This window comes from Gastrolobium bilobum, unplaced genomic scaffold (genome assembly GCF_033153095.1).
Source record: "Gastrolobium bilobum isolate Gb01-03AN ecotype WA unplaced genomic scaffold, APGP_CSIRO_Gbil_v1 utg829, whole genome shotgun sequence".
In the NCBI taxonomy this organism is placed as follows: Eukaryota; Viridiplantae; Streptophyta; class Magnoliopsida; order Fabales; family Fabaceae; genus Gastrolobium; species Gastrolobium bilobum.
The window spans coordinates 164,249-236,337 of record NW_026899533.1 but is presented as its reverse complement, the minus strand read 5'-3'; the positions used below and the strand labels follow the sequence as shown (position 1 = coordinate 236,337).

At 33.6% G+C, this 72,089-nt stretch overlaps 8 protein-coding genes across 8 annotated transcripts; 3 read left to right on the top strand and 5 right to left on the bottom strand.

Annotated features, from left to right (window-relative positions):
- Positions 1-5,014: 5,014 nt before the first annotated feature.
- On the top strand, positions 5,015-7,690 carry LOC133291118 (uncharacterized). Its single transcript, XM_061489314.1, has 4 exons — positions 5,015-5,103; positions 5,210-5,292; positions 5,402-5,492; positions 7,363-7,690. Exons 1-4 carry the CDS (start codon positions 5,075-5,077, stop codon positions 7,391-7,393), a joined length of 234 nt encoding a protein of 77 aa, XP_061345298.1. The 5' UTR covers positions 5,015-5,074; the 3' UTR covers positions 7,394-7,690.
- Positions 7,691-12,101: 4,411 nt separating this feature from the next.
- On the bottom strand, positions 12,102-12,479 carry LOC133291061 (uncharacterized). The gene has a single exon (XM_061489242.1). It carries the CDS (start codon positions 12,477-12,479, stop codon positions 12,102-12,104), a length of 378 nt encoding a protein of 125 aa, XP_061345226.1.
- A 16,494-nt stretch (positions 12,480-28,973) lies between these two features.
- Positions 28,974-29,607, bottom strand: LOC133291054 (uncharacterized). Its single transcript, XM_061489234.1, has 2 exons — positions 29,512-29,607; positions 28,974-29,419 (listed from the first exon to the last, which is right to left on the bottom strand). Exons 1-2 carry the CDS (start codon positions 29,528-29,530, stop codon positions 29,067-29,069), a joined length of 372 nt encoding a protein of 123 aa, XP_061345218.1. The 5' UTR covers positions 29,531-29,607; the 3' UTR covers positions 28,974-29,066.
- Positions 29,608-33,685: 4,078 nt separating this feature from the next.
- Positions 33,686-39,578, top strand: LOC133291060 (potassium channel AKT1). The gene is made up of 11 exons (XM_061489241.1): positions 33,686-33,849; positions 34,772-35,137; positions 35,229-35,286; positions 35,377-35,694; positions 35,777-36,022; positions 36,130-36,228; positions 36,355-36,387; positions 36,474-36,659; positions 36,896-37,090; positions 37,187-37,262; positions 38,647-39,578. Exons 1-11 carry the CDS (start codon positions 33,686-33,688, stop codon positions 39,576-39,578), a joined length of 2,673 nt encoding a protein of 890 aa, XP_061345225.1.
- Positions 39,579-40,149: 571 nt separating this feature from the next.
- On the bottom strand, positions 40,150-44,325 carry LOC133291052 (uncharacterized). Its single transcript, XM_061489231.1, has 7 exons — positions 44,190-44,325; positions 43,807-44,061; positions 42,775-42,860; positions 42,525-42,671; positions 41,595-41,718; positions 40,622-40,908; positions 40,150-40,475 (listed from the first exon to the last, which is right to left on the bottom strand). Exons 2-7 carry the CDS (start codon positions 43,991-43,993, stop codon positions 40,383-40,385), a joined length of 924 nt encoding a protein of 307 aa, XP_061345215.1. The 5' UTR covers positions 43,994-44,061; positions 44,190-44,325; the 3' UTR covers positions 40,150-40,382.
- A 5,697-nt stretch (positions 44,326-50,022) lies between these two features.
- On the bottom strand, positions 50,023-50,840 carry LOC133291130 (EG45-like domain containing protein). The gene is made up of 3 exons (XM_061489327.1): positions 50,716-50,840; positions 50,281-50,581; positions 50,023-50,143 (listed from the first exon to the last, which is right to left on the bottom strand). Exons 1-3 carry the CDS (start codon positions 50,828-50,830, stop codon positions 50,137-50,139), a joined length of 423 nt encoding a protein of 140 aa, XP_061345311.1. The 5' UTR covers positions 50,831-50,840; the 3' UTR covers positions 50,023-50,136.
- A 5,801-nt stretch (positions 50,841-56,641) lies between these two features.
- LOC133291050 (probable histone H2A variant 3) lies at positions 56,642-58,239 on the top strand. The gene is made up of 2 exons (XM_061489229.1): positions 56,642-56,882; positions 57,724-58,239. The coding sequence occupies exons 1-2, from the start codon at positions 56,784-56,786 to the stop codon at positions 58,018-58,020; spliced, it is 396 nt and encodes a 131-aa protein (XP_061345213.1). The 5' UTR covers positions 56,642-56,783; the 3' UTR covers positions 58,021-58,239.
- A 2,428-nt stretch (positions 58,240-60,667) lies between these two features.
- Positions 60,668-63,329, bottom strand: LOC133291051 (3-ketoacyl-CoA synthase 11). Its single transcript, XM_061489230.1, has 2 exons — positions 63,216-63,329; positions 60,668-62,507 (listed from the first exon to the last, which is right to left on the bottom strand). Exon 2 carries the CDS (start codon positions 62,499-62,501, stop codon positions 60,969-60,971), a length of 1,533 nt encoding a protein of 510 aa, XP_061345214.1. The 5' UTR covers positions 62,502-62,507; positions 63,216-63,329; the 3' UTR covers positions 60,668-60,968.
- Positions 63,330-72,089: the final 8,760 nt, after the last annotated feature.

The window sequence follows — 72,089 nt, the reverse complement described above, 5'->3', positions numbered from 1 at the left end:
CAACATGTTCCTGTGACTCCTTAGTTGTTGCAGCATTTGCACTATTCTGTGCAGTGTGAAAGTTGTTAGAGTTTGGATGACTTCGTCCTCCTGCAAAGCGCCCACGTCCTCGCCCCCTGCCACCTCCACGATTGGGATAGCCAAAAGTTTGCCAACATTTAGATGATTCATGGTTAGTCTTTCCACAATGGCGGCAAGGTACACGCTCAGCGAACTTCTCCATCCCTGTAGGTGCTACAGTTTGTGCAGCACAACCTATGACATCAGCTCTTTCATTTTGTGTACGAATTATGGAACGATGTGTTTCCTCCTGTGTGACAATGGCATAAATCTTGTTCAGTGATGGGAGTGGTGTGGTATTCAATATCTGTGTGCGTAGGTGCCCGAATGTGGCTTCATCGAGTCCCATAAGAAACTGGTATACTCTATCGTTTTCCTTCTCTTCCTCTACTTCTTTTGCATATGCGCATGTATCTCCACAAGTACAAGACTTGTACACTTTACTCCCTTCAAGCTCGTCCCATACGGCTCGCATTTTTGTGTAATACGCTCCCACACTGCTACCTTGTTGTTTAATTGCAGACAAACTTGCTTTAAGCTGATATACTCTTGGAGCATTTGCAACTGAGTAACGCTCTTTTAAGTCGTCCCAGAGGTCCTTGACATTATCAAAACACTTGATGAATGGCTGGAGCGTAGGATCAATAGTGTTGTGTATCCAACCATTAATCATTGAGTTACACATCTCCCATGCATTCCACTCTTCAGTGTCATTCTTTTTTGGCGTCTTCACAGACCCTGTAATGAACCCCAATTTGTTTTTGGCCTTGAGTGCGTTTTTCATGAGCTTAGCCCAATTCTCGTAATTGGCTTCACCTTTTAGCATCACTGTTGTCAATAAAATCCCGGGATTATCAGACCCTCCCAGATAGAAAGGAGAGCCATGATCCGAGATTATTTTTGTTTTGCTACTTCCCTCCTTAGCCATTCTCAACTGACCAAGCTTTCGCACTTGACGTAAGGCACTCACTCAGAGTTTCAATTTTGCGGAAGTGTTTAACAGAGATCGTGCTCTGATACCATAATAATTTGGTATCGAACTAACTTTCATTTGAATCAATTGAGTTGCCTTTATAGGCATTACAATAGCTGTTATACATTTGAATACAAACTTATCTACAACTATACTATCTTATCTTTTACTTAAGAAACTCATCAGAGAAAACAAACTAAACAAATAAAATATTCTGCAACAGCTAACAACTACTAAATATCTAACGGCTAGATGACTGTTACAAACAGCCTACTAATTGCAATAGTTAAGCTAACGACTTGATGACTTTGATGACTGTTACAATCCTTGCTAACAGCTTGAGCCTACTAGTCCAATATCCTTGCTAACATTGTTTTTGCAGCTGCTTTCAAGTGCACAGAGGACTAATGTTCTTACATTGAATTTGTAAAGCAGCCTTCCTTGAAGCACAAGGGCAATTGACCAATTCCAAACTTTGAAGTTGCAAAAACCAAGCATTTTGACCATTTGACTATCTTTCTCTGTTTTTTAATTTTACCAGCCTTTCATTTTTGACCCTTACTTTATACAAACATTTATAGATCCTTCCTATAGCTTATCACGTTAGCTTAGAATCCTTACCACAATTTAAATTTCGATAGCATTTTAAATTTTATTAATTATCCCTAAAAAGCCAACTAAATTTAATAATAACTGGAACTCATAATACGAACCAGCCTGTAATCCATCTTTAACCCAACAAAAATTGGAATGGGGCGAGTTGATCCAATTTGCAAATGGTTTGAAAATATAAATCTATCTCCTTTTATGGTGCATTGCAAGTCAAGTCACCTAAATAATAAAATAAATAAATATTGAACTTGAATATTAAATAAGGATTCAATTTTTAGGACTGAGATTATTTTCATCAAATTAGCATAGTTCAAAAAAATTCAAACTACTTAACACATAAAAATGAAAGTACTTAAATATCAATTATGTACTTATCATGATAAAAAAAAAAAAAAAGCCAAACAATCAAACATTTCACCACAAAAAAAAAGGCTTTTCATCTATCATTTAACATGAGGTTAGATTATCTCCTACACACACATAATTTTAATAGATCCCACCATAAACAAGAAATAAAAAATAAAAAAATATTACACGCAAAACGAACTCTTACAGAAAACAACTCTCCTGTTAAAAGAGAAACTGTTTTCCGCAAAAAAAAAAAAAACATATATCATCATTCACATAGGATAATTCAATTTATCAAAAGAGAGAATCAACAGTCATTCTGAAATAACTCGAAAATATTTTAATTAAAACTTAAAAATCACATACTTTTGCTTGTCACTTACTAGTTACTTTATTATCGGTGCCTTTGCTAGGCTGTGACAGTCACACTCGTAGGTGGGAGCGGGAGAGATTAATGGAGGGTAGCGAAAGACATAATGATTAAAAAATTTAGAATTTAGGTGTGAAAAATGAGGAAAAATAGGATCTAATACAAAGAATATTTAAAAAAAAAAAACAAATAATGTAACTAAATGAATCAACCCATCCCATCATGCACTCGATCCATTTTAGTTCATACTTATAAAGGGGTTTAGGTAGGTTAATTTTTACATCCCAAGTCCCAACTGGTCAAATTTGACGGATTAATTGAACCAAACTGTTACATAAGATTAATTTTAGCAACTCTACACATAATTAGATACAATATATTATGTAAACCATATACTATATTACGGTAAAATATATGTATTTTTTTTTCTCAAATTGAATTATATTAATCTTGTTAAGAGAAGATAAATAATTTCAATAAAAGTTCGATAAATGGGAGAATTTTTAATATACTCTCTTAGTATTATTTCTGACAATTTTACAACATTTTACATTCAATTAAATTATATATATATATATATATATATATATATATATATATATATATATATATATATTTCTGCAGCTGCTGTGTACGTGCAACAATCCAATAGTTGCCACATATATATTTGAAATCATTAAAGGCGGAAAATCATAACCATACAAAGGATGAAAACATTAAATGTGGGGAATCATAATCATACACCTGTCGTTGTTGTATGTAAAGCGGCTGCAGATATGATTTTACCACATATATATATAAAAAAAAAATCTACAGTTAATGTAGATAAATTATCTGTTTTTACTTCCAAAACGACGTTGTTTTGGGATTGAAAGATTAAAAAATTATAATTATAATGACTATAATAACCATGAAATAAATTAAAATTACAAAAACACCATGATTTTCGTCAAAAAACGACGTCGTATTGGGATTACTGCAGAAAAAGCGAATCCTATATATATATATATAAATATAATCATTTTATACTTATACTTTCAATTTTGATAGTTAATCTTATTTATATCTAACGATTCAGATTTATTAAATATTTGAATACTTAAATGCAAGCAAATCAATGATTAAGATTTAATGTAAATTTTTTTATTTTTATATTGGTGCAAGAATATCTTGCCCTATATATATGAAAAGAATTTCAATGTATCGCTGTTCCTTTTTATTAAAAAAATATGAATTAAAACAAAGGGAAATTGTTTTCTTATGTGACATAGGATAAAATTTATCTCCTATAGACACATATAGAGGAAAGAGGAAAGAGAATATAGGAGATAAAAAAATATAAATGGGTCCCATCTCTTTATATGTGAGTGTATGGGAGAAATTTTACCTTATGTTACATAAGAAAAACAATTCCCTAAAAGAAAATATAGAAAAATTGTTTTCTCCAACTATAGGAGATAACAATCACATGTTACATAGACATAAAAAGACGTGCCTGCAATTTCTTTCTTTTTTATTTTTCTTTAATTTATGGACTCCACATTTCTTATTAATGTAAGAAAAAAAACTTCTCTCATATTAAATGAGAGAAGTATTGCTCAAAAATATATATATAAAAAGGGGAAAAAAATATTCCAGCACCCAATTTGGTCGTCTCGTGCATCGATCCTATATATATATATATATATATATATCAGGCATTTATATTTACAAACTTTTTTGTTTACAAACTACACTAAGAACGACTGGTCATACTTTAATCATGCAGTGTACGACCGGTCGTACTTAATGTAATTTGCAAAAAAATTTTGTAAACGGATCCTATCTCTATATATATAGGTAAAATCATTTCTGCAGCCGCTTTACGTACAACAACGACAGGTATATGGTTATGATTCCCCACATTTAATACTTTCATCTTTTGTATGGTTATGATTCCCCACATTTAATACTTTCACCTGTATATATGACAAGTATTTGATTGCTGCACTTACAGCAGTAGAGGTGGCAATATGAGTTGCGTCCGGCAGGTCAACCTGCCAACCCTCCAAAACGGGGCGGGTTGGGTTGAGGTTTTCAACCCACCAACCCACTTCAACCCGCCTAGAAGTGGGTCAAAACGGGTTCAACTCGCAGGGTTATAATTTTTTTTTTTACAATATGTAGTATTTCATTTGCCATTAAATTTTTATGATATCCAATTTTTTTTTTATCTTAGTACTTCATAAAAAAATATAAAATAACAATTTTATTTATGACAAATGTTATCTATATATGGAGACAAATGAGTTCCTAAAGAACGTTTGACAAATATTACTATACATTTAAGATTGGGACTGAAAAAAATTAAGAGAAGTATGAAATAAAATAAAATAATATTAAAAAAATTCATAAAATATAATTTATTTTTAAATTTTAATTAATTTTTTTAATTGACGGGTTGACCTGTCAATCCGCCAACCCACCATAAAACAGAATGAGTTCATTTTTTTAACTCATATTTAATGGCGGGCCAACCCGTCCCGGCTCCATTTTTTACGAGTCGGTAGCAGGTCGGGCGGGGCAACCCAAATTACCACCACTGTACAGCAGCTGATATATATATATATATATATATATATATATATATATATATTAGTAGTCTCGTACCAACCCCTTCAACGCAGACGCGGTGGCAACTAAACCCAGATCCCAATTTCCTCGACTCCGCCATGGCTCCGCCGTCCGATCCTTTCAGCCAGTAAGTCCTGTCGTCGGACATAGTAATAGTCTTATATTAATTTTTATCTTCAAGTTCATTCATCTCCTTATTCATTTTTAACGTTTTTTTCCTTTAACTTCAACAGAGAAGCTGTTGTAAGAAAGAAGAACAACGGACCCCCTGTTAAGTTCCTTCTTCCTCTCATATACGCCCCTGTACTCCCTCTAAGTATGTCACTTTTCTCGTTCCCTTCAATTCACCCCCCCCCCCCCCTCTTTTACCTTTTTCTCTCTTTCAAATTCAAATAGTTTATTTATTTATTTATTTTTCTTTTCAGTTCGTATATCGCTGCGGCATAAACCTGTCTTGAGAGATCGTTTGTTCGCTGCTGTGTTGGCTGGGGCCTTTGTTCACGGTTTCTATCTGGTGTATCCTTTTGTTGACATTCTTTGTGATCCTGCTACAATGGTATGGCTGTATATAAATTTTTGTGTATACTTTATTGCTTTAGAAAATGCATCATAATTTTTGTGTAAATTAGTTTTGATCATTGCATACTTGAAAATCTCAATACAAGTTAAGGAAATGATATTTGGAGTTTTGTGGTGGATTGCAAATTGCTTTTGAAGATTCCAAAATGATTTTGGGATGTATAATATTTTTAGATGATATGTCCTGTTTGATAGTGCAAAATTGTTAATGCTGCCAATTGAGTTACTTACCCTGATGTTCAGCATTTTGGGATTTTATTGTGCCTGCTTTTTGTTTATTAAGTGAACTTGTTATTTCTTCTTTGAGGTTGCTGGAGGTTGGATTCACTGTGATAGATAGTACCTTCTTCTAAATATTTAGTGCCTTGTAAGTTGTAATACGTATTGGCTTTGTCTTTATTGGTTTGTGTGAGAAGACAAGGAAAGGGGGAATAACATGATTGGGGTCTGAGCTTCGTTTTATTTTGACATAATGTCAACACTTGGCACCAAATATAAAATTTCCCTTTCCTCAATGTTTTTGAATTTTGAGACACTTAACTTTTGGGGCGTGAGAAGCTTTTCTTATGCTAAACTGGATTCACCCTATTGAAGAAAGCACAATCTGAGACCAAATTTGGTTGTTAAGAAGCTCAGAATCACAATTTATATATCTTTCCTTGATTTCCTTCATAAAATTATTTTGATATGTTGACTAGATGCAACTGATGATGAGTGATTTTTGTTGATTGCGAGGACAACAGTTTCCTATATAGATAAATCTTCATTTTGATTTTAACCTTATGATTAAAGGAAGTAATGGAAAGCTTGAGATTAGTATTGGTGTTGACGATTTTGATTATTAGGGCCTCCAACTAGCGCATTAGAACTGTAAAAAGGGTGGCCCCCATGAGAGAAAAATAAAATGCTAGCTTGGCATTTTCACTTTGATGCATCATATATATATATATATATATATATATATATATATATATATATATATATACTTGAAGTCAAAATCAATATATTTTCATTATTTAGTTGGAGCCTGTTTGGATCTCTCTTTTTTAAGCTAGAAGTTACTTTTAAGTTAAAGCTAAAGAAAAGAACTTAAATAAAAAAACTAAAAGCTGTTTGGTGATTACGTAAAAAATTTAGTTTAAAAACACACATTTCAATAAAAGCCTATCTCTATATCTATATAACTCTTCATTTCAAAAAAAGTATACAATTCAAGAAAAGCTGATAAGAGTTTAAAAAAAAGCTCCTCCCAGGAGCTTTTGGCTTTTTTATTCATTAGGAAAAAAAGAGCTCTTTTTCAAAACTTGTTTGGCCTAGCTTGTACTTATAAGGAAAAGTGAAACTAAAAATAAGAGGATCAAAATAGGCACTTAAATAGAAGTAGTTGAAGTTCAGGATCAGTTTGTAAATGTAGAATTTATTAGAGCCACAGACTATTATGAAGTAATGACGGTAAAAAGGACTTGTGCAAGCTAGAGACATACATAAAGATGCTATTTCTATGTTAATTTTAAAAGATATTATTTCTTAAGTAACTAATAAATGGTAATATCTTTGGGTGGAAGGTATTTTGTTCTCCACTTACATGTTACATGTGTTTTCAAATTTCTTAGCTATATTTCCTTTCTGAATTGTATAACTATTGAATTGTTTATTAATTACATTAATTGGAAGCTAACGTAAATTGCTAGTTGTTGTAATAGAATTTTCACATTGAACTTGGTCAAAATTCAAGAATCCAACTAGGACTGTACTCTGTTACTTTTTATATTTTCTTATCATGTTCTTCCCTAATGGCTATATCCAGAACAGATCTGTATGATATTGAAAGCAAGTGATTATGCAGAGCATGTTTGAGATGTTTGATCAGTTTCATTTACATCACAACCTCAGGTCCTCAATAAATTTTTTGACCACAATTTGCTGCTCGACATCGTGGTAACACCTGAGATAGCATAGGTCTATTTTGATCATGTATGAATATTTTTTCTATTGTTTTGGAAGATTATTGTGCTGTATGATCTTTGAGAGTTGCATGTTGTGTTTGCGGCGTTAGCTTTGAGTGGAATAACTATGGAATTCGGAAGCTGTTCTTTGATCTCCAATTGTTATAATGCCAGAAATCCTATTTTTAACACCTGTTCTAAATGCTACTTGCTCGGGTAACTCTTATCAGTTTCATGTTGACTTGTATAATTAGATGGTATAAGTGGATTGAGGGCATCCTTATGCATATGCTTTATCACCAAGTATCATCTGATCCATATTTTATTCATGAACGGAGGCGGAGAAAAGATGGAACAGATGAATTTATTTGTAGTTAGAGCTGATCTATACCTTCAATAAATCAAAGAAAAAATAGATTTGATGCTGGATTAGATGTCTTGTGTCTTCATTTTGCGTGATGAAGAAATGAATAGCATGCTGCTATCTATGAAACCTGTTTGGTTGATTTTTTTTTGTTGGAAATATTTAAATTGGTTCATCGCTTCACGACTAGTCTGATTCGGGGCTGATTCCGAGATTAAGACTTTAAATTCATCCCAAAAATAGTACTGGAGAGGAATGAATACATACTTTTACTCTCACTGCTCAGTTTCTTGGCGCCAAATGAGCTACCATCATGGTTTGTTTAGTTGAATATAGTAAGTTTGACATCTCGAGTACCACCTTTGGGAGGGGTTTAAAGTCTTAATCCTGGACCCGCCCGAATTGGATTAGTTGCGAAGCAATGAACCGATTGGAATATTTCAAAAAAAAAATAGTAAGTTTGACATACATTTGCCTTGTGTTTCATTTATGGGTTTAACTTTTCTTATGTTGTAGGATTGTAGGAGAGAAAAAAAGTAAAGAGAAGTTAAATGTGGGTCCCATATTTTATATTAAAAAAGAAAAGAAAAATTATTTGGCACGGAAAACGAATTTGGGTAGGAAAATGAGAGTATCTCATGTGGCATGAGAGTAGGGGTGTAAATGGGCTGGGCTGGGCTGGGCTTTGGCCATTCTGGCCCAAGCCTACGTCAAAAAAAAGTCAGCCTATCTGGCATATTGGCCTATTAAAGGCTTTATTTGTAGGCCAAACCCGGCCCATTTTCAAAAATAAGAAAGCCTGACATGGCCTACAGGCCTTGTAGGCCTCCCACTATATATACTAAACAAAAAAAATAAATGTATAGAGCAAAGAAAGTTCCATTCATGCATACACTAGTACTTCTCATAAGAAAAAAATGACAAACAAGAAAGAGTCAACATAATACCTCAGCTCTAGAATGTATATCATAGAGGAATAGAGTCGAAGAAATGGGAAAAATAAGAAAAATACAATTACTGGATGCTGAAATAAAGTCTACAAGAGAATGTCATTCATCTAAAAATCTTTAAACCACCATCAAGACAAGGGAAAGAAGATTATTATTGAAAGATCTTCATCAGTAACATCATAATACAGCAAGGTACCCATTGTTCCATGGTATTAAGCTGCAACAGCATGTAAAATTTGGAGACATTATACAAGTTTTTCTTTCACAAAATAAAATAGCACAAAAAGTAAGAGATTTTGGTATTTGGTACTTTGTGTCTTTGCCACATAAAATAATAAAAATATATATTTTATTTTAATAAATTAAATAGGCCAGCCTACAAGGCTGTAGGCCGGGCTTGACAAAATTGGCTTATGGCCTATTTATTAAAAAAGCTTTTTTATAAGCCTAAGCCTACTCTACTTTCCTGAAAGGCTAGGCCTGAGCTGGGCTCAATGTAGGTCGAGCCGTAGGCTGGGCTGGGCCAGCCTGGCCCATTTACACCCCTACATGAGAGTATTATTTCCCTTCATTTATATGCAAGTTACCTTCGGTCTTTAGCAGTTCAGTGTCCATTTTCCAATTCACCGTAAACTACTCCATCATTTTTAATAAAACAGATTACAAAATAAAAATAAAAAATGCCCCTCCTACGGGGAATCAAGCACACTGGTACGAATGGATAGAGAAGTTTGAAAGGGAAGGGAGAGGAAGTTTTTCATTTTAAGTGAACATTCTCTTTATTTATTTATTTTTTAATGGGAGGTATAACATTTTAATTGTTCCTAATTTCTTTTTAAAATTATAATTTTTAAAAATTAAAAGTGAAGAGTTAACTCTTTCTTTTCCTTTTGAACTTCTCCATCCAAAACATACCATAGAGTGGTTGCTGGGCCTTCAAACAATTGTTCTGCTGGTGTTCAAATTTTTCCCATTAAAGACTCGTCCATCTACGTTACCATGAGCTCGTTTGGATGAGCTTTTTTTTCTTCAGAACTTGCTTTTTTTGTGAAAAGAAGTACTTTTTATTTTTAGTTCGTTTGGATGTCTGCTTTTAAAAAAAGTAGAAGTCACAAAAAAAGTCAAAAATTTACTTTTTTCTAAAGCTAAAAATTTTAACTTCTAAAAAAAGCAGAAGTCAAAAGTCAAATATTTTTTTCAAAATCTAAATATTTTTATAAAAATATAAATAACTTTAACTTTTGTAAAAAGAACTTCTAAAATAAGGAAGAGATAAAAGTTATTTTTTTAAAAAGTGCAAATAAACGGGCTCTATGTTTGAGCCTGCAGAGAGGATTGTTGACTGGTAGGGATATGCTTATGCTGGGCTTTTTTATCCTTCTATTGCGAATTTGATAAGTATTTACAAACGCGCATTTGACAAATGTGCGTTCAAATTGTGCATCACCCAATGCGTAACTTGTAGAAAGGTCTATCATGCGTTGCACATTATAAGACGCGCATCATCCTCGTACTTGTTTAAGTTGTTCATGTCCTACATATGCATCTTGTTAAGCTTGACACATGACAAGCTTTTGCACAAGTGGCGCATTACTTCCACGAGCGATTTGAATATGCACTGTAAAAATGTATGTCTTGTAACAATAGATTGATAAATAATTTAAAAAATAAAAATAAACCGGAAAAATAGTTTCCAAATTCGCATTAAAAGTACAAAAAGCCTCTTATGCTGCCGTTCAAAGTTGGTCGGCAGGAGCAGTCTTCGCCCTCAAGATTTTTTCTGGTACGTACGTGTCTTATATGTAGTTTTTGTCCCATAATGGTACAGCTTTTTGACGCGCTTTTTTTTTATTGTCTTCTGATTCTAATGCGCATTGACATGGTGACATTTTGTTTGTTCATACTTCTCATTTCATCACATGATTCTTTTGTTTGGATTTTTGTATTTAAGCCCATTTGGATGGATCTGTAAAAAAAAAGGATTTTTTTATATTTTATTTATTTTAAAAGTATTTTTTACAAAAATTAAAGATATTTATTTTTTTTTTGAAAAAAATGAAAAAATATATTTGACTTTTGATTTTTATTTTTTAAACTAAAAAAAAAGCTTTTGAATTTTTTTGTGACTTTTTTTTTTTTTAAAAGTAGACATTCAAACGAATTTTACAATAAAAATGCTTTTTTTTTTCTGAAAAAAGCAACATTTGACTAAAAAAAAAGCTTATCCAAACCCAGTAACAATTTTTCTTGCAAAGTTGTAAACTAAACATTAACACAAACATCCCCAATATGAATTAAAATCCTCAAAATGTTGGCCTGTTGGATGTATTTTACAGCGTAGTTGATATTATTAACCAAAAAAAATTGACAACTTCAGTTTTTTGGGAAATACAAGTGCATACGGATATGAGATTAGTTATTTACTTGATTATTGGGTGGCTACCGGTACAAAAAATTAAAAATTAGATAGATAAACCCATGATAGCCCATGAGTAAACTGCATTGAGACTATAGAACGAAACACAGAAAGATTGTGCCCTCCAATTTTTATCATACTAATAATCAAAGCCATGAACCACTTGCTGCAAATATCCTTTCCATTGGTATATATTGGCTAATCCATCTTCATTTTCTCAAGAATTATCAGAATCCGTAGCGCATTTTCGCAGACACTGTTGAGACTCAAGACAAGACAAGATTTATTTATTTATTTTATACGCACCGATATGACATATTCTTATTATCAGACAGAGACAGCCTGAGCCTGAGAATATTCCCTGGTTGGATGCTTTAGGCGGCATTTTAAAATTTTTATTTCTCTAAGATCCCACTTCTGTGTGGTACTTTTACTCGAGTTGTTACTCAAGTGCACACGCGCCTCTACCCCAACCGTCGTCGAACATCAAAATCTTGAAGGGTGAAGGTTGCGGCTGAGTATGCAATAATGCAATTAATTATTAGTTATATGAAAACAACGCCTCTTCAACCAATTGTTTGTAATCTTAGTGCTGACACACTCTATCTACGAAAAATGGGAGGTAAAATCAATCAATATTTCACATTAAGTTCGAAACCATACAATTATCATTTATATTCCTAAATCATTACTATAGTCTATATACACCATATAATTGCATCAGCTGATAGCTATCTAAATTCTTAACCATTATACATCACTTTGCGTCACGCTTACATAAAAAACCCTAAACAATCCGCAAAATGCAAGAAAGAAAGAAAGAACACTAGGCTATGCGATGTGATTTGGAAGTGGCCTGCGCCGGAGATTTTACGGATCGGAGAGGGATTTGAAGTCGGAGGCTAGTCGAGAAGCGATGGCGGAGTGATACATGGTATCGTGAAAGGACTCGGTCCCGACGGTCATCATCCGGAGCTGCCTCGCCTTCTCCTCCGTGAAGCCACCGGCGAAGAGCGGTCTCGACGGCTTCGACTCCGTGGTCGCCGGATCGGGTTTGGAGTTGTCCCGCTGTTGACTCGGTGCTTTGTTGTTGGAGTCAATGTAGTCGGGTTCGGAGGACCAACCGAAGAGTGGGGTCCACCAGTTGGAGGAGGAACTTCTACGGCGATCGGGATCGGGCCTGCGGTGGGGGGAGGTGGCGGACGCTTGGATTCCGATGGCGCGGATGGGTATCAAAGTTGCGGCCATTTTGGGAATTTTATCTTTTTCTTCTGTTTGGGAACGGTTTGATTAACGGTTAAGTTTGTAGGTGCCCCAATACCACTTTATAGCGAGATTCAAGGGGAAAAGGATAAGCACGGACACGTGGCATGATCAGATTGAAAAAGATTTAACGAGGAGGAAATTTTTATTTTATTTTTGATGAAATTTTTTCTAAATATAAAAAAAAAATATGGAATTGAATACATAAAGATATTTCCGGGACGGCAGGGTTCTCTCTTTGCACGCTTTTTTAATGACTTTTTTTTTTTTTTAAACGAAAATGAACTTGCGTGACACTGACACTGCCCTGATGTGAAATGCATTCGATTGGGCTATTTATTGTTTTAAAAAAAAAAACAAAAAACAGAGACCGCGAGGACAATAGGACATGAACCTCACTGTCATTGCCAATTGCCATGCGCATTCTTGAGTTTGTCCTTTTTATCAAGGGAGGATGGCAAATTTGAACAGTTTCATTAACGACGATGGATACTCGTCCAGCAACTTGGAACGTTATTTGTTGACAATCTTTGATTTGATTACTTGGCGAGTACAATTCCAGGCCGCGTAAGAATTATTCCTTGATTCTAAAACCCAAACATAACCAAGGGCAGTCTGAGGAGGCTGATTTCCAATTTTATTCTAAGTGCCTCTTGCGACCTTATTTTTAGAAACGACAATCCTCCTCCCCCAAACTATTTGTCTTTGGTTGAGAGTTGAGACACTGCCAATATTGTCGTCAACACATAACCATTCTATACTATTCCTGTCTTGTGACTACTGATCTTATTCAATAGCATGTGTCTCTCATCAAACACTACCTCTAAAAGCAACCTTGCTACGAGACTCCTGCAATGCTGGGCTTGGTTCCAATTCAATTTCGAACTCCATTTCCATTTGTATAATAATTGTGCTCGACGGGTTATTATTATTGGTAGTATAGCACTAGTTTTTTTTAAACTTTAAAGGACTATGGAATTTTTATTTTTATTTTTAAAAATTATGAATTATATTCTGATAATATAAGTCGTATTAGTATTATTGGGAACAAAAAATATTAAATCAAATTTCTCATCAAATCTTGCCCTTCAAGCTTTGAGATGATTAGCCCATTTATCTCTGGGACTTCTTTTAAATTCAACCCAACTTAAGGCCCCATTTGAATGACAATCTCCTAATTGGATTAGACGATCCATTTAGATCAAAACCCTTCTTTCGACCCAATGGTTTATGTTGATGGCAGTAGAAGTGAATGACACAAAATTTACCTGTAATATTAGGAGTTCAAATCTTGAACTCCCCACCTTAGAAAGGATATGACCTAACAATTACCTTTGATTAAAAAAATTAATCTCACAACTATGCTTGTGTGGATATTAGTAAAAGAAAAAAACAAAAACCTTTTAATCTGGATTATATTTCTCACTCTTAGTTGTAAAAAGTAATAAGTAATTCATCAAGTAGAACAAGAGGTATTACATTCAATCTGCTAAAGGGAAACCACAAGGTAAAGTACCATCATGATACTGTTTACTAATTACTTAAGGTGTGTTTATATTAACTGAGAAAATCATTTAATAATCAATTATGATAAAATCAGTTTCATATTTGAATGTATTAATCGAAAAGTAATTTTAAGATAATATATTTTTCTTGGATTATATTAAAAAATTATAGTATTTTATCAAAACGGATGTGAAATAAGAGCAATATTTGTGTGTTTCCGGTGCAAAAAAAATTTGGTGGAGACTGAGGTGAGAGAAAGAGATAAAGGGTTGAGAATAGAGGAGAGGGGAGGGAGAAAAAAAAATTGGTTTAGGTGTCAATTTCTTAGTGGAAGGATCATGGTGATCTGGACCATATCAAAAAGTTTCGTGAAATAATTATTTTGTAACATATAACCTATTATTTAAGGAAAAAGTATTTGTCTTTTTAAATGACATAAAATTATATATTTTTCTTATTTAAAATGACACAATTCCATGTCCTTTTTTTTTATAGCCACAAACTCTATGTCTTTTAAAAAGATAAACACCGAACACATTATTTAATGGGGATGATTTGGTAAAAGTTCAAAGGCACTGAATGATAAAAAAAAATGACTATAGACAAAATGATTAATACAAAATTTTCTTTTATCGGAAATGAAATAATTAATGGTTATAAATATTAAAAATTTAAATGTGAGTAATAAAGTTCAGATTAGATAAAAATATAATAAGTGAGGGCCATATAAATAAGAGGATGCATATATTCAATGTCTTAAATTTTTTTATTTAGATTAAGGTCCTTCACTAATGATAGAGAGTATGTATTTTGACCCGTATTATAGTAAGTCTCCCAACAATAATTAGGCTCATTTATACCAAAACATATTACAATTTACCAAAACCAGCTTTTATAAATTAAAAATAAATCTTTTATTGAAAAAATTAAGTACTACCGAACGCCGGATTGATATAAGCAGTTTTATAAAGGCCCTTTCGAAATGGGTTTTGGTTCGACTAACCCACTGAATTGTATTTTTCACGTGGTGTTTCCATCGACATTTTTTGACCACCACCCACATGCCAAACATTAGAACACATTTCCTTCTTACTGTCTTGTCTATTTTTTTGGTTTGCCATCTGCAGTACATTCAACCAAATAAAGTAAATTATTCGCCTAACTCAAGTGAATTTTGGTTTCAAGTACCAAATTCAACCAAATAAACTAAAAAGATGGACTAGATTACAAGAATATGATGCATTATATCAAATTTTCATTCAATTTAAAATGTATTATATTATTAATTCATTAAAATTTTGATATAAATACTTTTGTACTCGCATTTAATATATATCATATATATACAACAATCATAAAGATTTAAGATCAGGTAAATTCTACCCAACGAGTGTAGTTCAGTTGATGACACAGATTGAGTAGGTGAGGAAAAAATCTGGATTTGATTCCTACCAAATATAAAGACGAAGAGATTTAACTGTGACTAAGTCATGTCTTGAAATTAGTCTCATAGTCGGCTCAAAGAATTAAAACTTATAAGAATACCCGTAGGATCTAATTATGGTTGGTATAAAAAAGATTATCTGAGCAAATTTCTATGGGTTTCTCTTTTCCTAGTTTTGGCTATATGCTCCTGAAATAAAACTTTCTTGCTCTACCGTAACAATAAAAATGTAATCGGAGTGAAAAGATAATGATAAATCACTTGAATTTGGCTTTTTTCAAAGTGAATGATACACTTTAAAAAATAAAGTGTGGATTTACAACAATTGATCAGAAAATCAAGGGAGTATATTTTAACAATTTTATTATTTGTTTTACATGTAGAAATATTTTATCACAATTTCAATCATTATTGATATTTTTAATAAATAGTTATAATATGCACTTTATCCTCTAAAGTCTACTCTAAACTACGCTCTAAAAGAACACCTCTTATTTTTTATTTTTTATTTTTATTTTTGAATACAAAGGTGGCATGGCATGAGATTCGAACCTAAACCTTTTCATCTCTTATTTTTGATATGTCAAATTTGAATCTCATAATTAACGCCACATGCAATCAATTCAACATTACGGAATAAGAAGCTTTTCTTTCTTCGGAAGCAATGTAAAGTCTCCATTTCCTTCCTCGTGGCCCCCAATGCAATGTATCACGGGGGATTGTATTCCATCCTTAATCTTTTTTTTCCTTGGCGCGCACCAGAACACAAATTTTATGGAAAGGAATAGTTAAGTACAAATAATTTTGTTTGACCCTTAAGGATAGATATGCTAAAACTCAGTGAACATGTTATGTTTGGATCTCATCCCATGCATGCTAAGCAGGTGAGGAACAACTGGGTCAATGGAGTTTGACAATTAGGCATGTCTTTTTTGTAACATAAGGCACATTATATTTGTTATTTGGCCTTGCCTTTTATGATCAATCGACAAACCTATAACAATCCCTTCACATCATTTTGTTGTTTGAGTCGGCATTCATTTGGCATGTAGGTTTTACCTAATGGTCGCACTTGATTGTCATAGCTAATTTCCTTATTAAGCTTTTCTCTTTCTCCACCTAAATTACGCCCCATGATTGCCTGAAAGTGCCTAGTCCAGTTCACATGGACCTCTTATGTTAAAGTTCTCATTTATGCATTTCACATGCTCTTGTTAATTAGTTACAGCAACACTCTTAATTTGTAAGAATATGTTTGTCTAAATGATTCCTTCAATTATGTTAATGTTTTTCAAAGTTATATTTATAAACTTTTTGTTTATGTATCATATTATGTATTAGAGGTAGTATATTCCAGCATACAATATACTACCCCTAGTTAGGAGTATAAATGTGCTAGGCCGACCTACAGGGAGTTTACGGCCTAACTTATATCAGGTCAGGCTCGGCCTATTAAACATAGTTAAATAGAGCAGACCTAGACTTGTAAAAAAGCCTATTTAAAAAATAGGCTACAAGTTTTCTTTTACATGTCGGGCCTATGAGCCTATAGGTTAGCTCATATTATATTATTTATTTTAAATAAAATAAATAAAATTATTATTATAATAATTCTAAATCATAAAGTAATATTATTTTAATAATTTTTTTAATTATTGAATATTTAATATTTTTAAACAGGCTAACAGACTTAGGCTAACACTTTTTTTTTAAATATAGGTCAGACCAGACTTATAATTTGAACCTATATAAAGCTAACATGCCAGATTAAACCTAAAATATTTTACACAGGCCTAGGCTATTTAAGGCAAAGTCTAGTCTAGTCTAATCTAGCCTATTTACACTCGTACCCTAGTACATATTATAGTTTGTAAAAAAAATTTGTAAATATAACCCTCCCTTATAATAATACTACCTACACAAGCTTAGATTAGTGCCTATGCGTGGTTAGTTTTATTTTTTGGCTTAAATTGTGGTTTTCTCTGCTTTATTCTGCAGCATGGACGGAAAGGTTCTAGCTAGGCATTGTATTAATTAAGATGCTTACTAAGCTTTTTTTTTTTTCAACATCATTGGTGGAGGAGAAAAATAGATATAAAAAAATATACACATAATATCCTATCACATTAATTAATTATTTAGCCATGCTAACCACTAAGCCAAACTTTTTGTGATTCGTCCCTGGCGACTCAAACTCCCTAGGTTATGCCTCTAGAACCCAGACCTCTATAATGCAACATGGCATGCCTGAAAAAGAAAAAGCGAAGAAGAAAAGAGTGGGGGAAAATGAAAGAACGAGAAGCAAAGGGCAAAATAAGCTTTTATTTTATAATCTGTTGTCAAATCCGTCAAACTGCAAGGAAGATTCATGAATTGTATGGTCACAACTCGAATTGCGGGTGTCAAAAAATTCCTTCCTGAACACCCCACAAGCTCTTATGCTCAAAATGAGACACTTTAAACGGTCAATGAAAGACAACTCTTTTCAAACATTTTCAAAGTCAAGGACCCATAAAATCAAGTTGGGACCTACAACTGGCAACTTTTCCTCCCCTTCCCCTAGTTTCGCTCTCTCTCATTTCCGTTAATTAGTGGACATTGAAAAATTGGGTTCTTTATTGGCCCCTAGCTAGTCATTTGGAGTATCTATATTGACATTATTATATAAGGCCTTATATAAATAAAGCAAGATGTGCTTAGATATTTTGTTTAAAGTCTAATTAATATAAGACTTTAAAGTAGTAAGTGATATAAAAGGGCATTTATCAATCGATCCAAACCGATTCGAATTATAGTGACCTAATCGAAAAATTGATAACCAAAATAATCAAAAATCGAATAAAAATCGCAAATTTTAATTGGATTGGATCGGTTATCGGTTTGGTTGGTGAAAATCAATCAAATCAAACAGATCCAATATGTTAATCTCTTTCTACCTACTTGGGCCTATTCTCTAATCATAGTCCAAAAAATTTTAAACCCAAAACCCACTAACTCATAAGCTAAACCCAAAAAAAATTATTGGTACATTCTAGCAAGTTTTCATTACTACCGTCATTGTGATTTCAACTTTTGGATAGTATACTACAAAAGTATGAATTTTTTGCTGCATAAATATAGCATTTGAATATTGAGTTAAGGATTTGTTTTTATTTAGTTTTATAATAATTTTTACGTGAATGTGTACTACTATAAAACTTAGGAAAATCATACTCTTGTGTTGCATGAGATTGATCTCTCATATTACTCTCACTTCGAAAAATGTATCTCTCTTTTTGCTTTTTTGCTTTTTTCTAAAATTTGGTGGGACCTACTTTATTTAGGATCGAGGGAAGTAATCCCCTAAAACTTATGTGCCAAAATCTGAAATAAAAATTGTTTTAAGATCTCTCTGTATTAGTAATTGAGATTAATTTTCTTTACTTTGTCATTGTCTAATTTTCCTTCTTATCCAATAGGTGATAGATACTTGAAACCGAGTTTACCCAGTTTTAACTTTTTGTTGTACTATATTGAAAATTAGATTATCGTTTATTAATACTTCTATATTGCACAATAATCATTATACAAACTTTACAAAGCCAATACATACATAAGATATGTTATTTGCACAATAATCATCATTCAAATTTTAGGCTTTTCAAAAGACCGAAAACTAATCCAATCGAAACCGAATAAGATTGAATTAGATTAGATCGAATTTGAAGAAAAAGATCCAAACTGAATGGATGATTTATGATCAAACCAAAGTGATTGGATCAGATGATTTTTGCTTCTAAAACCTATCCAATTCAGCCCGCGAACACCCTATGATATAGGGTCTGTTTGATTGTGTTTTGATTTAAAAAAATATTATTTTGTAGAATAGTTATAGAAACATGTGTTTTTTGGTTTTTTTGTTTTTGTTTTGAAAGTTAAAACACAAAACAAAAACAACTCAGACATGTTCTCTAAATTTGATTCTAAAAATAAAAAAATAGTTACAATTTTTAAAATTTTTTTTTTTTACAAAACAAGACTTATTAAACGATTTTTTGTTCTAAAAATCAAAAAACTATTTTAGAAATAATATCCAAACAGGGCCATAATAATTATCCTTTTTGTTTTGCTTATTTAATACTGGGTTTTATTAGTCTTATGTTGCTGCAAAAAAATTTCTCTCATGCCAAGAGACAAAACAAATGTGGGGCCCACACATGTGTTAAAAAAAAGTAGAAACGCGAATTATGATGGGTCATCTGGAGAAAGTTTTATTTTTCAGCAACATAAGAATAATAAAACCCTTTAACATTTGTTTAATGGTTATTGTTTTACATTTTATAATTAAATTTTGGGTAATTGTAGTCTTATGTCACATAAAAATTTTGTTATCTCCTACACACTCAATTTAAAGTGGAACCCAATAGAAAAAAAATGAAAAAAAATAAAAAATAAATGGCACAAGTATCGATGTATGGACATAAGATAAATTTTTTTTCCTATTGCATAAGAGTAATATTGCCCTTAAATTTTTTATCTTCCAGGACAGATAGTATGGACTTTTTATATATGCTAATTTAAAATCTCATTTTACTTTATTTTCATAAATTTTTTACTTTATATATTGTCTAAATTAAAAGACATACATCTAACTATTAATGGTTCGATTATTAGTATTTAACTACAATTGAATCAATAAACTGTGAATCAATGATTTCACAAATTTAATGACTGGTATAATTTTAAAAACATTGCTAAGAATATGGTTCTAAACATTGCCCCTGCTACTACTACAACTTTTTTTGGATACAATTAGTACCTTCCGATTTATATTTTCGTCATGAGATTTAGTATTACTACATATGTACTTAAATTATTGAGAAAAAATTAATACTCCTTGACTTTGATGGCTGATATAAATTGAACACAACTAAGAGAAAAGTTGAATTTTGATAATCAGTTGCAACATATAAAACTAGTTCTTTGAAAATGGTAATTAGGCTTGAACTCAGCGTTTGGTTGGCTTTTGCAATGCTAAGGCTCATCATTAAGCTCAGGATTTGACGTGTTTATAATATATAATGTCAAAGTTCAAGTCAACGACTTGTACAAAAAATAAAAGTTCAAGTCAACGAAAAAATAGTTATAGGGAAACAATATTAATACTTATATTAGTATTACGATAAAAGAATGTGGAAAACCTTGGAAGAGAAAAGGAAAAATATTTATGATCCTTTCTAACTTTCTCTTACTTTATCATTTTTCGGTCCAAATAGAACTTTGGTACTAATGAGAATGTCTTATGCTTTTATTTAAGTAAGTCTACCATTTCAAAAAAAATTAAATGGCAACGGAAATTTCAGAAAAGGTAATATATAATTAGGATTTAACATTCTTGTTTTTATTGCAAAAATATTTTTTCTACATTCATATAAAAGTGAGTATATATCACTGACTTCTTCTCTCTCTTGCATTTGTAAAAGGATTCACTCACTTATATATAAGTTTGGTGGAAAAAAAAATTACAATATAAATAGAAATATTTTTTCCAATATAATTATTAGTAGTCATTATGGCAAAAATCAATAAAAGTAAGTGGTTTTGGACATACTATCCATTTAAAACCCATTATGCATTGGACTCGTTTACTAAATGAGAATCCTAGATTTTAAGGAAATTATTGGACAGCTGCCATATACAAGAGGGGTCTTCATCTTTATTCATGAAACAACAAAAATATCTCTTTTATCTTAACACTATCACTTTTATTGTCTTGAGCGTCATAGTGTCTTAAAGGTGCCTCATCCCTTATTCTACCAAAGCACACAGATAATTCTTTTAATATCACTAGTATCAAGTCTATTCCACGAAAGTTCAAACACAACCACACATTATGTCATGGGAACAATATATGAACACAAGTTATATATCATTTTTTTAATGAAAAATCGGGTCCATCAAAACAGTATTAATGATAACAATTATTTATCATAAATATATATTACAAGGACCAACCATCGTAAATAATTTACAAACACTGATATCCGCTGCTTTTGATTAAATTGTAATCAAGAGTACTTTTTTAATAGCAGCATTTGGATAATAACACAACACCAAACTGAGCCTAAGGAAAAGTTCAAATTCAGGAAGTCATTGTGTCATCGTCAACTTCCTCATGAATAGACTTCCCGGACACGGAACGGATGCATTGAAATGATTGAATTTTCAAAACATCTTTCACTTATAATGTGATATGTATTTTATTTTTATCAAATTATTAATAAATAAATTATTTTAAAATCAAATGAGAGAGTGATTTAATAAAAAATAAGACATGTGTCATATGCATGTGAAAGATACATCAAAAACTCAGTGATTCCATAACATTGAAAATATTCTTCCGAACAGCACGTAGTGGGAAAATATATTGAGTATTTTCGTAGTAATAATATTTAAGTACATCAATAATTAAAGTTGGATAAAAATATTTTTTTAATTATATTTATTCTATTCATTCATTTATAATTGATTTTAGCCGCGTCTCATATTTTTCTACTCTTAATAAAATAATAAATACTCCCACCGTACCAAAGGTATACTACCATAGTGGAGAAAGTAAAGTTAGAAGAAGTAAGCATTGACGGGATTCAACTTTGAACATTGTGGAATAAGCGCCGACACACTTCCTGAAGTGAGGGATGCAAAATGATGGGGTAGTCCACCTTAGTTGCATTATATACCTACCAACTTTAATTTGCCTTTTGTTAAAAGATGTCCTTTTTTATTTTTTTTGGGTAAACAAAGATGTCATTTTCTTCTATTGCAATTTTCACATTTGATGGTATAAATAATGGAGTTTGCATTTGTCATTTAACATGACACAATAAATTTTTTTACACACACAACATTGTGTGGGACCCACACTTTTTGAAGAAAAAAAGAAGAAAATTACGGCATGCAAAACGAATCTCTATATCATTACACAATCACTTTTCCTACAACATAACTCTTATAAAACCCATAAATAATAATGTTCTCTAAAACCAAGAATTCTAAAGATGTTGTTTTGTTATATGAGATAAAAGTTATCTCTTACATACATACATAAAAATTTATGGAACCCATATTTTTTTTTCTTCATGTTGCCTCATATAAGTCTCACTCATTTTTATGTGTGTATTAGAGATAATTTTATATCCTACTACCTAAAAAATATCAAACCCTGTTGTTCTAATGTGTGATGGTAAAAGGAGAAGGAGGTCACATTCTTAAGCGTATCATCCTTGATCCCAAAATATATATATATATATATATATATATATATATATATATATATATATGGAAAGAGATCAACGAGTATCTCCACATTAATATAAGATTTTTTAGTGTATTTTTATCCTCACTCACACACTTTCCAGGATGTCATTCATCCCATAATTACTGCAAATCAAGCACGCTTAACTATGGAGTTCTTCTGTTATGGACTATCGAAAAATAGATGCATCTTGCTAGTATAGGTAGTACCAATTAATTCTTATAAGTTATTCTCAACTGTATAGTCTCATATCTGCACAGTTTTTGAAATCTATCTCTTTCGGGTGTCGATTCGATTCATTCATGTAACCTCGCGGGAAGCCTATCAGGAGCCGCTCCTTGTCTGTGCCCTTTCACACCGGTGATCACTCCCCGCCCTCGTCAGCACGTGGGATGTTACAGAGAAAATTTTGATCCAATGATAATTAGATAAATAGTGGATTAGTAGTGAATTTTTTTGGTTGTAAAAATATTCTCCTCATATTTATGAAAGAAAAGCAAATATTGTAGAAAAGGGTTGGGTGTTTAATTAACCGTATCTCAAATGATTAATTTCTTATTTACATATCGTAAATGCTCTAAAAAAACCGGAAGAAAGAAAGTCTAATACATCTAAATAGTTTTGTAACTAAGTAGATATTATTTAATAATATATATATATAGGGCTTATCGTTTCACAAGTTGCTTGAGATAATTTTTTCTCCGGTTACTAAATCATAACTGTACAAAGATGGATCAATGGTGTTATGAACCCATATATAAGGCCCATTAATTGACAAGCCCAACCAGGGGCAATCCAAGATACAAAATCGTATACAACTATGGAAGGATATCCATCAAAGATATCAATCCTAATTCGACAACTAAACATATGGACTTGGGCCATCATCATAAACACTAAAGGTCCAGATCCACTACCTACAGGTAAACTCTATAAATAAGAGGTAAAATCTACAGGTACAATACGCTCTCTCTCTCTCTCTCTTACTGTTATGCTGTCACTGTGAGCGCACACATCCCTTTTGGCAAAGCCGTTTATAGTTTCTCTGTTCATAGTGATCTGTTTGACTCAAGAAAATCTAATCTATAGATATGTTGGAGAGGGAACTTAGATCCCATAGTAACATATTAGTCCATTGGGCTAGACATCTCTATCTCTAAGATAGAACAATGGCGCCGTCTGCGGGGACTTGGTAATTCAATATTCCCACGATCACAACTGATGATGGCGGTTCGTACAAAAAGTAACAACCAACAACCACAGCATCCTAATCTTCCATTGGATACTGTATTAGTGAATCAACCTTAGAATCAACCGGAAAATGAGGTGGACTATAATGCAGTCCATGTGAGTGAGGACAACTCGGATACTTCCTCGACGCCAGCTCGCCGCAACTGAGTTGCGAATCCAACTCCTCCTCCAGCTGCTCTGATTCCTGCAGATGCAGCTGTCCGAGTTGCGCTTGCAACAGATCTTGACTCTTGCCTTGCCCAGAATGCATTCGTTGCGATCATAATGATCAGAATGTGGATTATAACCCGGATACTCAAATTCGGGTTAGAGAAGCTGAGACCCAAAGAAGACCAAACACAAAAGCAGTTGTGGAAAGAAATTGGGATGAAAATACGATGCCTCCTGCCCAGAATGCCAAGGCAGGAGGGAATGTGGAAAGAAATTGGGATGAAACACGTAATAACCGTTATGTCCAACTTGCACACAATGTCCGAGGACGTGCTGAACCTGGGGCTTACAGGAGGAAGTACAGTAGGGGACAATATAATAATAGCCCCTTTACTGGCGAGTTATTGAACGCTCCATTCTAAGAAGAATTTGATTCGGCACACTTGCCGAAATATGATGGAAGTCAGGACCCTCGGATCCATATAGATGCATTCGACACAGGCATGTACATACGGGGAATTGATGAACTAATCATATCTCGGATATTTGCTACAACCTTGACAGGAGCTGCGCAAGCATGGCTCTCGAACAAAAGTTCTTGTTGAATTTTGCAACAAGCAAGAAGCATCCAAAGTCTGAGTTTGCACTTGGAAAAATACAACAGCAACCCGGAGAGACTTTCCAAAGGTATTTGAACCGATTTAAAGATGCTACGTTGCAGGTACCGAGTTTACAGAAAATGTCCATATGCATCTGATTGTAGCCGGGTTAGATGGAACATCTCGGTTAGCAAAGTCAATCTACAAGGATCCTGTAAGGACGTTGGAAAAGTTCAGAACGCGGTTTAAGAAATACTTAGAGCTTGAGCAAATGGAGATAGCGAAATTTAACGGAATATTTTTTTGTCGAAAATATTTTCATCGAAACTTTGGACGAAATTTAGATACCGTCAAGAATTTTGAAGGATTTTTTTTTGTCAAAATTTTTTACGAAAATATTTTTCGTCAAAATTTTTTCCAGATATGTTTTCCGTCAAAAATTGAGGAAATGTTTCCATCGAAAGTTTCGTCAGGAATTTAGATTTCGTCAAGAATTTTGACAAAAAAAAAATTCGTCAAAAATTTTCGATGGGAATGTGTTTTGTCAAAAATTCTGACAAAAAAGTTTCGACGAAATTTAAATTCTATCAAAAGTTTTAGCAGAATTTTATTTCCGTCAAATTTTTTTGTAAGTGATTATGACTAAATCTTTTTTCGTTTCTAATTTCGTCGAAAAAAATTTGTCTCTATATTTGACGAAATGTGATTTTCATCGAAAATTCCGTCACTATTTTCAATAAAATGTTTTTTGTAGATAAATTCTCACGATATTTGGAACTTTTCTAATAGTGTCACATTTAAAAAATGATTCACACTTATGTAATTTTTACATTTTAATACTTGGGGTAGATAAGTAATTTCTTTTATTTCCCCCTCAAACCCCCAAAAATAGAAGAACTTTAATTTTAAGAACATGAAGGATTTTGTGAAAAACTCCAATTCATTTTTCTCATTTTTTTAAACTCACAAACAAAGAAAGGGATTAATAAAACTCTCGCCTTCTATTTCTTCCCTTTCAAAAATTAACTCTCAAACAATAATTTTTATTTGTCATTCGCAAAACTGGATGGAGAGAACGAATTTGGGGTCCTTTGCAGATTTTAAAGAACTGCAACAAATATCAATTACAAAAACTGTAACATTTTGTTATACAAATCTCAATTACAAAAATTGTAACATTTTGTTATAAAATATAAGGGTACAAGATTTCGCAAGTTATAGGAGAAAAAAAAACATGTGGGTCTTACTAAAAAGAGAAAGATCCATATGTTTATTGTGAGAGCAGGAGAGGCTTTTTGACCCTTATGCCCCTTAATTAATAATTAATTACCAAATTGCCCCTCATTCAAAACTATTTCGAAAATTTACCCTCCCCAACAAACATAACACCAATCTGCCCCTGTTTGACCGTTGACCACGAAGCCTACCCGGGTACACCATTACCTACCCGGGTAAATTTTGAAACTTTTTATCTACCCGAGTATGTAGGGGTGTACCCGGGTAGAGTTCTTGAATCTGGGAAAATGTTTGAATTATTTACCCGGGTACGGAGCAGTGTACCCGGGTAAATCGCGTCCAGAAACCCCAATATGTATGGGTTTCGGCCATTGTTGCGAGGTATAGGGTTTTTGAAACCCCAAATCTTTCTCTCTTACCCTCTCTAATCCGAAACATCACACATATTTCATCTCATCATTTCAGAAAGCTGAATCTTGGTGGGACATTGAGATTACATCTCCACACTCCCATTTTGTGCTAAAAAATCCGAACCAACCTCCAAACCCAAAACCTAGATCTAATTTTTGTGTGAAAGATGAGTTCAAGTCCAAACATGGTTCCCATAGTTGTTTACTACAATGGGAGGCATTTTGAAGGTCCGAACGGTGTCCGATTTGAAGGAAAAACAAAAACGATGAAAATCAAAGTGGGCACTACATGCAATGAACTGAAGGAGAGAATTCTTCAAAAAATGGGGTCAGAAGGCATACATTCCATCCACCGCATGATAGCCAGGTTAGAGACTGTAGTGGATATGGATACAATATACTACATTGGAAACGATATAAATGATGATGAAGATGTGGAGTTCGTAACAGATGCGTTTGTTGAATGGAAAGTATTAAAATATATTGAGATATATGTTGAAGTTGATGTTGGACAATCTTCATCTTTACCGGTGCATACAACCACTACTGCACACTGTACCGGTCAAGAAGATACAGTTGTACGATCTTCTGCACCTCCTCAGGTAGCATGGTATGAGGATGAAGAGGATGAAGACGAGGACTATGTGGACAGCGAAGATGAGGGAGAACCTGAAAGTGCTATTCCAGAAGGTGATTCGTCAGACACTGACGTGGACGGTAATTTTGAGGCTAACATGAGCGCCGTAAGTCTCGGTACCCCAGCCTTGTCACCACTTCATGTCGACCCAGTCAGTAGTGGTAAGTTATTAAATTTGAATATTTGCTTTAGACAATTTATTATTTGTGGTAAGTTATTAAATTTGACATGATCTTTAGATGCAGGGTCTGAGGAGCCATTCTGGAATGAAAGCCAACATTATTCATTCATTAACTGGGCGCACCCTAATGACGAGTTGGAGATCCTATATGGCGATGATGACTTGCACGGAGGTTGGAAGTTAGGAGATCCGTTATTTGTGCAACAAGAATTTGGGTCCAAACCAGAATTGCAACATGCTGTGAAGATACATTGTATGAAGGGGCGCAGGACAGCCATAGTTGAAAAAAGCGACGAGTCAAGATTTGTTATGAAGTGTAAAAACCATGCTGACGGTTGTCCCTGGTATATGAGGGCAATTAAGCCGAAGAAGGGAGCTAACTGGGTGGTCCGTAAATGGGGTCAAGGTCACACATGCCTAAATCAAGGCCTAGCACAGGATCATAGACAGTTGGATTCAAATGTCATTTGTGCGGCTATAATGAGTATGTATTCTACTGTTTATTTAATGATTCAGATTAATTGAGAATATGGTAAAGTTAATTTTTTTTTCCAGATATGTTAAAGGAAGATCCATCCACAAGACCAGCTCTGATACAGGAGAGGATACAGGGAACATATGGATACAACACAACGTACAGGAAGGCCTGGAAGGCAAAAATGAAGGCCATCGTTAAGTTGTTTGGTGACTGGGAGAAATCGTACGCATTCTTGCCAAATTGGCTGAAGTATATGACGGAGGTGAATGTGGGTTCTGTGTTCAAACTTGATACAAATCAATGTTTTGATGAACGTCGGGTTTATACAGACAGGGCCGTATTTCAAAGGGTTTTTTGGATATTTCACCAATGCATTGAAGCATTCAAACACTGCAAGCCTATAATTCAAATTGACGGCACTCATCTGTATGGGAAGTACAGAGGTACTCTATTGATTGCAACATCTCAGGATGGAGATGGATTGGGTTGAGTCTCAACCCTCTAGCAGTCAGAGCAGATGTAAGCATTGCAAGCAAGTTGGACATAACATTCGTACATGTCCATTGAGACTAAGACAAGCATGATTACGTATTGTTTTTGTGTAGTACTTTGTTTTGTAATGACAATCACTTTACGTATTGTTTTGTTTCCTTGTACCCTAAACTTTATCTTGTATTAGTTATGTATTGTGTTGTTGAAATGTATTGTTGAACTGTATTCTTGTGTTGTTGAAATGTATTGTTGAAATGTATCCGTTAAGTTTAGCGAGTCACTCGTTCCGTATTGTGCAATCCGAATGTCTACCATACCCATTTACCCCTTCCCCGAGTCAGTTAAGGTTATTGTATTACACATCAATTACCAAGATGCTAACAAAATGGATTGAACAGCACCTGCTGCTGCATCTGCAACTGGTCTACCCGGGTAACTCGTAATGATATACCCGAGTACATCCTACCCGGGTAGACTATTCGTGGTACCCGGGTAGACCAGTTGCAGATGCTGTTGCAGATGCTGTTTTGGCAATTTTTGTTGCATTTTGGTAATTGTTGTGCAATACCTACATACGGTATGACTTGGGGGTGGATTGATTTCGTAGAAATAGGATGCAGTAATCAAGATGTGCGTCAATCAAAGTTGAACATGAATATTAAACTACTTTGGGTTGAATTGATTTCCAAATTAATTATGACAATATTAATGCAAGGTCCCATACTAATGCATAGAACCAACAAGTCTGAACGTGCGCAAAACGAAAATTTCATTCATTCAAATTTTGAACATCCAGTACAAAAACATCCATGCAATGTAGGTAAAGTTCCTAAATGTACCAAAATGACTACATTACATCAAACTAAATCAATGATATGAAACCCTATGGACACACTAATCCGATGCCGTGTCCTCCCCATTCTCTTCATCCGATTGTGTGTCATCCCCATTGTCATCATCCTCCTCCTCCTCCTCCTCCTGAGTATGGGCACCCTCGCCAATTAAACCCTCCAAGCGTGAAACCCTTGTGTCCAACCGTGCAACCCTTGTGTCCATCTGGTTTCGCCACTTGCTCGTGCTCTGTCTATATCCTCTAAAGTCAGTAGTCAGATCATATAAGGATGCCATGACATGATCAAGTGTCCATCCACCCTCAGGAGGAGCTGGTGGTCGCCGACTGCGGGTGGGACGTGTCGGTCTGACATCAACCTCAGCAACGCCATCATCATCGTCATCATCATCAAGGCCTACATCATAAACCATGAAAAACAAACTTCAATACCACATTAAAAATTAAACAACACAAAATTGCATAAACTCATAAAGACCAACACATCACCTGCAGGTGCATCCTCCATCTCAGCATCGTGGTGGAATGGGATCTCAGGTGGTTCTGGTGCCTTCTTCCACGTCCAGATACCCGCTCTGTTCGGTAGGATCCTACACTGCTTCAGGAGCCTCTCACCAAATATAGCATTCCAGCCTCTGGCGGTCTTCAAGGTCTCTGTTGCCATAGGCACTCCAAATCTATGCAGAATCTTCTGCACCAGAAATGCAAAAGGCAATTCAGCCTTCTTTGACTTGGCTGCCTTCCACATCAGTATGCATATGTAATGCCTCCAGTTCACCTGCTGACTGTGAAGGAGGGCCCACAGGATGACAAAGTCCCCTTCCAGCACCTTTGAGTGATTATGCGGGCGCTGGAAAATAATATGTGTCACCACATAATGAAGAATGCGAGCAGAAACTGACAAGTTGCTAACAGGATAATGAGCAAAATGACCGGGCTCAGCGTCTGCCCTCCTAGTCTCTGTAACAATGGTCTCCCGGTTATAATCACCAAATATATGATGGCTGTCTCCATCATATAGTGCTGCTCCTGTGACACCATCAAAATCGAACCCCATTAGCTCCGTCCAGATAGGAGCAGTCATGATGATATCAATCCCGCAGACACGGGAAGTCAGCTCGCCTTGCGAGTAGCCAAGGTTCTGGTAGAAGGCTCTTACCATAACCTCCGAGTATGGGCACCGCATCTCCGCCAGGTGAAGTAAATGTGTCTGCTCAAGAAGCGGCACGATGTCAAAACGCTCTAGGTTGAAGAATGCCGAATCCAGTGATTTCGGTTCGCAGATCTTCCGGGTCATGAAAAACTTCACGAACTTCTCGTGTGAAGGAATGTCATCCTCAAACAAATATCCGAACGTCAAGTCCGGAGCCTGACTCGAAGCAGCCTGGGGCTGAGAGGATGACGACCCATCGTGACGACTCTTGGTTCTTCTCTCGGAATGGGTCACTGGCAGCTTTGAAACGCGTCGAGAGGTCATTGTGTCACACTATTAAACTGAAAAAATAACCGAAATCAGATACTAGATACATGTTAGGGTTAGGGTTAGGGTTAGGGTTAGGGTTAGGGTTAGGGTAAGCGTATGACATACAAATTGATAAAATAATTCGGACAGAATCAAATGATATAAACGAAAATACAATGAATCAGAACAGAAATCATAACATAATTGAAAAAACTGAAAAAAAAATGCACCTTTGATCGATTTCAATCGGTAGAAGGCAGAGAGGTTGCAAGGTCCGCGAATGATGATCACAAACAAGACGAATTAGTGCAAGATTATGCCTGAAATCGCTCAAGATGACACTCCTCCAGCAGCTCTACTCGGGTACCCCTTTTGTGGGTTTTCGAAATGGGGCTGCTGGGGTATTTTAAAACCCTACCGTCGATGTTTACCTGGGTACACTGCTCCGTACCCGGGTAAATAATTCAAACATTTTCCCAGATTCAAGAACTCTACCCGGGTACACCCCTACATACTCGGGTAGATAAAAAGTTTCAAAATTTACCCGGGTAGGTAATGGTGTACCCGGGTAGGCTTCGTGGTCAACGGTCAAACAGGGGCAGATTGGTGTTATGTTTGTTGGGAAGGGTAAATTTTCGAAATAGTTTTGAATGAGGAGCAATTTGGTAATTAATTATTAATTAAGGGGCATAAGGGTCAAAAAGCCAGCAGAGAAGAAATTCTTATCTTGTTACATGAGAAATCAATAATTCAAAAATATAAAATTATAAAACTTTAAAAAAATAACAGCACCCTTAGATGAATACAAAAGATACAATTACTTTCGAATTGAATACTTCCTAATTAACAATGTATGCACATACAAATATGAGATTTAGACTTCTCATTTCAGAAGAGAAGTTTGAAGATTCCCGCATAGACAAAAAATGGTGATCCCCACGTTTAAAAAAACAAAAAGTCTGGCACTGGGATCAAGGGGTGAGTGACATAAGGAAAGAGTTTTTCTCTCGCACGAGAACTCTTTTTCCCTATAAAAATTCTGATAAAAAAGCAAGTATCGTTGAGATTTTTGTCCTACTTATTAAAAAATTATTTATCATTTATTTTTTTCGTGAGACTTTAGGAAACTGTTTAGCTATTTATTTATGTAATTTACCTATCATATACGACTACTCCTCCTCTTTTTATGAAGCTCTGAGATACACAAGATATTTTCAGTGGTTACGTAATGTATATTACACTTGCTTAAAATAAAAATACATGTAATTACTTGTTTTCTTAACAACTTTATATATAATTAAGCAAATGAATGTGTTCATAACTTCTAAAAGCAATCATTAAAGAAAACTGACAAGCTAAAGAGATAAGAGATAGGATCTCATACTCTATGCATAACGAATAAGCGATAAAATTACTTATCCTATTTTCAACAATTTGACTCCTATCAGAACTTTCAGTTAATTTTTTTATAAATAAAGGGTTAAGTATATTATGTAGGCATTTTGACTTCACACTCTGTTAGCTAGGGTTGGCAAAACGGGCCAACCCGATCCGACCCGACCCAACTCGCATTCAACTCAAAAAAAACGAGTAGGGTTGGCTCAAAAGAAAAAGAATCAGAAAACTCAACCCGACCCGAGTCGGGTTAGGATTGGCTCGCGGGTTAGCTTAAAAATATAGCTCGTGGGTTGACTTGAAAAAATAGCTCGCGAGTTAGCTTGAAAATTGGCTCGCGGGTTGATCCGAAAATTGCTCGCGGGTTGGCTCGTTTTTAGTTTATTTAAATGACCATGTAGTATTAATGCACTATGTGGCTTCCATCAGCTTAAACAAAGGGTTACAAAATGAGAAATAAAAGCAAGATATTTTAGTTTCGAATCTTCTGCACAACAAATTTACATCAACATCAAGAAATAATCAGAACCAGCTATCAAGTGGGTAAGATATTTGAACCAAACAGAGCCAACATATCTTAACAATATAAAAATGACAGGGACTTGAAAAGATTAGGGACTTAGGTTGGTTTAGAGAAGGAAAAAAATGAGACAGCGTGAGTAAGTTTTGTTTATTTTTGTATATTATATTTTGTATTTAAAAAATAAAAAGAAAACTTAACCCGCGAACTGGCTGCTCGTTTGACTTGCGGATTGACACATTTTTTCACGAGCTGACCCAGGTTGGATTGGCTCGAATTGGTAACTCATTTTTGCCAACCCAACCTCACTCATTTTTAACGAATTACAAACTAACCCGATGAATTAGCTCGTTTTTGCCATCCGTACTGTTGTGGATTGTGATTATGCATACAGTACAACCCGCTATATGTTATCATTATTGTACTTTGTCATCCCTTACAACGTCCATTCTATAGACCACCGGGGACGTACTTATCCAAAATATCAATACCAACCTTCGGTTAGACGTCCCGAATCCTCCGGATCGATGAAGTATAATTTTGTATTAAGTAGATATAGTATTTGTTCAGCGTAATTATATGAACTGCTGTAATTTGGAATTCCTTAAATGCTAGTTGATAATGATGTAGTGTGTGCTTATATAGACTAAGACGCTAAGTCAATACGAAACTAAGGTGAAAAATTTGACTGTGGAATTGAGAGCACCTTCTCGAAGATATTCCCTTAACTAGTGGAATAACCTTGAGTGATTATGCATGCAAATATTGTGATGAGATTTAGGAAATTAGACTACACCTGGCCAATACACAGATTTAGAATAGTATTCATTACACAAACCTGGTTCTGATACAATGTAAAGAATCTTGGGATACATCATCCTAAAAGCTAACTCAAAGGATGAGAGTGTCCAAGGTCTTATAAACTTCACATTAGTTACACATACAACTACTAATAGGGACTATATATCTCAACACAAATAAATGAAACTACTTAGAAAGACACGTAGAAATAGAAGAATCTCATTAAAAAAGAAAAAAAAGCGGGCCCCAGCTGACTTGTGTTGAGTTGGTGTGTATATAAAGGACATGAGAAGCTTGGTGTATAGCCATGCTATCAGACACAAACTCACATAGATAAAGATTGAGAACCGCTCCAACATCATGCCGACTAAAACAGTATAAAGTAACAGACATATCACATATATATATATGTATAACTGTATAAGAGAGACACAGAGGAAGCAAAGAAAACAGAAAGATACATAGATAGAAGGAAAGAAATAAAAATGGTGGTGTCAATGTCCATGTGTGGTGAAGAAGAGATAGAATTGTCAAGGGACGGCAGCCATTACAGTCTCTCAACTGGGATATTACCCTCTCTCGGAGCCAGAAGTAACCGCAGAGTTAAGCTCAGGCCTCTCATTCTATCTCCCTATGACCGCCGTTACAGGTTCCTTCTTCTTAGTCACTCCCATTTCACTATTTTTGTGTCATTTTCACGGTTCAGTTCCTTTCCTTCTTTCCTTCTTTTTTCTTCCATGTCTGAGAGGTTCAATGACACCATATGGGTTTCCAGTATTTCACATTTTTTTTATTTTTCTTAAGTTTTTTCTTTCTTGTTGAGTGAGAAAAGGGGAAACAAGGAAGGAAACGTGCTTCTATTGCTTTGCTTCTGACGGAAGCTTGTTATCTGTTACACTTCTTTTCCTTTCTGTTTTTTATTTGTTGTTTTTTATTTTACTAGATTCTCAATACCCTTTCTTGTTTCCTATTTTTTTTTTGGCAGTATTTTAGCCATTCCGTTCTTGTAACTCTGCTGATTACTAAAATAGCAAATTCGTTCCCTTTTATTATCTTTTACTTGTTATCCTTTGTTTTTTTGTAACAGTTTCATCACCATGTGTTTCTGAAAATGTTCTTCATTTGGGATCTATCCAATCCATCTTAAATCCGTAGTTTTCCAAAAATATAATTTGCTTTGTCCTTCCTCAATCCTCAAAATTTGTTGTGTTGGTTTGGTTTGTTCAATTAGAGTTTCCAAAGCAACAAACACGAACATTCTCCTATCATTATTCAGCCTATAAAGTTTGACTTTGTTTCTTTGGTTTAGAAACAACCAGGGGTTGGTGGTAGCTATGCATGCAATGGAAGAGTTTGGTTTGGACTCTCCACTGAAAAGTGTCAAGGGCTAATTTCCAAATACATGTTTTGTTATTGACTCCGTAACAGCAACTTAGTTTCGTGTAAAACTTTTCTATGTTCTCTGTTTTGTTTTCCCCTTACGAACAAATAGCTGTAGCATTGTAAATTTTGCAGCTTTCTAAACCAGATGAGTAACTATTAAGTTGTTAAAATTGGTTGGCTTTTTGTAGGACATGGGAAACGTTCCTTGTTGTTCTGGTAGTCTACACTGCTTGGGTATCTCCCTTTGAATTCGGATTCCTTAAGAAACCACAAGCACCACTTTCCATTACGGATAATATTGTCAATGCATTCTTTGCGGTGGATATAGTTCTCACCTTCTTTGTGGCTTACATCGATAAAGCTACCTATTTGTTTGTAGATAGTCCAAAACAGATTGCTTGGAAATATGCAAGAACATGGTTGGCCTTCGATGTTATCTCTATCATTCCTTCAGAGCTTGTTCGAAAGCTATCACCTGCTCCTATCCAATCTTATGGCCTATTCAACATGCTTCGGCTTTGGCGTCTTCGAAGAGTTAGTGCTTTGTTTTCTCGGTAAGGTTGAGAGCTTTCAGTGAGTTGCTATGGATATTTTGTTTCTTAGTTATGTAGCTTATAACTGTAAATTTTATGTTTTTTTGGGCAGACTTGAGAAGGACAGAAACTATAACTATTTTTGGGTTCGGTGTGCTAAGCTTATCTGTGTAAGTTTCTTATTATCCTAATAACATTCTAAGAAGGAAGATGAATTTGATGCAAGTTCAATAGACTAATTATTTGAGTGGTTTCTATAGGTTACCCTTTTTGCTGTTCATTGTGCTGGATGCTTCTATTATCTTATTGCTGCACGTTATCATGATCCCAAAAAGACGTGGATTGGGGCATCAATGGATGATTTCCTTCATCAGAGCTTGTGGAAAAGATATGTGACTTCCATTTACTGGTCTATTACTACTTTGACAACGGTTGGTTATGGAGATTTGCATCCAGTGAATTCAAGGGAGATGATCTTTGACATCTTTTACATGCTCTTCAATCTGGGATTAACAGCATATCTGATTGGTAATATGACCAACTTAGTTGTCCATGGCACTAGTCGAACCCGAAAATTTGTAAGTATCAGGCCATTTTTTGAGTCATTGATTTCTAGTTCTGGAAAATGTAAAACTTTTATGCTTTATGATAAATTCTCAGAGGGATACCATACAAGCTGCCTCAAGTTTTGCTCTAAGGAACCAATTGCCTGCTCGTCTGCAAGACCAGATGCTTGCTCACTTGTGTTTGAAGTTTAGAACAGACTCAGAAGGGTTGCAGCAGCAAGAGACACTTGATTCTCTTCCTAAAGCCATAAGATCAAGCATTTCACATCATCTTTTTTATTCTCTGATGGATAAAGTCTACTTGTTTAATGGGGTTTCAAATGACTTGCTCTTTCAATTGGTAATTGCAAAATTTTGTCTCAGCTCGTAATTGATAGTTAAAAAATTTATTTTAATCTTTGATTTTCATTGAGGGCTCTTGTATTTTGTTTGATTCAACTATGAAAGGTGTCAGAGATGAAAGCTGAGTATTTTCCACCCAGAGAAGATGTTATATTGCAAAATGAAGCCCCTACTGATTTCTATATACTAGTCACCGGTGCCGTGGTAACTATCCAACAACTTATTTATGTGAATTCTATACCTGCCTTTCAAAATTCGACAAAAAAATGAGATTTTTCTTTCTCTGAAATCTTGCAAAATGTGATTTCTAATGCCTTAATTATTTGGCAGGACCTACTAGTTCTTAAAAATGGGGTTGAACAGGCAAGTTTCATTATTGATACAAGATAAGAATAAGTGATTGAATACATGATATGAAACTGAATCTCAATGCTGCTAACTTATTTCAGATTGTTGGAGAGGCTAAAACCGGTGATCTTTGTGGTGAGATTGGTGTGCTTTGCTATAAGCCACAACTTTTCACAGTTCGAACGAAGCGATTAAGCCAGCTATTGAGGCTGAACCGTACTACGTTCATGAACATTGTTCAGGCCAATGTAGGAGACGGAACCATAATCATGAATAATCTTCTTCAGGTCTGCTTAACATCATAACCCTTCATTGCATGTTGACAATGAATAACGAGAAGCACATTTTTCTAATTTAGTTTTTGTTACATGATTAAGATAGAAGTATTTTTTAAAAAAAAAGGCTTATTCAAACATAAAAAAACATAAAGAAGTGTTAAAAAAAATAGTTATGTAGACAAGGACATTCAATAAAACAGACATTGATTTATGCATGTGAACTTATTGTGGTCGATGTGGGGCAGCATTTGAAAGAGCTGAACAATCCAATAATGGAGGGAGTTTTGATGGAGACTGAGAACATGTTAGCCCGTGGTAGGATGGACCTGCCAGTGAGTCTCGGTTTCGCTGCTGTAAGAGGAGATGATTTGTTGTTACATCAATTGCTGAAACGGGGCTTGGATCCAAATGAATCCGACAACAATGGAAGGACAGCTTTGGTGGGTGAATAATTATGCTTTTTTATCTTCTTTTGGTTGTTTTTCTAAAAAAAAAAATGTAATATATTGTGCCCTTTCATTGTTCTGCAAAATCAGCATATAGCAGCATCTAAAGGAAGTGAGAATTGTGTTTTGCTTCTGTTGGATTATGGGGCAGATCCCAACATCAGAGGTAGATATTTCTTCCCTCTTAGCTACTTCTTTAGTAAATCAAATTTAATTAATTCCTCTTGATTTTATCTTTATCCATGCTTTTCTTCTTTTATTTCCTCAATTTTTCTGGTTATAATATTATATGAAGTTATAAAATCAAACAATAAGAATTATAGGTATAGAAACGAACGAACATATACAAGACTAACCGATTTGATGAACTGTGGAAGATCAAATACTTTTAGGCATGACAATTACAGCTTAGACAGGATTTCAAAGTTATGAGTAAGCATTTCTATACTAGTCAACTATTTTATTTCTGCCAGATTTGGACGTTAGTCCCACTGCTCAAGCCTCAGTATGAACGGTTTTTAAATAAATAATCACTGACTTATTTGCCTATCTTCTTAACTCGTTTAATAAGCTTATGTGGCCAATTTTGTCTGTGATTCGTTTTCTTATAAAAACCAACATAACTTTTCTGTATCAGGACTTTAACAAGGCTATCTTCTTATTTGATTAGCATAAGACCAACCATACTGTACCTAATGAGGACGCAAGGATCTCAATTCAAATTTGGGTTTGCTTTCAAAAAATAATGAATTATAAACTAAATTATTGATCCTTATATTGGCTTTCTTCGTTGAGTTTTGTTTATCGTTGTCACTGGCCTTTCATATTGGCTCTTAGCAAGACACATGGAATTGAAAGGGAAAATAAAAATATAAAAGTCTTTTCAATGAAATAATAGAATAAGTTATGCATTTCTTAATTATAGGGTAGAGTCTCCATCATGCACGAATCTTCTCCTTCCTATTATAAGTCTCTAATAGTCAGCAACATACTCATTGTAAATTAACATGTTATAATAACAAGTTATGGCCATATGCTTACCTAATAACAAGTTATAATAAAAAATTTAATTAAAAATGTAGTTATTTTGGGGGTGTTGGTGTATACATGGTTTTATTTAACCTGTAAACAAAAGATTGTAGAAGTCACCATCTAAGTAGGATCAGGTTCCTGTGTATGATGCATCCTAAGGATTTATCAAGATATCTTTCTTGTCATTACCAACCGTATTCAAAACCCACAGCCCTTTCCACACTGATGTTGACTACTTTTTTATCCATGACTCACACACCCACAAAATAAAAGAAAACTATTAAGATCTACATTTCATACTACAAAGTCCTTACCACGTGCATGGAATGCTTAAATTGTAATTTGCACCCTTTATATCTGATGAACCAGTTGGATGACTGAGGTTCTCATCAAGTAGAAACTACTAATACATGAATATAGGATAAAACCAAGAATTTGCTTCAAACCATTACCTTCTTTTAGTCAGATGAGGAAAAGAAAAAAGAAAAGACCCTTCATACCGTTTAACTTACGTGCAGATTCTGATGGTAATGTTCCACTATGGGAGGCTATATTGGGTGGACATGAATCAGTGAGCAAGCTGTTAGTAGAAAATGGAGCCAACTTGCAGTACGGTGATGTAGGTCAATTTGCATGCACTGCCGCTGAACAGAACAATCTCAACTTGCTCAAGGACATAATGCGCTGTGGAGGAGATATCACACTTCCTAATAGCAACCTTGGGACCACAGCTTTGCACGTTGCAGTCTCCGAGGACAATGCTGAGATTGTGAAGTTCCTTTTGGATCACGGGGCTAACATTGACAAACCAGACAAGCAAGGTTGGACCCCAAGAGATCTAGCAGAGCAGCAGGGACATCTTGAAATTAAAGCCATTTTTGAGTCCACTGGGGAGCCTAAGGTTCAATCTTTTGTTGCTATTCCTGAGAGGCAGAGTAAGATAAGGTACCTTGGCAGATTTACAAGTGAGCCAACGATGCCCTTATCATCCCATGATGGCTCATTTCAGGGAACAGATGGCTCTTGGAGCCAAAGCCGTCCAAGGCGTAGGAGCAATAACTTCCATAACTCTCTCTTTGGGATAATGTCAACAGCACACAAAGGGGAGAAGGACCTGTTTTTCTCTGTTAACACTAATAACAATGCAAGGAATGGTGGTATGAAGAGTAGTAGGGTTTGTCCAACTAGAGTAAAAATTAGTTGCCCTGAAAAGGGTGAGGTTGCTGGGAAGCTTGTATTACTACCTGAAAGCTTTGAAGAGCTACTTGAGATTGGAGCTAAGAAATTTGGTATCTGTCCTGCTAAGGTTGTCTGCATAGATGGAGCTGAAATTGAAGATATAAAGGTGATTAGAGATGGTGACCATCTTGTTTTCCTTAGTGCTGGTAGGGTGCTAGGCCTAGAGTCCAATGGTCCTACACCTACACCCACGAACGATGTGCTTCTATAGCATGCATATAACATCTTTATTTTTATTTTTATTTTTCGGTCTCTTCTGTTCTCAATTGTAAATCTTCCTGTGCTTTCTTTCGTTGGGATGCAAAATGAAAATAATTTCACCTTCTACTCATGGGCCTCCTCCTCCTATTTCTTCATTTCCACTTTGTATGTTTCCCTTCTGTTTCTTTTAGGCTGGAAATTTTCTTCTAATTCCTTGACAGAAAGCTTTACACACTTATAAGTTGACAATTACAGTCTATGAAGAAAGTAACGGTGAGCAAGGCAGGGTTTTTTGTCAAGTAGAAATAAGGGATTATGCAGGTTTAAAAATTGAGTTTGGGTACGGAAAGCTCAACGGGCCACACCAGTCACGGCACTACATAAAATCGGAAGAGAATAAAAAATCATAAAATATAATAACATAGCAAAATCATAAAAAAAAAAACATAAAAACGTTTGGAATATTAGTAAAATCATTTTGATAAAAAAAAACGTAAAATCAAAGTGATAAATTGAAATTTTAACTACCATGCCTCCGGCCTTAGATATCATAACTGCGATGATAAAATTAAGTCCTGTGGACGGACAAATAACTGCATATATTTTCCTTTTAATTTTTTTACAGGAGTCAGATTTGCAGGATACAGAAATCTGGTAAGGATCCAGATTGGGTAAAAAAAACGATGATATAAAACATTTCCAAGCTCTAGCAAACAAGGTTGCTAAGCATAAGAGATTGTAACTGTCAAATAAAACAACTCCTCGATACTTAAATCATTCAAAAACACATTTTTACAGGTATGTGCTCCGCGAATCACAAAAGCTTAAGCATTTTCAAGCGACCTTCATGTTCTGGGTCCAACTTTGGTGGGAAATAACAGCCACGAAGATCCTCTACTACGTATTCCTGTGAATACCAACAAAGTAACATGAATTGGTGTCAGACACAGAGTATGAAACGATATAGGAAATATTAAAATCATTTCAGATGATAGACTTTATTTAGTAGAAAATATAACAACATGGACCTTCAATGTAGCACTATGATATTACCTTTGTAAGCTCCCTCTTGGTGAGGATATGGTAGTGCCTCTGCCAAATTCTTTGAATGGCCATGGTGGCTGCAAGAAAACCATAAGCTATACCAAGAATTGCAAAGATGACAACGAAAACAACCACAAGGGCAAAGCACGCCTCCATTGATGCAGGAAAGCAATCCAAGATGCCCCATCCATAACAACAGTTCTGACAACCAGCCATTCTGGGGTCATTGGAATTAAGGGAGGAGCAATGCAGTATGAGACCAAAAAATCCAATCAGTACAAAGAAGGCCAGCACTCCTGGTATATTGATGTAAACCATCAGAAAGAAAGAAAAATTAACAGGAAGCATAAGCTTGAGTTTTTTAAAAATTATTTCCATCAATATCAAAGTAGATACAATGAATGAAATCTGATTAGATAGTTAACAATTACAGCTTTGATATATTACAAGTTGAACTGTTTTAGAAGAGGAGGGGGAAGGGGGCAAAAAAAAAAATCCTCATGAGAATAAGCAACTCAATTGAAGATAACTTTCCAGTTTCCCCCATAACACGTTTCTTTTTTCCCTCCCCCAAAGCAATAAAACTTAGTTGTTAAATAATTTTCTCAAATAAATGATTTTTTCCCTGATGGATTTGGTTTCTCTCATTTTAATGATTTTTCTTTTTTGGGTAAAATTCAAATCCAACTTGGGTGTCTGGTTATGAGTCTTTTTCTCTCCAGCATGACTATAATGTAAGATGAGAGGATCTAGATCCCACTAAGATACATGATGGCCAATAAGTTATTGGCAATATTCTTTGGGGATTAACATTAAAAATGAAGAACAAGGAAAATATCAAAGCAGATTACAAATGCCTCAGATAATATGGAGAGATATGGTTCCCCAATTTCAGAAAATTTCATGGCAAAAAAAATGCAGAGGAATTTCAGCGAATGGTAAAAAGTAAAAACAAATAACTCCAGTAGCCATAATAGCTTACCAATACAATAATAAAATGGTATAGGATGCTTTGAGAGTATCCTATCCCAACCATCGTCAAATGAGTTCCTGAAGGTCCCATCTTTGTCCATGATGTATGCAAAGCCACCAATAGCAGCAATCACCTGGAAAATAAATAGATACTTGCAAATAAGATACGTCCTGTAACCTTACTCAATATGACAATACATGCCAAAAGAATAGACAGATCCATCCCAGAATAATTTTAAAAACATTTTTTTTTTTAAATTAAAACCAAACTAAAAGCACTAAAAAAAAGAAATTCTTTAAGAGGCCTTATATTACCATTGTAGCAAGCAAGGAAAGAGAGCAAAAATATGAATACATATAACAGTGACAAACCGGTCCCCTTATTAGCTATGCATGTCAATATGTCGTCACCACAGAAAAAATCCCAATAATTTGAGCCCTTATGAAACTGAAATTCTCCCATCTTATGTCAATTGGTATCTCCTTACCAAGAACATCTTCCATACAACTGTAGTAGGTAACTCTTCCATTGAGCAACTGACATTTGGATAACAAAAACATTTCTCTCTCCTATCTGTACAAATATTACAGTCATTTATGGATTTCTATTGGCTGGTAGCACCAAACAAATGGTGGGACAATAGTATATTAGATATTTCCCTCCTTACCATATTGATACCAGCATAATCATGATGTCCATATCTAACTATTACTAGGCCCTTGAAGGATGAATATTTTGTTTTTTAATATTTATGGATACTATGCTGACCAAATACTGATATGAAAGTTCAGTTTAACAATCCCATAAGCTAAACAACTCCTTTCTGAAAAAAGAGCTTCTATACCACATGTTAGATTGAATTGAAACTGACTTAATAAAAGCAATGAAAATGTAATCATTCAATATGAAAGGATAAGGAAGAAAGTTAAAATTACTCACAGTTTGTACAGCCACAAAAACAAGAAAAACATCCCTTGCCACAAAAAGTCTGAACTTCATTTTACGCCAAGAGTTGTCCTCAAACAATTCCACTCTTAGATGAAATTGGGCTTTGCATGTGGTGCAGTGTGAGAAAGCAAATCCTTCCTATGAAGCAAAAAAAAAAAGGCTTATCAAATTATCATTTGATCTCATCCAGACGAAACTGGCAGTTAAAATTACACATCAAGACCAGAGCCAAAATATATACCTTTACTGAGCGCCAGTGATCAAGACATGAACGATGGACAAACTGTTGGGTCCCTTTGCACATGCATGGAGATATCAATTCATGCTCTACAAAATCGCATGACCATTAGGTTTAGGGAAACTAGCGCCACAAAATTAATAACACCAATTGTTTTTTGCCAACATCATATAGAGTTTTATCTGATGAATTGAACAGGATCAGTGTCATGCTAAAGGATATGACATAGTCTCAATGAGAAAAAACTTGATCATCATTTCATTTTTTACCTTTTTTTGCTTAACGCTGACGATAATTGGTCCTCTTCTAATCACATTATTGATTTAGTGCAAAAAAGAGAAAGTTCAACATAGAAAATGTTCTGTTGTCTTTTAAATTTAAATGAAAAATGTTTAAAACATTCAGCATACAGAAATGTAAGGTAAATGCATGCATTCAACGGCAAACCTTTCAATTTACTAAAGAACAATAGTTTCCTGCTTTCCCTTAGCCTAGTTTACTTTACTAAACACCAAAATTTTCCTTCAACTAACCAACACCGATTAAAATGAAAATATTATCAAGCATTACATAATCAAATACACCCTTAACATACTACAAGAGCTAAATTTTTCCAATTTCAGGCTCCATTATTAATTATGGTGAGTAGAACAAGCATTATTAAAGTACCAACTTTTAATTCGGAAGTCAAGCAAAATAAAATGGGAAGTTGAAGTTACATGACATTGGTTTTCTGTTGTACAGAACAATCAAAGCCATATCATGTTGGGAAGCAACAAAGACCACAACAGGGACCAATTTCAGGTTTTACAAACACGATTGATAAAGGAAAAAGAAATTAAGACCTATGCTTTAAATTAAACTCTGTCTTATTAAGTCCTTATTCGATTATTTAAGGAAATAAATTTACATAGGGGTGAAGAACTCTTTCTACGAATGAAATACCCATAGTTCACAAGTTAACAATTGCATCGAGTTCCAACCAGAAATGAGAAAAATTAGCATAAATTTGAAAACTTTTGCACGAATTTTCACCTGGGTCGCAATCACTTTCGAGGCAAATTCGACAACAAGGAAGTAAGCCAGCCTCGACGTCTTCCTCATCCTTAATCTCACTAGAGCCTCCTGGTGACTCATCTTCCTCCTGGTTATCGAGTAAAGGGTCGGAATCACTAGGGTTTTGCAGAACCTGTGGAGGCTGAAGCTGTACTTCCCCTTTCATCGATGAACGGATAACGGGCACTGTTCAATCAAGCAAGCTTCGAAAATCGAAACCCTAACACAATCTCACTGAACCCAACACCCAACACGAGTAATCATAAGATTCAAGCTTTTAATTCATGTTCAACCCTTGACGGATTGAATGGAATATTGAAAATGGAAATGGTCAATGGAATTAATTTGGAATAATAAGGTACCTGAATTTACAGCGGAATTCGGAGGGGTCCCTTGGTGAATCAGAAACAATTGATTCCTCTCTCGAATATCGATTATAACAATACAGAGGCAATGCTTATCTTCAATGATAATAATAAATGGAAAAGTCCCAAAGTACTGTCTTGGATTTTTTGTGTGCTTAATTCTTTAACTTTACATTATAAATGGAAACTTGATGGTAATTGCAAAACGTACTATTTGACGTTTGAATTCTCATCTTTTCTTCTTTTTGTTTTACTTCCTTTGTTGACCTAATTAAATTAAAATAAAATAAAAAAAGGCATCTTGCGCCTGTATTTTAAAATTATATTATATGTTATAAAAAAAAAAAAAATTATATTATAAAACAAAAACATAAAAAAAAAAAATTATAATTGTTTCGAGAATAAAATTTTTGTTTAATGGTATCAATAATGGTGGTGGGGGCAACTGCTCCGATAGCAATGATAGTTTGTAGTAAAGAATCCATAACTATGATTCGGTTTGATATTTGTTAGTTCAAAGATATAGAATTGTGTTTTGTAGGCTGCTTTGGTGCACAGGATATGATACGGGACTGATAAGAATAAAATATGATATGAGGTTGATAAGTCGATATCATGTTCTGTGTTTGATGAGCACCTGATGATAAGATTACGTAGAAAGAGAAAGGAGAAAGAAAAAACAAAATATAATACAATAAATACAAATATATTGGGTAGCGTGGGGATATATTGGGTATCTAATATTAGTATCCTATCATGTTAAATCCTAACCCAGCTCTCCCCATAGGTTAAGAGATCATGTATTGGATAGGATAAAACGAGACAATAGAATAAACTAATCATATCCTATTGACTCACCAAACAAGAGATAAAAATAGGGTATGATAAGTTATCATATCTTATCTTCTTTACAGGTGCTCCAAACAGGCCCTATAAGTGAGATAAATAAATATATATTGAAAATTATGGGGAGTGAAAATGAGTGATTTTTTTATTTAAATTGAAATAAAAAATATTAATTTTAATTAAAATAATTATCTTTTAAAAGAATAAATATTTTTTCCAAGATAATAATAATAGGGTTCGTTTTTTCTGCAGTTACTGCATATAAGTTATCTGCAGTAAGCTCAATACGACGTCGTTTTGGGGCGAAAATCATGGTATTTTTGTAATTTTAATTTATTTCAGGGTTATTATAGTCTTTATAATTATAATTTTTTTAATATTTCAATCGCAATACGACGTCATTTTTTAACATACTTGTAAGTTGTAATAGCCCCCCTCTCTCTCCTCAATCCATTTCACTCCATTTTATTGGTTAAATCGACTTTTTAAATGATTTTGTTCTATATTATGTTGTTTGGATATACATTGAATTTATGAATATTTATGAAATTACTAGTGCTAATGATTGTATACTCTGTTTGGATAAATTCTTGTCGTCTTATTTTTTTAAATAGGCTAAATCAGGCTTTTTTTTTGTAAATAAATCCGGCCACAGGATGATAATTATATTCATAACAGGTAACAGGCTTGGTCAGACTGACACATTTAAACACAGACTTAGCCTTTTAAGACCAAAACTCGACCCGACTCAGTCCGTTAACACCCCTACTTGCTGCCACTGACACTGAGTTTCAGACTGACTGTTATATGTCCCTGTTGCAAAAAGCACTCTGACAACTTTGACCACCAAAGTTGTTGCCATTAACAACGAGTTTGGTGACCTCGGGAGATGTGCCATTTGACAAAAGAAACCCGTTGCAACTGGCAACAGGTTTAACGCCATAGCAATTTGGCAAGATTTTCACGTAGTGTGGCAACATTTTGGGGAAACATGGCAACATGGTCAAAGTTCCAAGAATATATCGTCCATTATTGGTCAAACTTTGACCACCAAAGTTGTTGCCATTAACGAGTTTGGTGACCTCGGGAGATTTGCCATTTGACAAAAGAAACCCGTTGCAACTGGCAACAGGTTTAACGCCATAGCAATTTGGCAAAATTTTCACGTAGTGTGGCAACATTTTTGGGAAACATGGCAACATGGTCAAAGTTCCAAGAATATATCGTCCATTATTGGTGATTTCATAATTATTTGAAAATAAAGAAATAAAAGAAATGTTTAATTGTTGTTTAGGAATTAAAAATAAAACTTGTTTGGTATTAAGGTCTCGTTTGGTGGACATGATTTGATAGAATGAGAAGACTAGATAGAGTTGGATAGGATATGAGCCTGATAAGCTCATATCTTATACTGTGTTTGATGTGCATAAGATAATTAGTCTAATAAGATAAAATTATCTTATCCAATGTTTTGGGCGAATCATATCGTATCACATGTGATATAAATAGAAAAAAATATCCTTTTAATAGAATTTTATATGTTTTTTTAAAATTGATTTTTAAAATACTTTTTTTTTACTATTTACAATTATTCCTTATTTTAAAATATTAACAAATTTAAAAGTCATAATTTAAAATAAAATATATTAAAATAAATAAAAAACTTTCAAAAAAATTAGAATATTAAAATTACATCCTCACCAATTAAATTTTTAAAAGTTAAGCTTTAAATTGGTTGTGAATATTAGTGGTCGTTGACTAATGACATTGGTGGGTGGTGGCGACATTAGTTAGTGCGGTGGGTGATCGATTGAATTGTGGTGCTATTAGTTGTGGGGGCAGATGACAATGGGTGATGGTGATAGCGATAGTAATAATTGGTGACATTGGGTGCCGGTGGCCAATAGCAACGATGACGATTGTGGTAGTTGTTGGTGCAATCGTAGCATGTGTGGGTGGTTGGTGGAAATAGTTGTGGTGGCGACGCTGATGTTGACAGGTGACAATTGTGGTGGCCAATTGATGGCTGTGGGCGGTGGCCGTGATGACTAGAGGTGGCAGTGGTAGTGGCAGTGACGATTGGTACTTGGTGGTTAGGGGTGGTGGCTGGTTGGTGGTGGTGAGTAAAGGTTGATCGGTGGTGGTTGTTAGTGGTGGCCGACGGTTAGGGATGGCAAAACGGGCTTAGCCCGCCGGGTTGATCGGACACGCTCGAACACGTTATTTATTTATTTTTTTAAATCTTAATTTTATTTTGTTAACTAAATATAAAAGAAATAATTTATAAATTAATTTTTTTCTGTTATAAAATTTGACATTAAAAATTAACAAACTACGAATTTTTTTTTATATTTATATTTATGTTATGAAATTTAAATATTTAAGTGGTTATACGACTTATTATGGACTCTTATATGTGTTAAATATAAATCATATCATATATATTAAAATTTTTATTTAATATCAAAACGTGTCCCAACGTGTCCAAATATGACATTTTTTAGAATTAACGTGTCGGCGTGTCGTGTCCCGTGTCCGTGTCCGTGCATCATAGATAGGAAGGGTTATATTTGTTGGGTCCCACACCTTGTTTAGGTTTGATGATAACAAACAAGTGAAGTCAAATCATCTAATAGTTTGTTTAGTTTTTGAATAATTTGTGATTAATTATGATGAAGATAATGCAACAAAATTGTCATGAAATCATGGATCTGGATCCTCTCATGTGAAAATTCACATGACCATGTCATGTGGAGAATCATAATCATACAAAGGTGGATCAATGGTAATAAAGGAGGAGAGAGAAAAATGTTAAAATAGATAGTTACAAAATCATAACCGTTGATTTACCTTTGTATGATTGTTATCTTCCCACATGACCATATTATGTTTTTTTCCACATAGGAGGATCCATTTCCTGAAATCGTGAAGAACGAAGTTGCAAAATAGATTTTATGTAATGGTTGGATGAGGTGAATCCTGATTCTGCCTTAGGTTAGAATCTTTAAAGTTTTGGAAACTAAGGAAAGAAGATTTAAAAGTTTTATTTTTAATCCAGAAAGATTTTTAAGATTTGGTTTTTGATAAAAACAAAAAGTTAATTTGAGATTAATTTCCTTACTAAAATCTTTGATTTGAATTTATCTAATTTTGGAAAGTTAATTTGAATGTTTTGATTTTTTTTCTAAAAAGATATTTTGAAAAGTTTTATTAAAAATCATAATAATCTTAAAATTTTTCCTTAGTAATTAATTTTGAGAAAAAGTCTATAAATATCATACATTGAGTCATTGACTCATTTTTCAAAGCATAGGTGAGCATTTAAGAGAAAAAAACTTTTGAGCATTCAAGAGAATTTTTTTATTTTTTGAACATTCAAAAGAAAAAGGTTTTTGAACATTCAAGATAATTTTTGTTTATAGCATTCAAGAGAAAAAGCGCAATGAGCATATATTACGAGTATTTCTTCTTAAGGCGCATTCAAAACAATTTGGGAACCAAGGCATGAGCAGAATCATTGAGTCCACCACTTAAGTTTTATTTGTACCTATTTGCTTATTTTTAGAAGCATGTAAGGTAACCAAATTTAATTAAATTTCCTTCTTGCCTTGGAAAAGGTCATGGCTAAGAAATAAGTCGGTCTTTAGTGTGAATAAAGACGAGAGTCATTTGGCTTCGGAGAGTCTTTGATTAGACTCCGTGAGAATCCTAGGGGTAGGGATTCAGAAACCTTCGATAAGGTTTCCGCTTAATTCTTGTATAAGGGTAGAATATAGTTTATTATTGTACTTTGAATTTATAGGTAATATATTTGTCTCCAAATTGGAATAGTGGATCTTTTTCTTCCCGTTGGAGTTTTTCACACGTTAAAATAATTGTCACTTCTTCTCTTTCCTCTTTATTTTATTGCAACTGTGTTTTTTTTTTTAAATTGAAATTTTTTCAATAAACTCAATTCACCTCTCTTAAGTTCACTTAGGACCAGACCAACAATATTTACAAACTAAATTATTTTCAAACTTTTATAACCAAATCTTAATCTTTGATTTCTGGCAATCTAACGATTATGATTTATTAAAAATTAATAATTAATTAATAAATTTAATCTAATAAATTATAATCATTAAATTGAAGGAAATCATCGGTTCAAATTTTATTATAAGAGTTTATAAATAATTTAATTTATAAATATAATATAATATATGATTTTTAATTTGTAGAACAAAAATCAACAGAACACGTGTGGGTTATTTTTTATTTATTTTTACTTATAGCTCCCGAAAGTAAGAAAAATTTACAGTTTGTTCCGAAGAGAGACACTTTCATGATTATTTGTTTAAAATCACACATAGAGTGAGGAGGGGAAGTGCTATTTTTACAACCAATCAGAGTCCACTTGTTTGAGCTTAAATTTTTTTTAGAAAATTTATAATAATTACTTTTTTTAAATTAAAAACCTCAAAAAATCATTTCAATTGTTTTTTTTTCAAAAACTAAAAATATAACTTCAGAAAGAGTTTATAAAAAATTATATTAGTAAAAGAAAATTCCTTTTAAAATCTAATCAAACACATTATTCTCCAAACCAGAAAAACTTAAATGTATCGGGAATATTATTTTACCCACATTATTCTCCAATTTTTTTATTTTTTTTAGTAAAAATGAGTATCAATTTAGTACTTCCGTGCATTAAAGTTTTTTCTTTATCCGTACATTTGCCATGGCATCAAATACGGTCAAAGACGCTTTCGAGGACAGAAGCGACGAGGAAATTTCCCGCGGGTAGCTTTATCCCCAAATGCGCTGAACGAGTGATGCAGGCTGTCAGAAAATTCCAAAATAAAAAAATAAAAAACAAAACAAAACCGACGAAGATACACGCACATACACTTTCTCAAAATAATAACAATAAAATTGAATTCTGTACTGCAAACAAATAAATAAATAATAACAATAATACATCGATCAAATTGAAGGCAGGCACCTTCCGGATGAATATTGTTTCTCTTTTGAAGAATAATTCTCTTGTCAATTTTCCGAGTCTAGAATTGACACCAATTCAACTTCATCTTCATAGCACATACATGTGACTAGTATATCAGACCCTGGACGCAAAGATATTCATTAGTATATATATATGACACCATTTTGCATCAAACTATTCATAAATAGCAATTTGTTTTTAATCTAAATACAAAAAAAATAAAAATAAAAATAAGCAAAAGGGAGAGCAAGATTATACTGTTGAAATTCTATATTTATCAAGCCGGCAGATATATTGGCAATGGTCCCGAATGCTGTATCGGATAAAACTATGGTGGTGCCGCCAACTAACGGCCGCGACACCGCAGAGGCGGCGTAATCAACAATCTTGATTTGAATGCTCTGGTCGGGAATGCAAGTCATAGGTTGCTCTGCACTAATACACCTCACCAGATACTGCCTCCCACACGCCGCTCCATTATCCCATATTCCATCTCCGGCTGCCGCAAATAGATTGCTCGACGGGAACTGTGTGGCGTCGCTGCCGTAACACTCCGACGCTATACATGATACATGCATTTAATTAAGTGTATATATACACAAGAACGAGCTAATTGGATATTGAACAATATATATGTACATGGTTTTAGAGAATTAATGAAGATTAATCAATGAGATGTGGTTGATTACTTACGTAAATATGGAGGAGAGTAACTAGTAGCGGTACCAACGTCAGCGTTGGAGTGGAAGGAAAGGTGCAGAAATAAGGAAACGATGAAGAACGATGATAAGTGAAGTTTTGTTGACATGGTCGTCGAGTTGTTGATGGCCGTAAATCAGATTAAATGATATTGATATATAGCGAAGCATCGAAGCTAGAGAAATAGAAGCTTTTGTTTTTTTTTTTTCCAATGTTTAAATTATTTGCGTTCTCATCACTTCCTTTCGAAGTCAATGTTTGATTTGCCGTTAAGAATTGAGGGCATGGGGCCAGTGAGCACGCGGTTGAGCTGTCGTTGATTAAGATGGTTTGAGTTTGAGGTGTCCTGTGCTATGATTAAAAAAAACATACGACGAGGAATTTAAGAATCATAATCATACAAAAGTAGATAAATTATAATAGAAAAAAAAAATATTAAAATAAATAATTATAAAATTATAATTATTGATTCATTTTATATGATTGTAATTTTCAATATCAACATCAAATGTTAAATACTTTGCATTATACTTCGGATATCAGTGTCATTTTTCTATAAAAAAAAATGTTTCGGATTAGCTTCTTCAATTATTCTCAGTAGACCCACCGATTATCAGAACGTTGACTTGGAGCGTCGTGTAATTTAATTCACTTTAAATACAGCAACCGCTCTCTAGATTGATTGAATTGTGTTGAAAAAGGTAATTGTATCTTATCTTTTAATAAAAGTAATGGGAAGTCCAATGGACCCGCTTCGAAATCAACGTTAAGCGATCTGCAGTTCGGTGTTTAATTTTAAAAACGTATAGGATACTCTTGAAAATTGTGTGTAATCTCATATGGTTTTGATACGTTGAATATTCCAAATTTGACAGGAATTTTTTTTTTTTTCACGTGTTTAGATCTGGGAGGAATAATTTTCGTCAAGTTTTGTATAAAATCAGGAGTTCATGCGGGACCATTTCGCATATGTTGAAGTTGAACAATTTTAGAGTTACGCTGTATTTTTCAAAATTTCAGACTAACCTGCACATTAGAATAAAAGATGTAAATTTTGCATTTTTCTCCAAAATGCATGACATTATGGTGTAAGAAAAACTTAAAAATATCCCTGATGAATCAACATAATAATCCTGATAAATACTTAAAGAATAAAATATCAGGTATGCTTTAGATTTTAAATATATTTCAATTATAACTTTTCATTTAATATTTTACGTTTTGAGTAATTAAGATGTTACGATTGAAAATTCCGCACTACTCATCTTGTTCTTATGAACAAGAAATTCATTTTTTTAAAGTAAAAAGTTATTTACTTTATGTGTGAAGCTTACATAAATACTTTTATTATTTTGTGTGAGGGAACAATTTATATTCCCTACCAGATATTTTCAAAGAGATTTTGCCCTGACCTGACCGGGTGGAATATTTGTCTCTAATCTCATTTAAATTTTTTATGTATAAAAAAGAAACATTCTATTAATTATCATTGAATCACTTGTAATTAATGGACTGCATGATAAAATCAACTATTACGATTTAAAATGTAATCAAATGATATATATATATATATATATATATATATATATATATATATATATATATAGGCAGATCATTTGACACTGGTGTCAAATTTAAAGTTTGACACCTCATCTAAGAGCCGTTAGATAAAAAAAGATCAACGACTTTGATTTGTAAGCGTGTGATACCATTGATCTTTTTTGATCTAACGACTCTCAGATAAAGTGTCAAAGGATCCTATCTCATATATATATATATATATATATATATATATATATATATATATATATAGGGACATAATTCGTTTACAAACTTTTTTTGCAATTACACTAATGTAGGACCGGTCGTACATTGTGTGATTAATGTAAGACCGGTCCTACATAGTGTAGTTTGTAAGAGTTTGTAAACAAAAAAAAATTGTAAATATAACCTGCCCCATATATATATATATATATATATATATATATATATATATATATATATATATATCATCGAATGCAATTTATTTTAACACATTTGGCCTTCGTCATTGTTGCAAAGTCTTATAATAAAATACAGGTGTAAGCCTGTAAGGCACCGTGCACCGCGTTAACTCTGCCCGCAATCCATGCCAGTGATAATGCTGAATACTGAACTACGATGTTTTATTCACGTAATAAAAAAAGTTTTAAAATTTATAAAATTATTTTAGATAACTTTATCTAATGTTTATTAAAATACATGCAAAAATATATGTGTGATCGATATTTTCTTTTTCTCTCTTCTCTTCATATAGAATCACATGGACCCCACATACTTCTTTGCGTAATAAACATTAGATAAAGTTATCTAAAATAACTTTTAAAAACATTAAATCCATAAAAAAAACTAATAAAGGTTATTGCCAAAAATAAAAAGGTTAGTTTTAAAATGAAAAAAGTTTGTCCAATTAGAGGATGACCATTTTAATTAAAATTAATATTTTTTATTTAAAATTTAAATTAAAAAAAATCACTTACTTTCTACTCCATGATTTTTATTGTTTATCTAATTCTCTTACTTAAGGAAACACTATTCTCTGTCTTTTAAAATTATAAACACCAAACATTTTTAAAATAAGTAACTTACGTAACCCAACCTTTCCTATTAGTATTTAACGAGCCGTTTAGCTGAATTTTTTGAAAAAAAAAAAAAAACATTTTATGCCATGTTTATTTTAGAATACTTTTTTTAAGTTAAAGTTATTTCACGTTTGAATGAAACACATAAAAAGTATTTTTAAATTAAAAAAGTTATTTGCATATTAAAATTAATAAGCATTTTTTTTATATAAAATTACTAAAAATTGTATGTGATGGTAGTGGTGGTAACGAGTTAGAGTAATTGGAGTGAAGATAAAATTAAATTTTCAAAAAATTATTTAACTTTTTCTTTTTTTGAAAAGCAAGAAATCTTGATTTCAAAAAAAGCACTGTTTTAACCTCTCTCTTTTTAATTCTAATTTTTTTAAAAGTTGCTATGCAAAGTATAAAATAACCCAAAATGACTTTTTTTGAAAAAAAAACATTTTTTTATAGAAAAAAAACCATCCAAACGGCTATTAAAACATGTTAAGTTTGCTCAGATGACACAGTTAGGATACATGCGAAAAATGATATTTTTTTATTCTAAGTCAATATTTTATAATTCAAGATTTTTTACAAATAAAAGTAAAATAATAAATTACTCTCAAAGTTTTCAATGACCTTCTATTTATATTTAGAAATACTATATAACTTTCTTAATTTAAGAATAAAATTTTAAATTTTATCAATCCGGGAAGATTGAGACTTTTCAACTGAATGTTGGTAATTATATCTCGGATTAGCGTATTTGCTGGAGTCTAGGGAGGAGATATCGGAAGCGATTTTAGATCAACGTGCATGAAGTGTAATGACATATAGTTGAAGGTGTGATGTGTGTGTACAATGATAACTAAGAAAGTAAAAGGCATAAAGTATGTAATAGCCCTTTATTTATATGTAGGTTAAAATCCACCCTGGAATGGAACCGTTGGACGATAGGATTAGTGGTTCTATCACTTATCAATTAAATGTCGGATAAATGATTTTATTCTGGCTGATCCCTAATTAATTGGCCCAATAAGAATAGCCCACTATCAAAGAATCAAGCCACCTCAGCCCTACCATCTCTGCCGTGTTAGCTCTATTTTCATCTGCACCGTTGCTAGATATCCCAAAGTAAGACACCAAAATGTCTTACGTTAGGAGATTCTTCCATCCCTTTTACCTTTCCAGACATCTAAAATATATCCCTTTTGTCTCCCTGCACAGCAACTGCCATATGCATTACAATAGCTGCAAAGTGCCTTGCCTGCAAGGTCAGGTAACATTGGCTTTTTCCCATGATAATTGACTTCCTTATATTCCTCTCCCTCGTTAGATCTATGAATACCCCTCATTCTACATTATAGAGTGCCGATATTATTATTGTATGAGTTGTTACCATGTTAACATAGAGAACCATTATAATCACTTATAAACCCCCTATCTCGGATTAGCATATTTGCTGGAGTCTAGGGAGGAGATATCGCAAGCGATTTTAGATCAACGTGCATGAAGTGTAATGGCATATAGTTGAAGGTGTGATGTGTGTGTACAATGATAACTAAGAAAGTAAATGGCATAAAGTATGTAATAGCCCTTTATTTATATGTAGGTTAAAATCCACCCTGGAATGGAACCGTTGGACGATAGGATTAGTGGTTCTATCACTTATCAATTAAATGTCGGATAAATGATTTTATTCTGGCTGACCCCTAATTAATTGGCCCAATAAGAATAGCCCACTATCAAAGAATCAAGCCACCTCAGCCCTACCATCTATGCCGTGTTAGGTCTATTTTCATCTGCACCGTTGCTAGATATCCCAAAGTAAGACACCAAAATGTCTTACGTTAGGAGATTCTTCCATCCATTTTACCTCTCCAGACATCTAAAATATATCCCTTTTGTCTCCCTGCACAGCAACTGCCATATGCATTACAATAGCTGCAAAGTGCCTTGCCTGCAAGGTCAGGTAACATTGGCTTTTTCCCATGATAATTGACTTCCTTATCTTCCTCTCCCTCGTTAGATCTATAAATACCCCTCATTCTACATTATAGAGTGCCGATATTATTATTGTATGAGTTGTTACCATGTTAACATAGAGAGCCATTATAATCACTAACACACACACACAAAACCCCCCCCCCCCCCACCCCCATTAATACACACTACATAGGGACCTCTGGGTCACTCTTAATTCATATTACTACTGTCTAAGACACTCCTATATTAATTATCGAACCCCTTTGGGTTACATATGTGACTATCATACTACACCGACGGTTAATATTCTATCCTTATTTAGCGTGCTTTTAGTTGTAAACTTGATGATGTCTTTTTATCTTTTCTATTTGGATAGGATTTTTCATTCATTTTTTGGGTATTAGATGGGAGTATCTGTATCAAGAATTTGGATGCATAAATTCTTTAAGAACACTTATGGTGGCAACATCTTGAAATAGTTTTTTTTTGCAAATTTATCCTTCAAAACGTAAACCATAACTTAATAGATTTTTTACCATACCAGACTTTTTTTTTTTTCAAAACAAGAAATACTTATTTAATTTAGTTTGTAAAAGATATTCCGATGTGATCATAGGGAATAAATCTCATATGGTGATAATAAATCTCCCATGTTAATGATACGAATTTAATGCTAGCGTGTCAATCTCACGTTATAAACATACAAGACTTTATTGTAAACGCAAGACTACACACTATCATCAAGTCCCATATGGTCAACGTGCGGGACATAAAGTCCGACATGATCAATACAGAACTTCCACACTGACATTAAATTCCACATTATTGACGTGCAAGACTTGTACCGTACATTTAACACGTGGGATTGATCACATTAATTTAAAATATTTTTCAAAAAGTCAATTAAATAAATAATTTTTTGACGTGAAACACAATTATTTGGTAAAAAAAAAACCTAAATTACCTTCAAATAATTTAAAAAGTAACATAAGAATAATATTTTAGAAAAAATTTAAATGATGTAATGAATAGTAGAAAATAAAAGAAAAGGACAAGATAATTAGATAATTTATAAAGGGTTTATTGTTTCATAGGAGATAAATTTATCTTTTACATTCATAAAAGTGTGTGAAACCCATATTTTCTCATTTTCTCTTCTCACATGTAAAAATGTGTGTAGTAGATAAATTTATGTTCACGAAGAACTTTAAACCCATTTATAAAAGCCAAAAAAAAGAGAAAAAAAAGAGTAAAAGGAAAGAGTGATAGATGGCTTAAGTGCAACATTAGTGTAAAAAGCAGGGGTAGAATATGTAATTTAAAATAAAGTAGAAAGGGTCGAAGAAGGGAGTGGAGTTTTGAATAAATAAGGTTAAGGGTTTGGAAGTGAGAGGGTTAAGATCAGGATCAGATAGATCCCTTTGGTTTGGGTTTTTCTCTGCATTGTGGTTGTCTTTTTGGCGGGAAAAGATGTCGGGGAAGGGTGCGAAGGGTTTGATAACCTCAACCAACAACAAAGACAAGGACAAGAAGAAACCCACTTCTCGTTCTTCTCGTGCCGGTCTTCAGGTCAGATCTCTCTCTCTCTCTCTAGGTTTTCGATTGTAGCAATTCATCCCATTAACTTCCTGATTGTGTCGATTTTGAATTCCATTAGCCATCGTTTCAATTTGATAACGGAATTATATCAATTTTTATTTACTCCGTCATGTACCCAATCCTGTTACCATTTATCAATTCAAAACGACTGGCTCATGAAACGTTCAATTTGTACAATCGGTTACCTAATTGGGGAAGATTGAAAAATTGAGTAAAGTTGAAGTTTTAATTTTATTTTATGTTTTTTAAAAATTTACCCTTCTGTTATACAATATGAACTGTGTAGGTGAAATTTATGAAAATTTTCCTAGTTTGTTTGCCATTTTCTTGTTTTTGTTGGTGGTGTTAAGTATGTCAACTGAACTGGGCAAGTTTTGTTTGAATGCTGCATTAACTATTGATACCTTAGGAATGTGACTTGTATTGTAAGTACGGTGGTTCCATCCGAACCAGTTTTTTCCTTAAACCGAATCGAACTGGTTTAAACTGGTTCAGTTCGAAAAATCAAACTGCTGTATTTAAGTTGAACTAGTTCGGAACCGGTTTATGTTTTAAAACTAGTTCATGATTTATAACCGGTTAAAAACTAGTTTGGATATGCAAACTAGTTCTTTGATAGGTTTCGAACAGGTTTTCCAAACCGGTTCTTTTGGCTCGGTTTAATTTTTAAACTGATTTATAAAATCAGTTCGGTTCTCAAAATTGGTTGAGAAAACTACAGTTAAGTGCGGTTCGGTTATTTTGTACCGTCCTACTTCTAAGCTGCATGTTATTGTCTAAACGTGAGCTTCTTCTATAATGTAATCTGCAGTTCCCGGTTGGGCGGATCCACCGGCTTTTGAAGTCAAGGACCACATCTCATGGTAGAGTTGGAGCCACGGCTGCTGTTTACTCTGCTGCTATCTTGGAGTATCTGACTGCTGAAGTATTGGAGCTGGCTGGGAATGCTAGCAAGGATCTCAAGGTTAAACGCATTACTCCCAGGCATTTACAACTTGCAATCCGGGGTGATGAAGAACTGGATACGCTGATCAAAGGAACAATTGCTGGGGGAGGTGTGATACCTCATATTCACAAATCTCTTATCAACAAGTCTTCCAAGGAGTAGATTACTAATGGTTCATAGGGTGCTTGATGGAACATTTCTCTCTACTAATTGTCGATTTGTTAGTTGCACTTCCTAAAACAGTAGGACCTGCTATTTACGATTAAGTTGCTGTTGATTGTGGTCTGTGGATATACTTGATCTTCTGTTTCTCATTTTAATGTGGTGCTAATCTTAATTAAGGATAATGTCGTTTTGTTTTAATGTTTGGGATTGCTGTTTCATCATTTCATGGGTGGGAATTTTGCATGCTAAGAAATGAATCATGGTATATCTCGTCTTGTAGTTGTAGTTGAGTTCCTTTCTTGTCACACTAGCAGGCTCGTGCTTGTGACGGGTTGCTACTTCTCAAAGGTGGGAAGCGGTTGGTATTATTTATTGGAGACCACTTTGCATCTGATGTAAGCATTTTTCTTTATTCAAATGACCACTTTAAATTTGTGTGGCTTCACCTTGGTCTTAATGATAATAGTCGGTTACAGCCCCAGGAGGATGAAAAAACACTCCCTCCAAGAGGAAGCAAGAATATTCCTATTTACTGTAACCATTTCTTCTTACTGGCTCTAACATAAAATTTTCTCGTTTCTCATAAATAGGAAATTTAATTGTATTTCCTCCCGCTCCCACGCCCCACTTTCATTCAACAGCTGTAAAGAATTTATTATTTATTAATCCTTCAGGCTATGTTTCACTATAGGAGTTTTGATGGGGAAGAAGAGGATTTTTTTTTTTTTAATTTTATTTTAAGTTAAACAAGAGACTTATCATATAATTTTTTAAATATTCATTTTATAAATATTTTTATGATACTCTAAATTTGAAAATGAAATATTAATCATCTCCTTCCTTCTCCATGCCATCCAAACACAAACCAGTTTGATAATAGTGGTGGTGGTGGTCCTATGGGAGGTTATGATAAAAATGGTAGTGATAATGATATTATTGTAATTGCTGTGGGCACGTTATCTTTGTGATGATTGGGTACGCATGCTGCACTCCATCAAACAATGGCTATTACCACCGAAGTTCTTTTGCTGGATGATTCTGATGACAATTCAAGATGATGATTTGAATATTCAACTGTTGTTTAATTTTGTTGATATTTTTATTTTGTTTCGAGAAGCAAGAGTTGTTGCTGTTAGTGCTTCTGACGTTGCCGCGGCAAATACGTTGGTAAGTTACGGTGATGTTCCTCTAAAGATGCCATTTTGTTTGGTATTCATTACATTGGATTCTTAAACAAATGGATTAAAACATAAGTTCCAAGATAACTCATATGTAAATTTAATTTTTTTTTACTATTCCACTTAAAAAATTACAAGAATAATTAAAAAAAAAAAGCTAAATTGTGAGGATTTTTCTGTAGCCTTAAATGAGATATCACTTGAAAAAGAAAAAGCAAAATTTTCATTATTTGTATAACATGATAAAGACGTGCCAAAAGAAACAATTTATTAAAAAAGGGGAGAACCTGGGTTTTTTCAAGCGTGTTTCTATGACATATGCTTAGAACATCATGCTTATAAGAAACAGGAGCATTCTCTTTTCAAAGTCTAGATGTTTATTTTGCTTGCATTGGTGCTTCACAATAAACAAGTTCATCGCATGAGAAAGAAAATGATCTAGACCAATTTCACTTGGGATATAAGGCTTAGTCTATGAATGGCCCAAGTGGCCCAACAACTAAGACTTTAAGGCTAAGAAAACGTGGCCATCCCTACATATTCTGATTTCTGACACACGACATTAGCAACTCAGGATTCTTCAGCCACACAACATCAGTTTAGAGCTCTATAGCCATCCTAATATCCAATAGCTAAGGGATAGAAACTTGGATCCAGTTATAAGAATAAATCTTTGGTACTACTGCTGTACCAAAAATTCAGTGCATCCCACCAATGAATCTAGATACAGTAGTAGTACCAAAGATTTATTCCAGCTACACAAGCATAGCCCACAAACAAACATCTCGCACGGTATAGCCTGTAAAAGCCATTTCTGTCCACCAATGAGGTTAAAAGCCGCCATGCCAATGCGACATAAGGAGGGCAATCAACTATTATATAACAAAGGGTTGAAGCCTAGGTGGATCATCTATTCCATCTTGACTTAAGCTCATAGTTCATGTATTGACTTGAGCATAGAGTGCGTTGCACCTGCTCCACATTTGTCCCAGCTAATCAAGACATCCAGCAACAAGTTCACCATCTAGCAAAGTATCCCGCAGAAGCATCCTACGAAGTCATCGTCCTACAACACTCAATCCAGCAAAGACCTAAATAGCTAATGGACCAAATTCAACCGTGTGTGATCCTAATCCTTATTGGACTCGTAAGAAAGGATAGTGAGCAAAGAAAGGAAAGGACATTCTAACATTTTTTTCATGCATAAAAGCATTCAACTGCCTTAGACTTGTCACCTTTTATGAAAAAGTCCTATTGGAAAGGGAGAATATTGCAATATCCTAAGGCAAGAGCTATATATTCAAATAATTGGTAGACGACTATCATGCAGCTAAAAAGCACCTCAGGTAGCTGATGAATTGCGTACAGATGCTGATACAAATTACTAACCAAAAATATATCAACTTTGGAAGTTAGTTTTCAATATCAACACACTAAAGAATTGGAATGGAAATGTTCAATTCAAATTTCAATGGAGAAATCAAGATTTGAGATTGGGAATAACATCAGATGCCCTACGCATTTCACTACCACAATCCACAGACCAATCAATAAATATAATCCCGAGAAACATACACCCTCACAGCAAATAAAAGCTCAAGCACCAGTCCCTGACTAAATTGGATTTGACAAACCTACCAAAAGTAGAATAAAACTCCTAAAATCTGAACTCTGAAAACAGTGATGTACCTCAATAGCTCAATAGAATTTCACCAGGGAAACAGCTACCACCTAATGCTGATACACTAATATTTGAAATTTCATCGTTTAGATGGCAGATACCCTTGGAACATCAACTGGAAACTGGTCGATCTCATCCATCCAAGGGCTCTTCTCCTTAGCAGGGTCAATGGTCCTGAGAGCCTTCCACACTGCACTGTTACACTTGAATCCAGCACCAAATGCTATTTGCCAGGTTCTATCTCCCTTCTTGATCCTCCCTTTGGCTTCTGTGTAAGCCAGTTCATACCAAAGTGAACTGCTGGAGGTGTTTCCAAAACGATAAAGTGTCATCCTTGATGGCTCCATATGCCAAGGAGATAGCTGCAAGTTTTTCTCCAGTTCATCCAAAACAGCTCTGCCTCCGGCATGGATGCAAAAATGTTCAAAAGCTAGCTTGAAATCTGGAATATAAGGTTTGATCTTCATCTTGAAAAGTTTCTTTCCAACTAATGTGGTGAAGAATAGCAGCTGTTCAGATGTTGGAAGTACAAGAGGCCCCAATGTAGTGATATTGGTTTTTAAAGCATCACCTGCAACTGCCATCAGATCTTTTGACAAAGTAACACCAATCTTGCCATTGGCATCTTCTTCTTGCGTAACACAGCTAAAACACTTGTCATCAGCAGCCTTATTAGTGCGAACGGTATTGACCAATCGGTATTTGGATCTTCTTCTATCAGAGCTTTTGTTAGACAGCAGAACTGCAGCTCCTCCCATACGAAATATACAATTAGAAACAAGCTTTGACCGATCATTTCCAAAATACCAATTCAATGTGATATTCTCCATGCTAATGATCAATGCATAGGAGTTAGGATGGGCCTGGAGAAGATCTTTAGCTAGATCAATTGAGATCAGCCCTGCACTGCAACCCATACCACCTAAGTTGTAGCTCCTTATATTCCCTCGAAGCTTGTAATGATTGACAATCATTGCAGAAAGTGATGGAGTTGGGTTGAACAGGCTACAATTTACAATCAGAATTCCGATGTCCTTAGGCTTTACAAAGGTCTTAGCGAATAGCTCGTCGATGGCACCAAACATCACAGCCTCAGCTTCTTTTCTAGCTTCTTTCATTGAAGGGTTAGGAGGAATGTTGAGGACGGCCTCTGGAAGGTAAGTGGAGTCCCCAAGGCCAGATCTCTCAAGGATCTTTCGCTGGAACCCAAGATTTTCCTCTGTGAAAGAACCAGTCATCTGAGACTGATCCATAAACACCCTTTTTGTGCATTTCCGAGATTCTTCAGGCTTGTAACAGGAGAAATCCACGAGGTACACTGGCCGAGGACGAGTCAGAAAGTAGAGGGTGGATAGAAAAACAAGGAGAGTTGAGCAAAGAATAACAGATATCAAGTTGTATTGTAGATGCTCCCAAAGATCATAAAGGTCTTGTAGGGAGAAGGTGGAGAGCTGGGCAGCAATCAGCACCACAAGGGGGGAAAGGAAGAGGTACATTCCATGAGTGATGAGGTAATGATAACCAAGCTTGACATACTTCAATTTAACAGAGTTCTTGAAATCAGGAAGATTTCGCGATGATGGGGGCATCAAGGGTGCATCCTCTCTTGCATCTGTCATTTTGCCCTGTTCAAAAGTTGAATCTACTTTGGTCAGATAACTTTACTTAAATGAAAAGATGATAACAAAGAAGAGCATGCAATTAAGCATAGAACATCTTTATGATCCAGTCTTCTTACTTCTTAGAATGATAACCAAGTCCCTCCAAAAGATCCTTTCCAGTAAGAATCTCTACTACTGTACATAAAAAATAATAATAACAAAAAGAAGCTTGCTTTCTCTAATTTAGATGCATTGAACACTCAGAACATAAAAATCATGTGCAAGTGAAAATAGGCTGTGTATGCAGAACAAGGTTAGCAAAATTGACAAGACCAGATGAACTCAAGACAAAGCTCAATTTTTTATTTTTTTTTATTTTTAATATTCTTGTGTCTAACCCCTTATGCTTATTCTTTTATACAACAAAGCCAGACAATCCCAGCTAAGAATTTGACATCACATTCTATTCAGCCACGTTCATGCAAATAATTAGCAGATGCAATGATGCTAAACATTAATAAAAAAAAATTAAAAGCAGAAAGTAAGACTTGGATTTCTCCAACAGTGTCAGAAAACCGATTATGGTTAGATATGAATGAAGGAAGAAGAATCCAATCAGAAAATAAGCAACGGAAGCGAAGCATTAACATTGTCAGTAAATAAAGAGGATTTGCAAACATGGGTAGAGCTCAATTCTCGTAATGAAACAAAACCCATTTCACAAAATTGTACCTTGAAAACTAAACCCACCAGAGATCGCAAAAATGTTGCCCCCAAGAAGAGAGATGTTTAGTTGTAAAGAGAGAGAAACAGGTAAGCAAAAAGGAATAATGATAATTATTAAATATATATATATGCAGATTGCAGACAGAGAGAGAGAGAGAGAGAGAGAGAGAGAGACGAGGACAGATATTAGAGGGAGGGGTTTATATTTAATAGAGTTGATTTTTGAATGAATGAGATTCAGAGGTTTAAAATGCAAAATAAATAAATAAAATGTTGGTGGTGTGGGGCAAAATAGGAATTACGAAAAATATGTGTCGAACAAGTCATTGTTACATGAGAAGACGAGAGAGGGAACAAAAGGAAGAGAAGGCTCAACTCAATTTGGTCATATGAGGACACGGATTCTGTGGACGGCAAGTGCGGACTTGGTCCCTCATTCTAATAAATAATTTTTTTTGCAAAGCTCCATTTAGAATCCTAATAAAAGAAATCGTATTTATTTTCGTTTCTTACAAAAAAATAAAAAATAAAAAAATATTCATATTAATTTTTGAGTAAAGTTCACCAATGTCTCTAAGATTTACAACAGAATTATTTATGCTTCTATGATTTTTTTTTTTATCACATATGTTCTTGTGATTTGTAAAAGGATATGTTTTTTTTATCACATAAGTCCATATGATTTTTTATTTTTTACAAACCTCAAGGGCATACGTGATAAAGAAATCAAGGGACATAGGTGAAGCAAACCACAGAGGCATTGATGAATTTTTTCCTTAATTTTTGTATGAGGAATTAAATTAGGTCTTCATTGAATTTCTAGGAGACCAATTTTTCAAAGAACTGAAATTATAGAGAGACTAAAAGTTGATTTTTTTTAAAGGACAAAAGTGGAGATCATATTTTTGTTAGGACCCAAAATGGACTTTACTCTAATTTTTTTTCATGTTTAGATTTTATTACTCTGATGCAAAAGAAGATATATTATTTCATGTTACAAATATAATCATGTGGTGGACCTCACTATTTATTAAAAAAAAACACAAGAATCTATGAATCTGTAAAAAATTATATTACTCTCATATAATATGAGAGTAATATAATCCTTTATTTTAACTCTTATTTTTTTACGCAAACAAAAACTTAAGAATTATTTATTGTAATAAAAACTTACATAGATAACTTTTATTGATATATTTTTCATTCTTATTTAATAAAATTATAATTTATATTTAATTAATTACAGTTTTAGAAATATCATCATTTCATTTCCAACTTATATAAAATTATAATTTAAAAAGTATAAAAAAGTTTCAATTCCAGTTTTGTTTACTTAATTATCCAAACATAATTTTGAAACAAATAAAAATGGGTAAACTAATAAAGATATTATTGAAGAAAATAAAAATATTTAAATTATTATATATTTAATATTCGTTCATTGTTATTGCATGAACTGATTCAAAAGTTTCAATGAAAAGTTTATTCTAAATTGATGAACTTTTATTAACAAATTATTTACAAGTACTCTTCAGTCTTCACATATATTTGTGATGTGATGTAAGTTTATAACGGAATAATTTCTATTCTTTAAAAAAAAAACAAAAATAAAAATCGTGAGACTAGATAGTAAACGGCATGCGCATGTCCTAGCGATATTTGTGTGCTCCGGAAAAAAAAAAAAATTGGTAGGCGAAAGGTGAGAAAAGAGAAAAAAAATTGAAGAGAAAGAAAAAAAAATGATCTAGATCTTAATTTTTTAGTGGAAGGATCATGGTTGTTGTGGACTATATTAAAAAATTCCCGCATGTCCAGTGATTTGTGATTGTATTTTTTTATTAAATTAAAATTTTAGCTTTTATATATGGTATTTTTTTAATTTAATTGCAAGAAAAATATTTAGTTTAATTCTTAATTTTCTTTTCCTAAATTATAATAATTGTTATAATATTGTGTGTACTCATTAATTTAATTGAATAATAAATTATAAATTACACCTGTTAATATTAGATTGTATTAAATTGAATGTGTGGTCCTTATATGTAATATTATTTTCCATTTTAATCCTAAAACAAAAAATAACTTTTAAATTAATTTTTAATTATAAAATTATTTTCAATTCATTCCTTATCATCTCTAACTTGGGTTTTCAAAAATTGAGTTTAAATAAACATTTAATCAATTCATGTTTAAATTCAAAATCAACTCATCATTTATTTGCTTGTCAGTTTAAGAAAGTTGTTTGACTTTATGCATGGACAAACACACTAGACAGCAGACACTACTAAGTACTAATTGCTTTGGTTAGCAGGGCAAGGAAAAGTGAGTAGGTGGTTCTTTGACGATGGTGGACTTGAGTTTATCCTAAAGAAAAGTGAGAATATACTTACTAGAGGGAAATAAAATAAAATAAAATGACATCGTTTACTATTATTTTTAAAAAATAAAGTGGAAATAAATTAAAGGGGAATAGATTCCTCCTTTTTTTTTTTTTTTTTTTTTGGTAAAGGAATAGATCCCTCCTTTAACCGGACAACAAAACAATATTCCTGTTAACCAAGCAGTTAAAATTGAAAGTTTATGTAAAATTGAAAGGGTGATACTAATCTTAAAACATAAAATTGTAATGTAAAAAAAATCATAAAAATATAAAAGTATTTATTGATAAAATTATTTTAATAAAAAAAATCATAAAAATATAAAATTATAATAATAAATCAAGATTTTAACTATTATATTGTTGATCCATCGATAAGTATGTAAGCATTTTTTTTTCAATAATGGAGCCATCAAAATTGGTGTATGCATGACTTTTATTTGTTGTCCTGATAAAGGAGGGATACCATACCAAAAAAAAAAAATATATGTTGAGATATATAAAATCATTAATATATAACATCATCCAATAGCTTAAGTTTTTGGATTGAATTGATTATTTACATGGTATCAAAGTCTCGTGTCCCGGGTTCGATCCTCGTCGCCCCCCACTTTCTTTCAGGTGAAATTTCTTTATTCGCATAGGTAGATGGGTCTGTATATTGTCCACCTTTCAAGCTCAGTGGACTTTCGTGTGAGGAGACGTGTTGAGATATATAAAACCATTAATATAACCTCATTCAATAGTTTAAGCTTTTAGATTGAATTGATTCTTTACAATGTATTTCCCTAAATCAAATAAAGTTTACTTTATAAATTACTTTATGTCAGATCGATCATACACTCTTGATTAAAATCTGACATTTAATATAATTGGTAAGTTTGTAAGAATTTTTTTTGTAAAGACAACCTCTTTCCGTAATAATTGCCACCTTTGTTGTCAATATTTTTTTATTAGAAGGGATTTGGACAATGGTAAAAAATTTAATCATTTATTTATTTTTCTTGACATGTATTTTGTGTTCTTGTTTGGCTTGAATGCGGTGCAATCACATTTGACCATATGCGTCACGGGCAATGTTGCTTCTGCTTTGGACCAGCATCCACCGTTGGATTTTATTGGGTTGCCTTTCGGTTCAAAATATTTTTCGATACATCTTTTATTAAATATAAAAAAAGTAATATATTTATATTATTTTTTATTTTATAGTTACTTTTTTTTCATATATATATTTTTCTTTTATGATAAGGAGGTATTTACTCTAATTGTACCCAAAATATACTCCTTTCGGTTCGGAGTTTGATTTTGATCCAAAACAAAACACGCACATCCATGTATGATGTCGCGATGAATTTCCCACCCCACGACAAATTACTTTCCTTTTTTCTCCAACTGTTATTGCAGGATTTTAAATTGCTTTTCTGAGATTATTTGCTTTAAATAAGTTAATTTTTTTTTGTTTATAAAATTTTTCGTAAGTTTATTTAATGAAAACATGTTAATTTTTAACTAACAAAAAAAAATATTTACAAATATTACAAGCTTTTATTTTTTCCCAATGTATCTTAGCCCTAAGAAATTTTAGTAGTAGCCTAAAAAAAACAGCTAATTAGCTCATAAAAAAACAGCTCGTTAAAGTATTTGGTCCCCATATGTTCTAGAGTGTAAAGTCACCCAATGATTCCGACTTAGTGTGTACACGTGACAATGAAATTTGAAGTGGGAGCTTTTATAGCCATGTTGATCCTAACTATATTAAAATGTCTCCTCACATGTTTTTTTTTTTTAATCTCTTTTTTGGATAAATATATATATCCTCCATCAGAGGTAATTCCGCTCAAGTCAAGAACATTTACATTATGATGAAACAAGCTCTTTCAAAGAGAATTTTTTCATATTCAAAAGTATTTCAATCCAAAATCTTACTTAAAAAAAAGTTAAATATGTATAACTTAAATCAATCCCTTTGATTTTTTTCATCTCTTTTTTTAAGCGGGCGAGAATCTGGATTATTGAGATTTGAGAGTGGTCCATTCAATTCGGACAAAATATTGTGTTCTTTTTTTTCCCCTTTCAATGAACAGTGTAAAGATGCACCTTTTGTTGGGTGTCATATATAATATGACAGCCATAAGATGAGAACAATAAAGGGATGAACAACTGGAAGCCAATAAAGGCACGGACAGATAAAACCCTCTAAAGTTACTTCCTATACTTACAAATTCTCAAGCCAACATCCTATAAAGTTTCTAACCAAAACTCTTTAATTCTCGTTCACTTGAGAAACTAGGAAAGCGGGTTGGGGCATCGGGAAAATCATAACGAGTTAACGACAGCAGCTTTCATGTCCAAAGTTGAACAAGGTTAAGTAGGGGTGACAATATGGATTGAGCCCGGCAGGTCAATCTGCCAACCCGCCAAAACGGGGCGGGCTGGGTTGAGATTTTAAACCAACCAACCCACATCAACTCGCCCCGCCTAGAAGTGGGTCAAAACGGGTTCAACCCGCCACAGAGTGGGTTGACCCGCCGGGTTTTAAATTTTTTTATTCTTTTTTTTATTCTTTTTTTTATTTTTTTACAATTAGGTAGTATTTCATTAGTACTTAAATTTTTGTGATATTCAATTTTTTTTTTATCTTAGTAATTTCTAGAAAAAATAAAGAATAACAATTTTATTTATGACAAATGTTATCTATTTATAAATTCCTAAAGAATGTTTGACAAATATTAGTATACATTTAAGATTGAGACTAAAAAAAATATAGAGAAATGTGAAATAAAATAAAATAATATTAAAAAATTCATAAAATATAATTTATTTTTGAATTTTAATTATTTTTTTTTAATTGACGGGTTGATGGGTTGACCCGCCAACCCACCATAAAACGGGGTGGGTTCATTTTTACAACCCATATTTTTTTGCGGGTCAACCCGCCCCGCCTCATTTTTGGCGGGTTGGTGACGGGGCGGGGCAGGTCAACCCAAATTGCCACCCCTGGTTAAGGAACAGAGGTGCCACAAAAATTATAATACTCGTTGACATTTCACATAAAAATTATATCTCAATCGTGACACATTTATATATATATATATATATATATATAGATAAAAGTGTTTGTCATTTTAGATGACATAAATTTATGTCATTTTAAGAGAGAGATATACATAAAATATTTTTTTATTTAAAATTTAAATTAAAAAAAATCACCCACTTTCTCTCTCCCATTATTTTCATTTTTTTTGTGTCTATCTCTCTCCTAAAATGACATAACTTATGTAATTTAAAATGACAAACACCAAAATATATATATATATATATATATATATATATATATATATTATTTCATTACTAGAAAAGTTCATTTTTTTTACAGAATTTTTTAATTAAAAATGGTGAAAATTCTGTTCAAAACGAAGTTTTTGACAAAATTATTGATGGAATTCAAGCTGTCCAATTTCTAATTGTCAATAACAATTTTTTCGATGAAATTAGAGATTCGGTCAAAAAAATTTCTATGGAATTTATTTCCGTTCGTCAATTTTTTTTTAATTACGTCAAAAAATGACAACCATAAAATATTATTTATTTAATGAATTTCGTCGAAAATTTTGACGGAATATATTTCCGGTTGAAAGTTCCATTTGCAACGGAATTTTGCTAGAATTTTGTCGAAATACCATTGAAATTTTTTATGAAAAACAGATTTTGTCGAAAATTTTCAGTGGAAAATAAATGAATTTTTGTCAAAAATTGCTGTAAAGATTTTTGACGAAAAATAAATTTCGTCAAAAATTTTGGACGGAAAATCAATGAATTGTCGTCTAAAACCATTGTCTCAATTTTGTACACACACACACACACACACACACACACACACACATATATATATATGTATAGGGGATGGATCTTTTGACTCCACTCCTCATCTCAGCCACTTATTTTTGTCTATCTAACGATTGTCATTTATTTAAAATTAATAATTGATTAATTAATATAACTCAATAAGCTGTAACAGTTTGATTGACGAAAATTGATGAATGAGATGAGGAGTAAGGCTTCTAAGCCTTATACCACAGTCAAAAGATCTCTCCCCATATATATATATATATATATATATACATATTTTCCATATATATAGGTTAAAATATTTAATGTGGGAAATCATAACCATATAAAAGGTGAAATAATTAAATGTGAAAAATCATAACCATACATATGTCATTGCTGCACATACAAAAACTTTAGATATAGTTTTACCTATATATATATATATATATATATATATATATATGAGAGAGAATATTCTTACACTAGTGTAAGAATAAGAAGTCTTACACCAAATCTTGATTATTGATTTGCTTGTATCTAACAGCTCAAATATTTGATAAATCAGAACCATTAGATATAAATAGGATCAACAATCAAGATTGAGAATGTAACTTACACCGGTGTAAAATGATCCTTACACACACACACACATGTGTATATAAAATCCTCCTCCCCATATTGTTTCCCCATAGTGATATTGTTATCATGTTAGTTTTTAATTTATTTCATGTTATTATTTTTTTATTGTTGCTAATTAGTTACTAGAATAGTCTTTGAATAAGTCTTGACAATTTTCGTGAGCCTAGCAAAATGGGTAGTGGTATTTTTAGGTGGTTCCTACTTTTATGCAATTTTACTGTTACTTAGCTTTCATGTGTAATTGTCTATTTAATTAGAACTTTGATGAAAGAAACATTACGTTTGAAATTAATTTGGCATTATTTGCAAGAAGCCAGGCTTCAGTAAAACAACCATTTTTCTTTCTTTTTGTTATGCCATCTCTTTACTTCTCCATACTTATGTTAAAAATAGCCAAGATAGGAAAAAACCCAAGGCATGATCTTGTATGTACCATCTTGGTATCAAAGCACAAGCATGGATGAATGTGTGGAGAGATTGGAATGTGCAGTCCAGTCCTTGTCAGAGAAACTTAAGGAGATGTTCGCTCAACCTTCCAATAGGTTGGATGTTATATATGGCCACCACACCAACAAATCAGAAACACTACATGAAAACTAGTATTTGGAAATTGTTTAACTAAGGCGGTTTCCCTTAAACCGCCTCCAATTGTCACATAGAGGCGATATTTTTGGCGGTTCAATTGATTCGAGACGATTGACGTGAAATCGCATCCAAATATGTATTAGAGACGGTTAAAATAACCGTCTCCATTGACCATTCAGAGGCAGTCACAGTAAAATCGCCTCTAATTGCTACCTTTAGAGGCGGTTAAGGTCCAAATGTCTTTTAGAGGCTGTTAAAATAATCGCCTTAGATTATCATTTCGAGGCAGTTAAAATAACCGGCTCAGATTGTCATGTGGAGGCGGTCATTCCAACGATTTGTGAAAATTGCCGCATTTTGCCTCGCGATGGTGGTAAACGAGGCGGTTTATGAAACGCCAAACCAAGCATTTAGAGGCGGTTTGAACCGCCTCAAAATGCAAATATAACCGTCTCTGAAAACCAATTTTCTTGTAGTGAAAGGGGATCATTCTAGAAGCATCTCCCACAATGCATAATGTTTGCACACAACATATGCTCCCAAGAAGTTGGATTTTTCGTGTTTCAATGACAATGAAGACCCAACTAGTTGGCTATGTTGAGTTGAACAATTTTTTCAATATCATCTCACCCGGAAGAAAAAAGAGTTTCAATGGCGTCTTTCCATCTCAATGGAGATTCTCAATTGTGATACCAATTACTCATCTAAGACCATTTGAATATCACTTGGTGAGAGTTTCATGATGAAATATTACAGCGTTACAAAACTAATCAATTTGTTGACTTCTTTAGGGAATTGACCAAGTTGGAGCAACATGGTACAGTGCAGGAATACCAAAGCCAGTTTGAGAGGTTGCTCTCCAAGGTTGGACAATTGGAGACGTCGAGACAGGTAAGTTGCTTTATAAGTGGGCTCTCTGAGACTCTTCAGGAAGATCTACAAGCAAACCGACCAATTTCCCTATCTACTGGGCTTGCCAAATTGCATGAGGCTCGAAATAACCGGATCTTTCCAAATACCACAAGTCCTAACCCGGAGTGAAAATTCACCAGTCAAATGGTTATCCTTTGATAAAATCTAGGAACGACGAAGGAAAGGTTTATGCTTTCACTGTAATGAGACTTATGCACTGTGTCACCATTGTAAGTAGTTATTCACAATTAATTCAAGCTGTCATAGAGGGTAGCGATGAAGATGTTGAGATGGAGCTAGAAGAGGAGCCGCCCGCCCGACAAGGAAAAAATACGATAGAAGTAAAGGAATTACTCTTTGGGACACGAGTAATTTTTAGGGGGAGAGAATGTTACGATTGTTAGTTTTTATTTTATTTTATTGTTTTGTTATTGTTGTTAATTAGTTACTAGACTAGTATTTGAATTTTGTTTGAATAAGTCTTGGTAGTTTCCATGAGCCTAACAAAGTGGGTAGATGTAGTTTTAGGTCGTTCC

Coding starts and splice junctions, on each gene's coding strand:
- LOC133291118 (XM_061489314.1), top strand. CDS start 5,075: ATGGCTCCGCCGTCCGATCCTTTCAGCCA. Junction 5,293..5,401: donor CGCCCCTGTACTCCCTCTAA/GTATGTCACTTT, acceptor TTTTCTTTTCAG/TTCGTATATCGCTGCGGCAT. Junction 5,493..7,362: donor GTTCACGGTTTCTATCTGGT/GTATCCTTTTGT, acceptor GGCTATATCCAG/AACAGATCTGTATGATATTG.
- LOC133291061 (XM_061489242.1), bottom strand. CDS start 12,479: ATGGCCGCAACTTTGATACCCATCCGCGCCATCGGAATCCAAGCGTCC.
- LOC133291060 (XM_061489241.1), top strand. CDS start 33,686: ATGGTGGTGTCAATGTCCATGTGTGGTGAAGAAGAGATAGAATTGTCA. Junction 35,287..35,376: donor GGTGTGCTAAGCTTATCTGT/GTAAGTTTCTTA, acceptor TGGTTTCTATAG/GTTACCCTTTTTGCTGTTCA. Junction 37,263..38,646: donor GGCAGATCCCAACATCAGAG/GTAGATATTTCT, acceptor ACTTACGTGCAG/ATTCTGATGGTAATGTTCCA.
- LOC133291052 (XM_061489231.1), bottom strand. CDS start 43,993: ATGAAAGGGGAAGTACAGCTTCAGCCTCCACAGGTTCTGCAAAACCCT. Junction 40,909..41,594: donor ACCATTTTATTATTGTATTG/GTAAGCTATTAT, acceptor TCAATATACCAG/GAGTGCTGGCCTTCTTTGTA. Junction 40,476..40,621: donor CCAAGAGGGAGCTTACAAAG/GTAATATCATAG, acceptor TGGTATTCACAG/GAATACGTAGTAGAGGATCT.
- LOC133291130 (XM_061489327.1), bottom strand. CDS start 50,830: ATGTCAACAAAACTTCACTTATCATCGTTCTTCATCGTTTCCTTATTT. Junction 50,582..50,715: donor TTACTCTCCTCCATATTTAC/GTAAGTAATCAA, acceptor TATCATGTATAG/CGTCGGAGTGTTACGGCAGC.
- LOC133291050 (XM_061489229.1), top strand. CDS start 56,784: ATGTCGGGGAAGGGTGCGAAGGGTTTGATAACCTCAACCAACAACAAA. Junction 56,883..57,723: donor CTTCTCGTGCCGGTCTTCAG/GTCAGATCTCTC, acceptor TGTAATCTGCAG/TTCCCGGTTGGGCGGATCCA.
- LOC133291051 (XM_061489230.1), bottom strand. CDS start 62,501: ATGACAGATGCAAGAGAGGATGCACCCTTGATGCCCCCATCATCGCGA.